At 46.5% G+C, this 70,385-nt stretch overlaps 3 protein-coding genes and 1 pseudogene across 5 annotated transcripts; 1 reads left to right on the forward strand and 3 right to left on the reverse strand.

The window, feature by feature from the left end:
- Positions 1-7,945: 7,945 nt before the first annotated feature.
- LOC105078087 (retinol dehydrogenase 12) lies at positions 7,946-14,707 on the reverse strand. The gene is given in 7 exon segments (XM_074341383.1): positions 7,946-10,519; positions 10,651-10,702; positions 10,704-10,755; positions 11,245-11,433; positions 13,645-13,734; positions 14,037-14,276; positions 14,449-14,707. Coding segments are annotated over 7 exon segments (990 nt in total). The 5' UTR covers positions 14,627-14,707; the 3' UTR covers positions 7,946-10,330.
- A 459-nt stretch (positions 14,708-15,166) lies between these two features.
- LOC141573378 (uncharacterized) lies at positions 15,167-19,287 on the reverse strand. The gene is made up of 4 exons (XM_074341492.1): positions 19,149-19,287; positions 16,416-16,669; positions 16,125-16,329; positions 15,167-15,698 (listed from the first exon to the last, which is right to left on the reverse strand). Exons 1-4 carry the CDS (start codon positions 19,285-19,287, stop codon positions 15,370-15,372), a joined length of 927 nt encoding a protein of 308 aa, XP_074197593.1. The 3' UTR covers positions 15,167-15,369.
- An 8,789-nt stretch (positions 19,288-28,076) lies between these two features.
- On the forward strand, positions 28,077-56,043 carry SEMA4F (ssemaphorin 4F). Of its 3 annotated transcripts, XM_074341391.1 has the most exons (15): positions 28,077-28,406; positions 30,795-30,946; positions 31,587-31,646; positions 31,854-31,952; positions 36,640-36,733; positions 45,694-45,813; positions 45,915-46,066; positions 46,666-46,844; positions 47,041-47,188; positions 47,321-47,543; positions 47,681-47,790; positions 47,905-48,065; positions 49,372-49,430; positions 49,684-49,826; positions 53,686-56,043. In XM_074341391.1, exons 1-15 carry the CDS (start codon positions 28,241-28,243, stop codon positions 53,884-53,886), a joined length of 2,067 nt encoding a protein of 688 aa, XP_074197492.1. In that variant the 5' UTR covers positions 28,077-28,240; the 3' UTR covers positions 53,887-56,043. The 3 variants fall into 3 exon arrangements, with proteins under 3 accessions (XP_074197492.1, XP_074197490.1, XP_074197491.1); XM_074341389.1 differs by lacking the exon at positions 53,686-56,043 and having other exon boundaries at positions 28,079-28,406; positions 49,684-52,021; XM_074341390.1 differs by lacking the exons at positions 31,854-31,952; positions 53,686-56,043 and having other exon boundaries at positions 28,079-28,406; positions 49,684-52,021.
- Positions 56,044-59,827: 3,784 nt separating this feature from the next.
- On the reverse strand, positions 59,828-68,059 carry LOC105067785 (PHD finger protein 12 pseudogene; annotated as a pseudogene).
- Between the last annotated feature and the right edge of the window lie 2,326 nt (positions 68,060-70,385).

Below are 70,385 nucleotides of genomic sequence, written 5' to 3' on the forward strand. Positions count from 1 at the left end.
GTTCTTTCAATGAGATAAGAAGCAACCCTCTTCCTTATCCCCTCAAACATGATCAGTTAATGCATCTGATGCATGGTACTAAGCAGCATCTGACTATTTCTGATCCTAGATTCTCCACTTATGCCAAGAATGCTCATTTATTGGTGTCCTCCTGTAAATTGGTTAAATCTGGGCCTTGAACCCCCAAAAGGTATAGTTACTCCCTTACCCAAAACCCTTCAATGGCTTCTAAATACACTTGGAACAAAACCTGAAGTCCTTACCTTGGCTCCAAAATTCTGCACGTGTCTCCTTCCCAAACGTCCAGCCTCATGCCATGCCCTACCTGGCCAATTCCCTTCCCTACACCACCTCATCTGCCCCTGGCTTGCCTTTCAGCTCAGCAAAGGCTGTCAGCCTTTTGCTGTGGATCCTGACCCCGGATAGTCTTTGCAGAGTATTCCCTCCCTTAACCTTACTCATGCTTTAAGTATCAGACTTTAGGTCTGAAGAGGGTAGGGTCCCTTTACATGCCCCTATAACAGAGCCTATACAATGCTTTTTATCGCCCTTAGGACATTTTGCATATGATAAATGATTCAATGGTTCGCCCTCTCACAGGGCCACGTTAAAAATTTCATGGATCCTAGGGGGGAGGGGACAGCTCAAGTGATAGAGCGCATGGTTAGCATGAAAGAAGGTCAGATTTCAATCCCCAGTACCTCCTATAAAAATAAAAGTAAACGAGTAAACCTGGGGTAGAGGTTATAGCTCAGTGGTAGAGCACATGCTTAGCATGGATGAGGTCTTGGGTTCAATCCCCAGTACCTCCATTAAAAAAATAAAATAAATAAGTAAATAAACCTAATTACCCCCTCAAACAACCTTAAAAAAATACTAAATGAATAAACCTAATTACCTCCCCCAATAAAAAAAAAATCATGGATCCTAAGCACTTTTGCTTTCATGGGCCCCTTCCTCACTTAAAAGAAAAACAATTAAAAGATCTTCTTGGAGGGTGGGGCATAGCTCAGTGGTAGAGACCGTGCTTAGCTAGCATGCGCCAGGTCCTGGGTTCAATCCCCAGTTCCTCCATCAAAATAAATAAATAAATAAAATAAAATAACACCCCTCTTCCAAACACCTAAACCTTTTCTTCGACCCTAAGGATTCACTGGTTTCTTCTGACTTCACAGAAAGTTAATACATTCTCATGGGTCCCTCCTCCTCAAGTGTCCTGGCCCTCGGCAGGGCGCCCGCCCGCAGGCCCACGAGAGGCGGCGGAGGAGACACGCCTGCCCGCCCTGCCCTCAGAGACCTGGCGCAGGGCGGACCGGACCGCGCTGGACTCGGGCCTCTGGGCGTCAGTCCCGCCCCGGCAGCTGCCCCCGGGCCGCCCACACCTGCCTGAAGGCAGGCCCGACCTCCGCCCCAGCCCATCCCGCCAGGCGCTGCCCACAGCCGCCCGCCGCCCTCAGCCATTCCCCTACCTCGAGGCGTGAGAAGCGCACAGATCCCCTTTCTTCTCACAGTCAAGAGACCGGCCCCCCAGAGTGTCCAATTCTTGGCCAGCGCCTGCGCCTGCGCCAACGAAGGCGCCCCCCTCAGGCCGGGCGGCTCACTGCAGGCGCCACCTCAGGTGGCGGCTTCAAGCCAGGGGCGCCAGGGGCGCCAGGGAAGCAGCCCTTCTTTGGATATTATATTAAAAATTTTTTTTTTCAGAGGGGTAAAGAGGTAATTAGGTTTGTTTGTTTGTTTACTTAATGGAGGTTCTGGGGATTGAACCTAGGACCTCGTGCATGCAAGCGCTCTATCACTGAACTATACCCTCCTCCTTCTTAGGTAGAGGGTTTTTAAAAAAAAGTATATATTTTATAATGTCATGTTTTTAAAATTGAAGTATAGTTGATGTATGATATGTTATAGGGATATAATATAGTGATTCACGATTTTTAAAAATTATACATCATTTATAGTGATTATAAAATATGGGCTCTATTCCCCATGTTGTACAACAAATCCTTGTAGCTTATTTTATACCTGATAGTTTGTACCTCTTAATCCTCCACCTCCATCCTGCCCCTCCCCCGCCCCTCTCCCCACTGGTAACCACTAACTAGTTCCTTCTCTACATCTGTGAGTGTTTCTTTTCTGTTATAGTCACTAGTTGTATTTTTTCAGATTCCACATGTAAGTGAAGTAGTATTTATCTTTGACTTATTTCACTAAGCATAATGCCCTCCAAGTCCATCCGTGCTGCACACCGGAAGCTAATACAATACTTTGAATCAACTGTACTTCAATTAAAAAACAAACAAACAAAAACCAACCCATTTAAAATATGGGCAGAAGAACTGAATAGACATTTTTCCAAAAGCGGAAATGCAGGCGGCCCATAGGAACATGTAAAGTTGCTCAACATCACTAATGTCAGGGAAATGCAAATTGAAATCACAATGCGGTATCATCTCACCCTGTCAGAATGGCTATTATCAAAAAGATCACAAATAACAAATGTTGGCAAGGATGTGGAGAAAAGGGAACCCTTGTACACTGTTGGTGGGAATGTAAATTGGTGCAGCCACTATGGAGAACAATATGGAAGTTTCTCAAAAATCTAAAAATAAAACCACCATATGGCTCATATATCCACTCCTGGGTATATATGTGAGAAAAACAAAAACATTACTTCAAAAAGATACATACACTCTGCTATTAATGGCAGCATTATTTATAATTGCCAAGATGTGGAAGCAACCTAAGTGCCCATCAATAGATGAATGGATAAAGAAGATGCAGTATATATATATGCAATGGAACACAACTCACACAAAAAAGGATATTTTGCCATTTGTGGCTCTTCGTTCATTTTTTTCCTCACTTCAAAAATCAGAATTTTGTAATTGGCATAAACATTTCCATTGCATCAAAAACAACAAAATACTTAAAAATAAACTCAACCACGAAGGTTACCTATACTCTGATAATTATAAAACATTGACGAAGGAAACAGAAGATGATACAAAGAAATGGAAAGAGATCTTGTGCTCGTGGATTGGAAGAACCAACACTATTAAAATGACCATATCACCAAAGCAATCTACATAGTCCATGCAACCCCTGTCAAAATATGACATTTTCCATAGAACTAGAACAAATAATTCTAAAATTTATATGGGACCATGAAAGACCCCAAATTGCTAAAGCAATCTGTTGTAGTTCTTTTTTCTCTCTTTCTTCTTTTTGTTCTTTTTTCTTATGGTTTGATGACCAGAGAAGTTCTTTAAAAGCTTTAACATATGTAAAACTGGTTTGGTGGTGCTGAATTCTTTTTGCTTTTGTTTATCTATGAGGCTTTTGATTTCTCCATCAAATCTGAACGAGAGCCTTGCTGGATAGAATATTCTCAGTTGTAAATTTCCCCTTTCATCACTTTATATCATGCCACTCCCTTATGGCCTGTAGAGTTTCTGCTGAAAAATCAGCTGGTAACTTTCTAGGAGTTCCCTTGGATATTATTTGCTGCTTTTCTTTTGATAATTTTAGTATTTTCTCTTTATCTTTAATTTTTGTCAATTTGATTACTATGTGCCTTGGTGTGTTCCTCTTTGGGTTGATCCTGTGTGGAATTCTCTGAGCTTCCTTGATTTGAGTGACTGTTTCCTTTCTGAAGTTAGGGAAGTTTTCGGTTATTATCTCTTCAAAAATTTTCTCCAGTCATTTCTCTCTCTCTTCTCTTTCTGGGACCCCTATAATGCAAATATTAGGGTGCTTCATGCTGTCCCAGAGTTCTCTTAAACTATTCTCATTTCTTTTCATTCTTTTTTCTTTTTTCTATTCTGCAGTAGTGATTTCCACTAATCTGTCTTCTAGCCCACTGATCCATTCTTTTGCCTCATTTAGTCTATTCTTGGTTCCTTCTAGAGTGTTATTCATTTCAGTGATTTTATTCTTCAACTCTGTTTGGGTGTTCTTTATATTTTCCAACTCTGCTAAGAACTTCCCTCTGTGCATCTGTACTCTTGAGTTCTCTGAGCATCTTGGCCATCATTACTTTAAACTCTTTCTCGCATAAATTGCTTGTCTCCTCATCAGTTACTTCTTCTGGGATTTTATCTTGTGCCTTTGCCTGGGAGATATTCCTCTGCCACCTCATATTGTCTGTCTTTCTATTTGTATTTTTAGGTAGGTTAGTTACATTTCTTGACCTTGGAGAACTGGCCCTCTGGGAGAGGTCCTATGTGTCCCAGCAGCACACTCCTCTCTTGTCACCCAAGGGCCAGGGTCCAGCCCGTCCCAGTGTAGAGTCTGGCCTGTGTTTGTGCATTCCTTCCACAGGCTTTGGGGTTGTTATTTTCTTACTTTTGATATTTGCCCTCTGGTGGATGAGGCTGGACTAGAGGCTTATGCAGGGTTCCTGGCGGGAGGAGCTGGGGCCTGCCCACTGCTGGATGAAGCTTGGTCCTGGACCTCTGGTGGGTAGGGCGCTGTCTAGAGGTGTTTGTGGAACAGGAGGTCTGCTGATGGGTGGGGCTGTGTTCCCACCCAGTAAGTTGTTTGGCCTGAGGCCTCCCAGCCCTTAAGCCTACAGGCTGTTGGGTGGGGGTAGGTCTTGGTGCCAATGACGCAATCAAAATGTCAGCCTCCAGGAGAGCTCATGTGGATGAACACTCCGGGAATGTCCATCACCAGCTTTTATGTCCTCAGCATAAGCCACAGCCACCCACTACCTCCTCAGCAGAACTTCTAAAACAAGCAAACAGTTCTGACCCAGGTTCCTATGAAATTGTTGGGCGAGAATAGGTTCTTGCCTCGTGCAGGACAGAATTCAAGAGCAAAGCATGGCAAAGTGAAGGCAGGTTTATTTAGAGACACACACACTCCATAGGCAGGGTGTGGACACTCTGACTCAGAAGGGAAAACAGCTTAGGAGATACACACTCCATAGGCAGAATGTGGGCCACATCAGAAGGCAAGAGAGAAAGAGAGAGAGAGAGAGTGAGCATCCACAAGGTGCGGAGTTGTTAGGTTTTGTGGGCTTGGTTATTTCGTATACTAATGAGCAGGACGATTATTCCAACTACTCTGGGGGACGGTCGAGGTTTTCCAGGAAATGCCCCCCCCCCCCCCAATTTTTGACCTTACATGGTCAGCCTGGGAACTGTCACAGCATGTGTGGGTGCACCATGAGGCTCAAGGTCAACTGGAAGTCAAATCTACTGCCATCTTGTCCTGTCCTCAATTGCTTTGTAATTCCTCCAATGGCTGTGCCTTGTCCCCTTTCCTCCCACTTCAAAATCACTGACTCTGCCCTTGGACCTAGTAGATGCAAGATTCTGTGTATGCTTCCCAAGAGAACGAAATGTTTCCCCCAGTTCCATGGGCTCCTGGGGTTAAGCCCCACTGGCCTTCAAAGCCAGATATCCCGGGGTCTCCTACTCCTCCCAATGCCAGAACTCCAGGCTGGGGAGCCTGACGTGGGGCTTAGAGCTCTCACGCCTGTGGGAGGGTCTCTGCGACTCAACAAATCTTCAGCTTGTGGGTCGCCCACCCAGGGGTATGGGGCCCAATTATACCACGAGCACGCCCCTCCTGCCGTCCTGCTGTGGTTCCCTCTTTATGTTTCAAGTTGAATACACGTGAAATTCTGATGTGACAAAATTTACATTATTAATCAGTGTGGAAAGGACACACTATTCAACAAATAGTGCCGGGACAATTGATTATCCAAATGCAAAAGAAAGAAAGAGAGAAGGAAGGAGAAAGGAAGACAAACATTGGACGCTCCCATTCCTGGCACCGCAGAGGACTAAGTATCACAGAGACCGCCCCTGATGCAGCGCAACCATAAACGCTGGATGCAACGTTTCTCACACACACACACACACACACACACCTGTTTATTTGTGTTGTCTGAATGAACTGGTGGGAAAGGAAGGGAAAGCCTCAGAAGGGAGAGAAGGTATGAAATAATGATTCCCAAGGCACAGGTGACAGCTAGAGCCAGCATTTGTGAAGCCAGCCTCTGGTGGCCTGAAACCAGGGTTTACAAGGCCATAAACAGGGGCAGGAGACAAAATCTGGGGTTGAGTAGAGAAGGTTGGCATGAAAAACTATTCCCCATACACGTAAAGCCTGGCTTCTCAAAGAGTAACTCCCCCCACAGAGTGAACTTCACACAGAAAAAGGGCCCTGCAGAGGGAAACGGTGAGGGTAGAAGCCCACCTCATCCTTAGTTCTGGCTGTAGCGGGGTGGGGGTGGGGGAATCCTCACTTATAATTCTAAATAATAAATTTGTATTCACACAGATTTGGGGGCAGAATGTATACCATGTGAGTGGCCCAAAAATTCCAAGACAAAAATGTAAGTTAAGGTGATCCAAGTCAGTACAGCACTCCTGGAAACCTGGCCAAACTAAACATAAACTCCTCTGGGGAAAGTAGCTTAATCCTAGGAATCTAATCATTTCTAGAGCTACACCTCCAAGCACCATGAGGGCACAAAGTCACTAAACACACAAAGAAAGAAGCTGCCATAAACTATTCAAACCTGCAAAGATTACTGATGTTGGAATGTTACAGTATATAAAATGAATATGTTTCATTTATTTTTAACAACAGAAAAGGGGGTTTAAAGTATAGAGAAGGAACAAGAGAGCAGATTCCCCACAAAGTAACTGTTAGATTAGTATCCGATTTCTCAACAGCAATGATGAAAGCCAGAGGTGAAAAATACTATCTTCAACAGAATAAGAGACAATAACTGTCAACCTTTTCCAGCAAAATGATTCTTAAAAAATGAGGGTGAAATAAAGACATTTTCACACAAATAAAACTGAAGGAGTTTGCTGTTACTAGATGCTGTATTTGTGACCTGTTTCTGGATAAGAAATGATTACAACCTCAGTGGCTTAAAAGAAAACATGCACTGTCTCACGGTTTCTATGGGTTGGCAGTCTGGGTAGGTTAGCTGGGTCCTCTGCTCAGGATCTCACCAGGCTGAAATCCAGGCGTCATTCAGGGCTGCAGTCTCACCTGGGCTCCTAGTCCTCTTCCAAGCTCACCGGTTATTGACAAAATTCTGCTCCTTGCAACCGCAGAACTGAAGCCTCGACTACCAGAGGCCCCGTGGCTGCTCCACAACGGGGCAGTGTGCTTCTTCAAGGTGAACAGGAGACTCTCCGACTTCTGAGGAAGCCTGAACCCTTTTAAAGGGCTCACCTGATTAGGTCTGGTCCACCCAAAATCGCCTTCCCTTTCATTAACTCAAAGTCAATTGATTTCTTGAGTCTTTACCTGGCCAACCTATTTAAAATTTCAACCCCAGCCCCTCATCACGGCACTCCCTCTTTCCTTTCTTGCTTCTTTTGTGTCCACAGCACTCACGCCTATGGAATCTTACAACATATTTGTGTTTATTATGCCTCTCACTCCGCTAGAATACAGACCACTTGACTTCGTGGATGCTTGTCTATTTTATTCATCACTGTAGGACACTAACATATAGAACGATGTCTTGATCAGCTGACACGCCACAAACACATACATTAATTAATTAATTAATTAATTAATTAATTAATTAATTAAAAGAATTGATGGGCATTTTATTGTGGGTCAAGAGCACAGATTCATCTTCATTTTGTTACAACTGATACTTTTTTTAAATTATTGAAGTATAGTCAATTATACTGTATCAATTTCTGGCGTACAGCATAATGTCCCAGTCATGCATATATATACATATATTTGTTTTCATATTCTTTTTCACTAAAGGTTATTACAAGATATTGAATATAGTTCCCTGTGCTATATAGAAGAAATCTGTTTCTTACCCATTTTTATATATAGTGGCTATCATTTGCAAATCTCAGACTCCCAAATTTATCGCTTCTAACCCCCTTCCATCCACTTCAGTAACCCTAAGATTGTTTACTATCTCTTAGAGTCTGTTTCTGTTATGTAGATGAGTTCATTAGTGTACCCTTTTTTCTTTTTTTTAGATTCCACATACGAGTGATATCATATAGTATTTTTCTTTCTCTTTCTAGTTTACTTCACTTAGAATGATGATCTCCAGGTCCATCCATGTTGCTGCAAATGGCTTATTTATTTAATGAATAAATTAATGAATGACACAAACCTTGGAAAGCTTTGAGGAACTCAAACACAGAAACATGTAACAGAAAGAGTTGAAGATAACTATGGTAGACATGAAAAAATATTGTTCATTCACACACACACACACACACACACACACACACACACACACACACAGCCAAATGGTTCTGGCTCTCACTACATCAGCAAACCCCTTTACCAGATACATAACATAATCGCAGGAGTGCACTGCCATCGTTTTCAGGAGTCTCCGCACACTCAGGAGGAGGAGACTGTGGAGAATGTGCACACAAGGGGGCGGGGACCTTGGGAGCCACCTAGAAGTCTGTCTACCACGAATCCCCATCAAAGGAACCTCTAAAGCATATACTTCAAGATGGAAGGAAAATAATCCCAGACAGAAGATCTGAGACATAAAAAAGAAGAGCGAGCAGAGGAAATATGAAACACATGGGTAAGTCGACGCAAATATCAGCTATTGAGAATAACAAAATACCTGATTTGTGAAATTAATGAAATAATATAATTAAATTATCGGGTTACAAAAGTATACAGCTTCAAAGGGAATGATTAATGTTGAAGAATTCTAAGATCTATGTATTGTTTAAAAGAAAAATAAAGATATTGATTAAAGACACTGTTAAACTAAACATGCAGGTTAAAATTTTTAGACTAACCAATAAAGAGCAGAAATAGATGGTATACTTTCAAAACAAGAGAGGGAGGTTTAAAATGGAAAAATTACCACACCACACCCTAAGAAGCTCCTTCCCAGCCTCCTCTCCTTCACTCAGGGTCAGACTTGTCTCACAGTCTGGTGGGTCTCCCAGCTTCTCCCAGCTTTTCCCAGCTTCTCCCAGCTTCTTCCCCATTTTCCCTCATAGCTATGTCCCCTATCAATTTATTGACATTTGCTTCTCATATGATGTCCCTGGATGAACACAAATCCCAAATTCATTTTATAAAATGAACATATCCATGACAGCAAAACCAGACAATGGCAATACAAGTAAGGGAAAGGGCAGTATAGGCCGGTCTCATTTACGAACACAGTAAAAAGTTCCAAACCAAAACACGAGCATACTAAATTTAGCAATGTATATGAAAGTAATACTCTGACCAAGTTGGTTTAAAAGCAAGTTTGGTTTAATACTAGAAAATCAATTAAGGTCTGGGAAAAGAAACAAGATTTATAATAGTTGAAAGGGAAGAAAGAAATCTGTTATTATCCCTAGATGGTGTGATGTTCTATGTGGAAAAACCAAAAGAATCTACAGATAACTTATTAGAATTAGAAACCTTAATAAAGTTGTTTGATATATGATTAATATATGAATTTTAAAATACCATGTGCAGTAGCATACAAAGCAAGGAATTATAGTAAGACGTATGCACGATCTTTATGGATAAAATTATTTGAAATTTTATGAAGGTATTAATAAGATTTCAATAGATATAAGTACACCTTGTTCATTTTTAGGACAACACATTATCATAAAAATATCAATCCTGCCAAGTAGATGTAGCAAAATCCCTAAAGGATTTGTTTCTGTGAAATTTGAAAAACTGATTCCAAAATTTATGTTGATGAGGGGGAGGGTACAGCTCAGTGGCAGAGAGCATGCTTAGCATGCACGAGGTCCTAGGTTCAATCCCCAGCACCACCATAAAAAACAAAACAAAACAAAACGAAAACCTGTTGATGAACAAAGACCCCAGAAAAGAAGCAGTGGGCTCTCACTCTGAGAATTCACCTGCTTTATCACATGACTCAGCATCCAGGAGCAGCTGATCTGATACATTACCTGGGCAGTTACTGTACCAGCTGGGAGACAACACCCTGTGCAGCTGGGGTGCTGTCCTGCAGCCGTGTGGTATATGCCTTGGGCCAGAGGACACTATGTGGTGCTGCCTCCCCCAAAGCCAGGAACCCTAATAGACCACCGGAAAGACCTTTACTCCCCCGTCACCAGAACACGGGGCTCGGTAGGTTTGGAGATCCTAGTGCCCAAGAGATGAACACTTCCATCTGAGAAATGGCTATAAAGTAGAAGCTGGAGCTGTCCCCAGGCTAAGCTGAGCTCTCATGCATGGAGCCAACAGGAAGAGGAAGTGGTCATTACACCCAACAAGGTGACTGATTGTTCCTTGGAACTGACAAGCAGAACGCAAAATCCGAGTGAGGGCTGGGAGTCAGGGGGAAGGCGGCGAGTCAGGGCAGGGGTCACAGAGGTCAGTCCATCTTGTCTAGATTTGTTAGTCGGGCTGAAGTATCCCAGAGGCTTTGGGCCACGTGAGGATCTCGGGCAGCTTTAGGGGCAAGAGTTATCACACCGGAACTGCTAAAATGTTTTCCAGAAATGCCATCTAGCTCCTTTGCCAAGCTCAGGTAGAGCACTGGGACTGCACCCTGTTTGCTGTTCTGTGGAGACACGGGGGTGGGGGAGGAGGAGGAGGAATAAAAGCCAGGCAGGTTGTTGCCTGAAGGAACACACTGAGCAGCAGACCCCCTGCCCCAAACCCTTCAGGCAGAGCCAGCTCCTCCCCACCCACCTTAAAGAAGCAGCTGAGGAGCCAGAAGATGAAATGATATAACCAAGAGAATCTTCATGATCTCCGTGTACACAATGCCAGGGTCCCCAGAGTTCACAGTCACACCTGTGAGAGGGAGAGACAACCGTAGTGGAAAGCACAGTGAGAGGAGGAAAGGGTTAAACATGGCTCTAGGATGTGCAAAGAGGGGAGGGCCCTACCAGCCCTGCCCGGTGGAGGTGACCAGACACTCGAAGTGGTGCCGGAAGTCAGGGATCTGTAACTCACATGAATGGCGATATCCGAGCCAGGAAGCCGACTTAAGTATTTGAAAGTGCAGGGTGAACTTTAGGGGGAACATGATGGATGGTGTTGGTACTGGAAAATACTGGGAGGAGAGGGAGTTGTGGGTGATGAGAGTTGGAAAAAGGGTTGAAGGGGAGACGTGAAGATAGGGTTGAGAGAAATAGAGGGCGCACAGATGACAAAGGGTGGAGGTTAACAGCTAGCTCGGGGGACACTGGGAATATTTCATGGTCAGAACATGCGATGAGATGTGAAGGACTGGGAGGAAGCCCTGGGAGTGGAGGAGCAGGGGCTGCCAGAGGCAATTACCTGTCCCTTGAAGTCTCTGGGCAAGCTCCCCAGTGAATGAGGCCAAAAGCAGTTTGCTGCAGTCATAGTTCTGGTTGAAGGTCAAAGGTCTACCAGCCCCTGTCAGGTGCTCCTCGTCAATGTACCCTTTCTCTTGCCTGAAGGAAGACACGTTGACCACTCGGGCTGCCCCCGCCCGTTGTAGGGCCCCTGGGAGGAGAGAGGGCCACACACTCTCAGGGCAAGGCCGGGAGTTCGCGCCCACGCCCGCCCCCCGGCCTGCTTCTCCATTAACCCCCCGGGGGAGCGCGGCCCACCGCGCAGACGCCCAGGTGAGGCGCGGGGGAGCTGGGTGTGACCGAGGCTGCGTTTCCGTTCCAGCTGCTTTCCTCACGCTTTTCCTCTTGTTGTAGTTCAGTGTGTCTTTTGCTTTGTTTGGGGGTTTTGCTTTTTGTTTTTTGTGTTTTTTTGTTTGTTTTTGTTTTTTTGTTGTTTCTTTGCCTAAAATAAAAGTGGGGTTTTGCCTTGCTTTTCTTCCACTTGCCAGCTGGAGATAATGTAATTAACCCTGTTTCGTATTTTTATCTCACTGAGGGCTAAGAGGGGGAAGGAGAGACAGGAAACTCTGTGAAAGCTGTCTTTCACACATTGATACATTCAGTCACTTACTTACTCACCGCAGGACTATCCATTAGGCCCCTGAACTATGGCAGACACAAGCTACCTGCTAAGGACACATGGGTGCTAAGTTTAGGGGAAAAGAAATATATGCAGAGATACTTGGAAAAGTGGGGCTTTAAAATTTTTTTTTGAACTACCTTAAAAAAAAAGGAAAGTATAATTACTCTCAAGAGAACAAGTTAAATTTTAAAAAAAGGAAAAGAAAAAAAGAGTATCTAACTCTAATAAAAAAAAAAGAACTCTGGATTATATAAAGTATGAAAAATACTAGCTGTCACGTATGAGTTAACTTATTCTTTCAAAATGCTAAAACTGTCTTGAGCCTACATTTAAAGGAAGAATCACAAATGAAAAGTTGAGCAGGAGGTATCTAGCCAAAAGTTGTTGGAGAGAAAATTATTCTTAAAGAGGACAATGAACCCCAAACTTGCAGACACAGTGACAGGGGCTCACGGCCGAGTTGGAGGCTGATCTTCATGCAGCAGCGTCAGTGCAGGAACAGAGACGGGCACAGGGGCGAAGGGAGCCCTGGAAATGGGGGCAGCTGGGGAGGCACAGGGGTCAGGGCAGAGTCCACAGCACAAGCGGGATCTGTGCTGAGTGTTGGCAGCTGAGCTAAAGCTACTCTGCCTTAAAGGGATGGGAAGGGATATTCCAGATAAAGGGAAACAGATGTGCAAAAGCGCAGCCAGAATTTTAAAAAGAGTGTGGTCCAAGAGATACAGATTGGCTGGCTGGTGACAAGAGTGTAGGTCTGGGAAAGGCAACGGTGATGCTCTCAGTCTGCAGAGGGACTCGTAAGTGGAGAGAAGCAGCTTAGGTTTTATATCTATAAAGCATAGACTACCTTCAAAGGACCTGAAGCAAGACAGTGGTATGATGAATGGTGATTTAGTGGCAGGAGGGAAGACAGGAGAGAAGACAGTTTAAGGAACTATTATTAAGCAAAGTACACATAGGTTGTTGTAGCATATTACTCTTTTTGGAAAGGGGGAAAAAACTTTTATACTTGCAGATGCATTGAGTTTGACCTTTCTGCACTTTCCCGTTGGGGTTACTTTAATTGCCCGCTAAAGGGAACATGAGACCCTGGCAATGGCAGCTGCCCCCCAGGAGGGGGATGGGGAGCTGCTTTTCAAGGAGAGGAGACTTCCTTTTCTTCCTTTTTTTTCTTTTTTTTCTGTATATCCTTCTGTATACTTCAACACTTTCGATTTTGTACTTTGGAAGTGTATTACCTGGCCAAAAATTAATTTGCTTTTTAAGAGGTCATTAGACCATCTAGAAAACACTGTTAGGGAGGATATGCCTGCCACCCAGCCCCACCTCCCCAGGAAGAACGTCCTTAATCCTAGCAGCCTAGTGACTTCAGAAAGCTTTTGTTGAGATGAGTGACTCCTGGTCAGGCTAGTACTCAGACCTGGGGGACGGGGAGGTGGCCTGTATAGATCTTACACCTTCTTGCTGCTTGTATTTGGGGCTGACTGATTCCATTACCAGCCTCCTAATCCAGGCTTCTGCCACACCTTCTTGCTGCTTGTATTTGGGGCTGACTGATTCCATTACCAGCCTCCTAATCCAGGCTTCTGCCAAGTGGGTTCCCCTGCTGTGTCGAGCAAAAGTGTACTGGGGCATCGTTCAGCAAGCATCTGGGGACCATGGGAGGCAGTAAGACATGAAAATGCCAGAGGAATGAAGACACAGGGGCAGCACAGAAAATAAGCACCCATCCTTCCTTACCTTGGAGCAGATTTGTGAGCAGAAAGGGTCCAGTGTAGTTGGTGGCAAAGGTGACATCAAGGCCCTCTGGGGTACGTGTTGTGGGCAATCCTGGGAGGAGATGAAAACATAGGTGGTGGGTGATGAAATGATAGTCCTGAGGGAGATGATGTCTGGGGAGGATATATGAGGGTTCAGTAGAAAAGCCACAGGAGCATGTATGTGTCAACATCGGGGCAGTGAAGTGTGAAGCTACAACTTAAGGTAGCTTCAGTGTCCAATAGGACAGTGTCCGAATTAAGAGTGTTTCCACAGGATATACAGGTTAGGCTTGGGGCTGCCTGTTTTGGGGTCCCTGAGCCAGAAAGGAGGCTCCTGAAATGTGTTTAGGGGAAGTAAGTCAAGACACACACCGCAGACTGCAGCATTGTTAACCAGTAGGTGTATCTCTGGATGCTCGCGCAGAAGCCACTGAGCAAAGCTCTGGATGGAGGCCATCGAGCTAATGTCCACCTCACCAAGCAGGAGCTGGTTGCTCTTTGAGGCTGCTCGTATCTCGTCCAGGGCTTGCTGCCCACGCTCACGGCTGCGGCAGGCCAGGATCACACACGCCCCGTGGCGGGCCAGCTCCTGGGACACGCTCTTCCCAATGCCTGTGGGAGGGCAGCTTCAGAGAAGGCTGGTCTGGGGAGTGCAGAGAGGGCAAATGAGCAAGGGGAGAGACAAGGGTCTGAGAGTGGGTGCTCATCCTCCTCTCTGCCCTCCCTGTTGGGGCTGTTGGAGGCTGTGGCCCATGTGAGGTGATAGGGCAGGATGAGTACTCACCACTGTTGGCCCCAGTCACCACTGCCGTCTTCCCGGTCAGGTCTGTGGAGCAGTGCTGGAGGTCCCAGAGATAACACTTATGCCAGATACACACACTTAGTCTAAGCAGGAGGACCACCGTGAGGAGGACGGAGCCGGGACCCCAGACTGGGGTGCTGAGTAGAAACCACAGTGACATAGCAGAGAATGGTGGCCTGTCAGTGGAAGCTTTGCCCACAAAGAAGGTGGGGACGGACTAGCCAAAGCTAAATAGGGACTAACCAAGAGGTTGGTGTGGAGCAGACACGAAATTTAAGGAGGCATTCCCTCTTGGATGTGTTGGAACACCCCATTTGAACCTGAGAGTGAGTTCCTCCTTAAATTGTTTTTCCAAGTGACCTGGTTGCCTCACTCCAATGCTGGCCCATGTCAAAGATCAAGAGAGCTGGGACTGCCCTGAGCCCTGCATAGGCTCAGATTTGTCTCCACATAAAACTTGGATTCGCACTCTAAGGTGAACTGACAGAGACCCAGGGACTGGAAATCAAATTCCTCATGTCTTGAATCACTCTGTGCTTAAGCAGGGTCATCCCTTCCTCCCCTACTGGAATGAGACTCGATGAATTCTCCAAACTGAGACAGATCCCCACTCGCAACTCTTACATCTGCTCCTTTGTGGACAGACAGATGGCTCTCCAGACTGCCTCTGCTGGGGAGTCACCTTGGGCCTAAAGCGGGGTCTCCTAAGGGTGGTAATGCAATTATTCCCAGGAGTCAGTGTTCTGTCTTCTTCTAGGCCTGCAGGACAACTGCCCCTCTCCAGTTCCGTGAGAACACACACTTGGAAGAAACTGACAGACATGGGGCCAATTCTTAAAGCAACTCAGGTGTTTATTTCTGGCAGACAGACAGAAAGTAGGCGGGATTCCCACTGCCTGAGGTTCAGGGCCCAGGATGGGGCGGGTGCTTGGAGTAGAGTGATGATATTGAGGACCTGACTTTTGTTAGCTGTGCCACCATCACCTGGGGATCTGGGGCACCCGTGTGGATGGGACGAGAGGTGCTGCCCTCTTTGTCCTCCTGTTGAGCTTCAGCACAGCTAAGCAGCTCCTGGGTGGTGGGTTCCACGTGCGCACACCAGGAGCCATCTTCGGCGCTTTCGGCAGCAACGTGGGCTTCCTCACCACCTGGGACTTGGCCTTGAGGACTCCAGGCGCAGGGTGAGGCCCTTTCTGAAGATCCTGGCTCTCCTGATCCTTGGGGTCCAGGCCCTGCGGGAGTACGCGGGTGCGGCCCGCCCACAGCTCACCCAGCTCCTCGGCCTCCCCCTCCCAGCCGCTGGGCCACTTGGCACCTGGCCATAGTTTGGATCTGGGGCTGCGGGCCACGGGGGGATGGGGGGTGGGGTGGGGGTGGGGCACAGGTGCGTGGCGAGAAAGCAGAGGCCGGGACTGGGGAAGGGCGGCTTCGAACTGAAGCCTGGCGACGGTAGGCCTAGGTTTAAAGTAGGGAATTGGAGGCTGGAGCTGGGACCCAGCTCTCAGATGGGAACCCCAGGCGGGAGAGGGAAGAAAACTGACGGCCAGATGCAGACATAGGAGACAGAGGAACTAAGGTTGGAGCAGCCCATAGAGGCGCTGAAGAGAAAAGAACATGGTGGGGGCGGGAGGTGGGAAGGAGCTGGGGGCGGGGCTTACTTTGCCTTGGCTCTTCTTCAGTCCCACCGAGGAGGGCGCGCACCGCACGAGCCCAGGTGTCAGTCGGGCAAGGTGAGGGTTCCTCGTCCTCCGCCCACGTGGGGTCCTCTGCCAGGTGGGGTTCTCCCTCATCCCGTGGCACAAATCTCATCTGGACTACATGGAGTATGGTCTCCCGTGCCCCGTTCACTGCGTACGGAATGCACTGCGGAGGCGAGAGAGGGTCTCAGTCCAGCAGGCAGAGGTCAGGGAGAGAGGAGATGGGTCTGGAGGACGCGGATCCAGCCCCACCTGCCGTTCCAGGTAGGATTTGCAGGCGGCATCCATCACTGGGTCCACCAGCTCCTCCAGGATGTCGCCCACCACCTCCTCACCCTCCTCGCGAGCCCTCAGCTTTGCCCCCTCCGCCTCAGTGAGCCGTCCAGGCACGACGCCCCCCTGCGGCACCGTAAGTTTAGGCGATGTCGCCTTTTCTGCCTTGGGTCGGGTCACTTTGGAGTCTTGGGCCTGGTTCTCCTGCCTCTGTTGGAAAGAACAGGCAAATCAGGGCAAGAAACCCAGGAGTGGAGAAGGAGGAAGCTTCCTCAAGTTGTCTATTAGGAAGGAAAAACCTTCTGAAAGGGACAATTTACTACGAGCCTACTATGGGACAGACGTTTTTCGGGTGTGTGACCTAGCTAATTCAATTTTCCTAACAGCTCACTAAGCCCATTTTACAAAGAAACTGAAACTCGACAGAAGTTAACCTACATTTGCTTGAGATTACACCCTGAACCCAGGCTATGTATAGCTCTAACCGCAGAGTCCTTGCTATTTGCACTAGTTTATAGTGTTCAAAACTCTTGAGAGCTCAAAGAACTTGAGAAAGATGAGTCAACAAACAGTGTCGGAAGTATTGGTGTGTTTAGAGTCTCCTCCCCTCCCCCAAATCAACTTAGGTCCTCACTTCACAATATACATCTCAATAAATTCCAGCTGAATGAAAGGATAAACACACACAGAAATAAAACAAAATAAAAACAAAAAAAAAATGTAGGAAAAGTAGTTTAAATTGTCATAGAATCTCTGGGTAAGAGAGAACTACCTAAGCATAAACGTCATGTAAGAATAATAAACAAATGGGTAGAAAAGTGTATACATACAGGTCAAATTTTCCTTTCCTTACTTTTTAAAAAATTCCTATGTACAAGCTGGTAATAGTAATTACCATGTATTGCCACTTAAAGCCTATCAGTCACATACATGGATTCAGTTGCTATAGTTTTTAGAGTATGTACTAAAATAGTATTTTTATCCCCACTTTACAGAATTTGCCCAGGATCAGAGAGCAAGGAAGCAGTGCAGTTGTAATTCATATGCAGGCAGGTCTGCCTCCAGAACTTGACTTTATCCTGCTTCCTAAACAAACAAACAAAAATGTTTCCAACAAATATTAAAAAGAATAAATATCCCACAAATATAAAAATGCACATAAAATTTTTTAAAAATCATAAGACCCCCAAGAATAAGCAAAGGACATAGTTAATAAAAGTAGAACTGTTGATGACATTTGAAAAGATGTGCAATTTTCAAAAATATCAATTCCAGTTTTATAAATATACCAAAAAGCATATTCTGAAATGAAAATAAAACTATATTCTCTAAAATATTTTCTGTAATGTCATTTATAACAGCAGAATATTGAAAACATAGGTCTAACAAAAACAGAACAGATGGCTAGTTGTGTGCGAGCTATGTGATGGAACATTATCCCATGATTGGAGGCAATCTTCAGGAAGAATTTACAATACCATAGGAAAATTCTTATGATATGTTAAATGAAAAAACAGGACACAAAATTACGGTAGCTATGATCTCAGATATGTAAATCAACAGGTGTTGAAGAAAAGGAAAAGCCCAAAATTGTGGGAAAAAAATAACTGTAATGGTGGATATGTTTCTTTCCTACACTCTTCTCCATTTTATAAGGTTTCTACAATGATTTTGTATCCTTTTATAATCAAGAAAAATCCACTGAGAAGGAAAAAAAAAAATAGTCCCCCGAAATCCATTAATGACCCAGGAATTTAGTAGCAGATTCTTTTTTTTTATTTATTGATTTATAATCATTTTACAATGTTGTGTCAAATTCTAGTGTAGAGCACAATTTTTCAGTCATACATGAACATATATATATTTATTGTCACATTTTCCTGTGAGTTACCATAAGATCTTGTGTATATTTCCCTGTGCTCTACAGTGTAATTTTGTTTATTACTAGCAGATTTTTATGCGCCTCACTTCCCCACAAGTCTCCCTGAACCTGAGTCCTTCCAAAACTCACCTCCCAACAAAATCTTCCCAAACCTTTGCCTCCCCACCCCTAACCTTATTGCCTCATACATGGTGTTCCCCCAAATTCATTCTCCTTCAACTTGTGTTCCCTAAACCTCACACTGAACTTAAAACTCCTTAAGCCTCACTGCCCCTCTCTGCTAGTGAGAACAGCGCTGGTGGCAAGCCCAGGGAACGGCCCACAACTCAGTCCAGGCTTGGCCAGAGCAGGGCAGGTAGGTCTGGGAGAGGAGAGTTGGTTAGCCTTCCCCTCCCAGCCTCTCATGTGGCACCCATGATACGGACTGTGCCTAGAAGTGGCCTGACCACAGGGGCCAGAAACATTGTTGCACAAATGCTCTCCAAATCTGTTTCTTATTTTAAACTGTCTTGACTTAAACAATTTGACTTTCAAGCGTAGCCTCATTGTTATATAGTCCATTTCTTCCTCCTGAAATTCTCAAAATGGCTCATTCATCTAGCAACACCTCTCCCCAGGGCCTGACCAATCCTGGTTTTTCCATTTAAGTGGGTAACTCAATGTAAGAGACTTATTACACGCATTAGCAGTTCCCAAAGTCACTTCTTGTTCTTGGGCTCTGCACCATCCATTGAAACCCCTTCCCCCAGCTTCCCAGAGTGACCGTGCGTCTGTGTGGGCGCGGCGCAGGTGGAGTTTTCCGCCCAGCGCACCGACGCGGCTTCCCTGACCATCCTGAGCGCCCGCGTGGTGGGCGGGCGCCGGGTGGCTTCGAACTGGCCGACGGATCGGGACGCGGATCTGAACGGGCTGTCCCCGCTCTGGCGCACCCTCCGCTGAGCTTAGGCTCACCGAGCCTTTGTCCGCCATCGCCACAGCGGCAGCTCAGACCCCGCAGCACCACGGCTTCCTAGTCTCTCTGCGTCCGCCCCGGTCTAGGAGCCGCCCAGTTCTAAGGGCCGCCCTGGTCTATCGGCCGCCCCGGCAGCCGGGCCCCCGCGGCAGCCGGGCCCCCCTCATCGCACTTCCGGGTGGCTGGCCCCACCCAGCGGCCGTGCGTGCGTGCGTGCTCTCTAAGGTGGCGGTGGATTAGGAGAGACGACGCTTCTAGAGACAGGAAGCCGATTTAGGGGGGCTGTTGTGATCTCTTACCTGGCCCGGGTATTAGGGGAGCCAGGCGGAGGGAAATAGGGCCTGGGGGCTACCTTGCTTCATCCCACCTCGGCTTGGGCTCTTTGGGCCACTGGGGCCTGTGCCATCGCCGTTCCTCCTCCGGGATTCCCCGCATCGCCTCGTGACTCAGCCTTGGGGTTCCCCTTACCTGCTCCATGGTACCCTCCCCGCACCACGTGACCCCCCATCCCATCATGACCCAGACTCAGGGGTCTCTCCCAGTGCCGCATAACAGCGCCCCGAGTCCCCACAGGAATCTCCGCTGTCCTCTGTGGAACCTGGTGATTCGGGCGTCTCTCCCCTAGGATGTTCCGCCGGGAGTGCTCCATTCCCCTTCGAGGCTCGGCGGCCGCCCTGTGCAACAACCTCAGTGTGCTGCAGCAGCGCAACCTCACACATTTTGGCTTAGTCCATGGACCCGGCGCCCAGCTTCTCAGCGCTGCTCCTGAGGGGGTGCCCTTGGCCCAGCGCCAGCTCCACGCTAAGGAGGGCGCTGGCGTGAGCTCCCCACTTATCACCCAGGTGAGCCATGGAGTTGGGAGCGGTGCTGCTGAAACCAGCCCTCACCCAGCCTTTCCTCACCAAATCCCGGGAAAGAGGCCTTGTCTAGCCGTCTGAATTTCCATACTTCTGAGTCCTCGTGTCCCCTCATGTCTGACCACTTCTCCCTGCCCTGACTCAGCGAACTCCAGGTCCACTGGTGTGTCCTCCCTTACCAAGTATTGCTGGTACTCACTTCACATCCAGAAATACAGGTAAGAAGAGGACCTTCCTGCCCTCCCCAACTAGAGTCTTCTCACCTTCTCCCCAAGGCCCCTAGACCTTTCCCCCATTTGCCTCTAAACATTTCCAAACTTTAATTTGCTTAGCTCCTTCCTCCTTGTTTCTCATCTTCTCTCCTTCCTTGTTTTTCAGTTCTCAGGTGCCATCTCCAATATCTGCTTCTTTACTAGCTGCATGTCCTTGGGTAATTTAATTGACTTCTCAGAGCCTCAGTGTCCTCCTCTGTAAAATGGGGATGAAAGTAATGCCGACCTCCTAGGGTGGTTTTCAGGATTAATTGGGCTAAGGCTAACATAAGTATGTGGAGTAGTCAGCACAGAGCTCAGCAAAGGTCAGCTGAATTGTGACCCCATCCTCACCCCGTCTTCCAGATGTACGAGTCTGATGGCTCCGTCATGGTCTATTGGCACGCCCTGGACTCTGGAGATGCCTCTCTAGGTACCTGTGGGACTGCGTGGGGCAGGGGTAGGGAGTGTTTGTGGGGATGGGGAGATGCTGTTTCTAATAGTTTTCCCCTCTCATACTTAGTACAGGCTGTGTTTGCCCGAGGAATTGCTGCCAGTGGTCACTTCATCTGTGTGGGTGAGGGGGCTGAGGGCAGGGCATTGTGGGGTGCTGGGGCATAGGGGTGTGTGCTTTGGCCAGGAAGATGCTGATCTGAGGAAACTGGAGGGTTAGAGGGAAGGGTGGCAGTGAAGGGGGGTCTGAAGACTCCAAAAAGCCGTGGAGGGGTTTAGAGGGGCAGGGTGGGATAGGATAAGGGTGGTGAATATGGGGGCAAGGCTGGTTGGAGCAATGAGAGGTGGGTTTGTTACTAAGGTCTCTGGGATGGAGGAAGTGCTGAGTGTGGGGGCTGGGGACCTGGGAGGATCAGGAAGCCATCAGTGGAGCACTGCTTCTGCAGGAGCGTGGTCAGGCCGGGTACTGGTGTTTGACATCCCAGCCAAGGGGTCCCCACATCGTTCTGAGTGAAGAGCTGGCTGGACACCAGACACCAGTCACAGACATTGCCACCGAGCCCGCCCAGGGCCAGGTAAGTGGACTTCGCCTACCTGTTCCAGTGAGTCTGGGGGCCTTCCCCGCCTTGGGAGGCAGGAGAGCTGGGTTCAAGCAGCTGGATGACTTTAGGCAAATCGCTAGACTCTCCTAGGCTTCAGCAACCTTGGGTCCAGTGACGACGCCAGGGTTACTTTCCATTTACATGGCATTTAGTCGTTTTCCAACACTTTACAGTGCTGGTGTGAACTGAAGAGTTGGGGCAGATAGTTTCTGAGATGCTTTCCAGCTCTGACATGTGTAGCTTCCTTCTCTGAACTTGGGCAAGTCCTGCCTCTTCAGGCCACCCCCAGTGCCACCTCAGGAAGCCACCCCCCTATTCCAGCTCCCACTGGTCTCCCTCAGCTGAGCCTTGAATTGATACTGCCCTCAGAGACAAGTCCTGTCTCCCCAGCTGGGTCTTAAGCGTCTTGGGAACAGGGTATGTGTCTTCTAATTTGCATCCTGCACTGCACCTGCCACAGAGCTGGGCCCGTGGGCTGTGTCTGCTGCTTGGGGTTAGGGGCTCTCGGGACGCCCAGAGTCTAGTCGTGACTCTGAGTGTCTCACTGCAAGACCTCCAGAAGGTCATGACACTGTGGCCTGTTTCATCATCTATCCACTGAGTGCCCGAATTCAAATTACTGACCCAAATTCCAGTATTCGGGTAGGTGAGGCAGAATGGGGCTGAGGCCTTCCTGAGGTAGCTTCAGGGTGGTAGTGGGCCCGGGTCTGGGAAGTCAAAGTGGGGTATAACCCTTGCAGAGTCCCGTGCCCTTCCGTGCAGCTGTGGCAGGGGACCATAGCAGCAGGCTATGGGGACAGGCAGGTGCGTCTGTACGAAGCCAGTACAGGAACTCTGCACGTCCAGATCAACGCGCACGCCCGGGCCGTCTGTGTCCTGGACCCGGGTCCCGACGTGGGCACTGTTGACCTCTTCTTTATCTCTTTAACCTTTCTCTTCCACATCATTCACTCACTCATTCACTTTATTTTTTTTTTGCCATCTTGACCAGAAATGTAGGTGCATACATGTTAATGAATGTTATATCCTCTTCTTGTATTGATCCCTTTATCATTATATAATTCCCTTCTTTGTCTTGTTATAGACATTGTTAGAGTCTATTCTGTCTGATATGAGTATAGCTACCCCAGCTTTCTTATTGTTTCCATTTGTATGAAGTGTCTTTTTCCATTCTCTCACTTTCAGTCTGTGTGTGTCTATAGCACTGAGGTCAGTCACTTGTAGGCATCATATAGATAGGATTTTTTTAATCCAATCTGCTCCCTTATGTATTTTGATTCGAGCATTTAATCCATTGACATTTAAAGTGATTATTGATAGGTGAGTATCCATTGCCACTTTGTTACTTGTTTTCTGGCTTTGTATTTCTTCTCTGTTTGTCTTCTTTTAGTTTCTTCCCTTTGATGATTTTCTTTTGTGATATGCTTGTGATCCTTTCTCTCTAGTTTTTGTTTATCTATTATAGGTCAGAACCTATGGTAACCGATGGGTTCATATATATTGGCCTATATCTACTTGTTTTAAACTGGTAGTCACTTTAGTTCAAGCACATTCTATAACATCTACTTTTTTTTCACTCCCCTCAACGTTTTGTGTTTTTGATGTCATATTTTACATCTTTATGTTTATCTCTTAACTGTTTATTGTAGTTATACTTGATTTTACAATTTTTTGTCCTTTGTTCGTCATATTAGCTTATTTCTGTGGTTGATCCACAGCCTTTTCTGTATACTTGCCTTTACTAGTGGGTTTATTTTTCTTTTCCTATAGATTCTTAGTTCATGTTGTAGCCTTTTATTTTCCACTTAGAGAAGAGCCTTTAACATTTCTTTTAGGGCTGGTTTAGCATTGATGAACTCTTAGTTTTGCTGATCGGAGTTGTTCTTTATCTCCCCTTCAATTCTGAATGAGTATCTTGTTGGGCAGAGTATCCTAGGTTGTAGAATTTCCCCTTTCAGCCCTTCAGGTACGTCATGTCACTGCTTTCTGGCCTGCAACGTTTCTGCAGAAAAATCGGCTGATAGCTTCATGGTGGTTCCTTGGTATGTGACCCTTTGTTTTTCTCTTGCTGCCTTTAGAATTCTCTTTTTATCTTTAATTTTTCACATTTTCATTATGATATGTCTCAGTGTGTGTCTGTTTGAGTTCATGTTTTCGGGGGACTCTCTGTGCTTCCTATACATGGATATCTGTTTCCTTCTTCAGGTTTGGGAAATTTTTAGCCATAATTTCATCAAACACATTTTTGATCTCCTTCTCTTTTTCTTCTCCTTCTGAGACCCTTCTAATTTGAATGTTGGTATGCTTGGTGTTGTTCCAGAGGTTCCTTATACTGTTCTCATTGTTTAATCTGTTTTTCTTTTTGCTATTCCAATTGGGTGATTTCCATTATTCTATCTTCAGGTTACTTTTGCATTCTTCTGTATCACTTAGTCTGCTATTAATTCCTTCTAGTGTGTTTTTCATTTCAGTTTAGTGTGTTCTTCAGTTCTGACTGGTTCTTTCTTATATTTTCTAGTTCCTTGTTAAAATTCTGTGTTCATCAATTCTTTTCCCTAGTTCAGTTAGCGTTCTTATTAATAATGCTTTGAACTCTTTATTTTGTAAATTTTTTACCTCTATTTCATTAGTTGTTTTTAAAATTTTTTCTTGTTCTTTTGTTTGAAACAAATTACTCTGTCTTCTCATTTTGCTTAACTTTTTCTGTCTCTATAGATTTAGGCAAAACAGTAACCTATTCTGGTCTTTTTTTTCCCATTTTCAGTTTTATTAGGTACAATTGACACAATTTGACTGCACATATACAATATATTGCATGTGAATACATATATACAATATACTGAACATTAAAAAAATTTACATATATGTACTGTTCTTTCTTTCTAAGAACAGTTTAGAGCTTTAGCTCTTTAAACTTATATAGTTATCAAAGGAATAAAGCCAACCACAAAATAAGAATCAACAGAATACAGTTATCCAATTATGAAGAACAGTCAAATGTCCTTACACATATTCAAGAAGTCAATCATGAGTTATAAATAATAAGTAGTCCTTTTTTTTTTTTCAGATTCCACATATAAGCGATATTGTATGGCATTTTTCTTTCTCTTTCTGGTTTACTTCACTTAGAATGACAATCTCCAGGTCCATTCATGTTGCTGCAAATGGCATTATTGTGACCTTTTTGATGGCTGAGTAGAATTTCAGTGTGTGTGTGTGTGTGTGTGTGTGTGTGTGTGTGTGTGTGTGTGTGTATAAAACACATCTTCTTTATCCCGTCATATGTTGATGGACATTTGGGTTGTTTCTGTCTTGGCTATTGTAAATAGTGCTGCTATGAACATTGGGGTGCGTGTGTTTTTTTCCTATTCTGGTCTTGAAGGAGTGTCCTTGTGTGGGAGCATCCCCATACTGTCTGCATGTGTCCAGTAGCTCTTTTGGGAGAGCTGGATTTGAAGTGATTATGAGTCACATCTTCCCCAAGGGTGCGCTGGCAGGTATCATCTTGGTAGGAGATGGAGCTGGGATGGAGTTTCTAGAGCCAGAGCCAGGTATGAGCCAGGCCTTCTACTCTGCTCAGTGGCCAACACCATCCTACTGGGGGCAGTGTTGGGTCCCAGATTGCTGGAGCAGAAACCCCGAGGGTTGGGTCCGAGGTGGTTCTGTACCCTCTTCGTGTGTGTGCTTTCCCTCCTCCCAGCATTGGCACCCTTGCCCCAGGGTGGAGCAGTGCTGGAGCAAGAGGGGCTGGAGGGGGTGCTTGGTGTGGGCCTGGGTGCAGTCCTGGCACCAGTCAGAATTCTGGACTGCTCCCAATCTGCTACCATAATGAACACTAGTAATGGCTGCCCTTGTCTCATTTGGATGGTGTGCTGGATCAGAGCTGGCTCTGCCCCCTAAAACTGTGTGCTCTCCTCAGCCATGGCAGCCTTCTCCCTAGTGTGGAGCCCTGTGAAGGAGCAAAAGGGGCCAGTGAGGGCTTGGTTCAGGCTAGGGTGTGCGCTGTGCAGTCATGGGAAAACAGCCAGAGTCCCAGGCATTTTCTACCCTGCTTGCTCTGCCCCCTTTCAGGAGTAAGCAGGCATGTGGGTACTCTTCACAAGCAGAATCTAGGTTTCTTATAGCCCAGCTGTCTGTCCCACTGGTTTTCAAACCAGCTGAAGGGACTCATCTTCCTGGTGTTGGACCGCAGGGCTGGGGCACCCAGTATGTGATTCAAACCACTAACTTTCCAAGGAGGCTCTCTGAGCCTGTGTAACCCCCCTTCTATTCTGTGTCCCCTCCTAGGGTGCTGGTCCTGACCTGGTTGCTTCTCTTCCCTCCTTATCCAACTATCTATGCATCTTTCTTACAGCCTTGATTGATAAGAGTTTTTCTGCCAGTCTCCAGTTTGTTTTTAGGGAGAATTGCTCCACACGTAGATATATTATTTCATGTGTTTGTGGGGGGCAGGTGAACTCCATGTCCTCTTGGTATGCCATCTTGATCTCCTCCCTGAAAAAAATTTTTTAAGAAAAATCAAAAGACAAAAAATTCAATACCAAAACCATGCTGAGAGAAGCAAATAAAGCCTAGGCTGCATTGCTGAGGAGCAGCCAGGGAGAGGCATGTATCAGTGCCAGAAGAACTCTGTGTTGAGGCTACTGTGTTAGAAAGTTTCAGAGAGTAGATTTGATGTACCACTTTCAAATATACATTTCCCCTTCTAGACTAAGCAATCTGAATTCAGACACCACATTTTAATCATCTTCTTATCTCTGCTTCTTAGCAAAATGCCTAGCACATAGTATGCCTTCGGTAACTGTTGAATGAATAAACCAGAACTTGCACTTTAGAAAGATTACCCTACTGGAAATTTGGAATGGGACAGATTGGAGGCAAAGTTTTTTTTTTTTTTTTAATGAAACTATTGGGTAGTCTAGGTGAGTGATGATAAAGTCCTGCATTATAAGGATAATGGACAGAAAATGATGGATTTAAGTCATTTAGGAGGCAGATTACCAGGACATGGTGAATGCTTACAAGTGGATGTGGTAGGCAGCTTTCAAGATGCGCCCCCCAGATCGTTGTATTACACCCTTGTGTAGCCCCTTCCTACAGTGCATCAGGGTTGGCCTGTGTAACCAATAGAATAGGGCAGAAGTGATTGCATGTTATGTCTCAGACTAGATTATAAAAAACATTGTGACTTTCATTTTGCTCCTTTGAATCATTTGCTCTGAGGAAGCCACTGCATGATGCGAGGATATTCAGGCAGCCCCATGGAGAGGCCCAGGTAAAGAGGAACAGAAACTGACTGCCAACAGGCACCATCAATTTGCCAGTCATGGGAGTAAGGCATCCTTGAAGTGGATCCTCCAGCCCCAGTTTAGCTTTCAGATGGTTGTAGCCCCATCCAGTAACTTGACTGTAACCTCAAGAGAGATGGAGCCAGACTACCCAGTTAAGCTATTCCTGAATTGCTGACAAAGGGAAACCGTGAGGGTCAACATTATCAACATTCTGGTTCCAGCTCATGTGGGGTCTACAGCTAACTTCTCCCACCTGGGGGGAGTTTCAGTCTTTGCAAAAAATAGGTCAAAAGATGTGGCTCAGAATATTATCTATAGCCCTTGAGGAAGAACTAAAGGTCCTTCATTTAATGGCTAAACTGTTATTGTTTTGTCTTGCTTGACTATTCTCCTTTCTGCATTTTCTCACTTCTCTGATTAAATGTATTCTTTGGAACTCAGGGAAGGCCTAGGAGGCTAAAGTTTTTCTACAAACAAGAGGCTGGCAGAGGACGGGGGTGTGGGGTCTGTTCTGGGAAGGACCCATAGGGTCCTGCTCAGTTACAATAGTAAATGTTATTGGTGTTTTAAGCTACTATGTTATGCTGTAATAATTTGTTACTTGTTATGCAGCCTAGATAACTAATATAACAGGGGATGAAAGAGGGGAAAGCAAAGATTACCTCCAAGGCTTGAAGGAGGAGCAGAGGTTGGGAAGGGAGAAATAGCAAATTATGCTCAGGCCCTGTGTTTGTCTTGTCTGCAGAATATCCAAGTGGACATGTCCATTGGCGGTTTTTTATCTTTCATCCTCAAAGTCCTACTTATTCTTTAACACTTAGTTCAGATGTCACTTCTGTGAAACCTTGATTTTTCCAGGCAAAACCTATCCCTACTGAGCATTAATTGCACATTATTATAGTAAATATGAATCACTTTGTATTGCAATTATCTATTTGCAGTTATTTGTTTATGTATCTGTCGTATTTCACTATGAGCTCCCTAAAGCCAAGGACCATGATTTTTTTTTTTTGTATCACTGTATTGTGTTTTGTTCTTGTGTGTTTCGCTTTGTGATTGTCACACAGAAAGCCCTCATTAAATGCTTGCAAGAGTAATAATTTTGAGAAACTTGGTGCGTGTACCCATTTACTCACATATTTTCCCTATTAGAACAGATACGGAAATTGGAGTTTTGGAGCAGTCTTTGCAAACCCGCCACTCAGGGTCCTGGAGCGGCATGGCCAGCCCAGTTAACGAGCTAGAACCCCCACCTACACCTGGGTCTAGCTCCGCCTCTATCTGGGTTGGACTTCTCTCTTTAGTCCCGCCTCCACGCAACCCCTATTGGTTGGAGGAGAAAATCGTCCAGCTCATTGGTACTTTCTTGAAGGGGCGGTGACGGGTTGCGTTCGGTCCGGCAGCCGCAAGCCGAACCGCACCGAGGAGAGCCGAGTGGGGCCGAGGCTGGCGGCGCCGCGGCTCTGAGCGGAGTCTACCGGGCTCGCCACACCCCGGCGGCCAGGCGGTGGCAAAGATGACAGTCTCTGCCGCGCGGCCACGCCCGGACCCTGGGCCGGCCCCGGTGCCGCCCTTCCCGCTCCTGCTGCTGCTGCTGCTGCTGCTGCTGCTGGCGGTGCTGAGCGGCCCGGTGTCTGGCCGCGTGCCCCGCTCTGTGCCCAGGACCTCGCTTCCTATCTCTGGTAAGGCGCGGGCGCCCTCGCCCTTAGCCCTGCGCCCCGCGCCCAGACCCTGCTTGCAGGTACCCAGACCTGCCTGCGCTCCCCGTCTGGGCAGTCGCATCCTCACAGGTCGGCTCACGGCGTCCCGCGCCGCCCACGCCGGCCACGCCCGGCCCGGATGCGGGCGGGACCCCCACGTGGTGCTGCTCCACCCGGCCCAGGCCTCGCGACTCGGTTCCCGCGACACGCCCAGGCGGCTCCCGCGGCCCCGTATTCACGGAACCGCAGCAGAGTTAAGCCCCTCCCCGTGCACACGCGGACACTGAGGCCCAGGGAGAGGACGGGGGTTGCTGGAAGTCGTCCATTTCGAAGTTCCCTCTCCCTTATTCCCCTCATCCCTCACATGCACCTGTGTCCATCAAGCCAGACTGACATCCACTCTGCTGTCAAACCTATAGGTCTTTCATACAGCTGCAAACACCCATCCTTACTATTACCAGCCTAGAATTTCCATCTGCCCACTTCTCAAATTCATTAGTTCTAATCTCCTCCAAGCCTTCTGCCTTGCTCACAGCCCTAATGTCCTTAGCCCACTCCCCAGTCTTCTCATCTCTGACACCAACTCCGGTTCTCCCGTGATTGGATGTACCATAACCCTCCTAATTTCCTCAGTTCCCTGCTCCCTCTGTCCATTTCCAAACTGAGTGTTGGAAAACCATTCAGTGAGTTGACTTAAAATTATGTTTAAACAATTTTTTAAGTCCTCAGAAGGGAAAAAAGGAAGAGGGAGATGTCCCTTCAAAATATGTGAAAAAAGCTGGGGGATGCCACAATGTCAAAAGTGGTTATTGGAGTGATTTGCACTTAAAAGGCTCTTTGCCGAGGTGGGCACAAGTGGTGTTTTTCTCAGTGGGCATTAAGTGTTAGCACTGTGGGCAGGTGGAACCAGTGAAGCCAAGGGTACGACCTGTTGGCAAAAACTCACAACTGGGTAACTTAGAGCCTTCTAAACTACTTCTGTCCCTTTTGGCCAGTGACATATAGGGGTGCTATGAATCCAGAAGATACAGTTGTGGTCAGAGCCTGGGTTTCCGTTTGTGCTGGAACAGTAGCCGCAACATGGAGCTGAGGTTGCCAGGCTGGGTTGATACCCAGGAATCCGGAGAGGTCTATAGGACAAGGTGGGGCAGTTGGGTGGGTAAGTATGGGACAGAGTACAGATCCATACAGTATGGATCTGGGAGGATGGGGTGAGTGGGGCTCCATACATCACCACATCTAGGAAGTGCACGGCTGCTGGCCATGCTACCAGTCTTGAGGGCAGCTGAGCAGGTGAAGCAGGTAGAGCAGAGCTGTATTAATTCAGGTCTCCAGAGCCAGAGATTGAGCTAAGAAGTTAAATTCATGCTAGCTTGCTTGCTTACTTATTTATTTATTTACAGGGAGGGAAAGTAATTAGGTTTATTTATTTATTTACTTTTTCAATGGAGGTACTGGGGACCTCATGCATGCTAAGCATGCGCTCTACCACTTGAGCGATACTCTCCCCCCATGCTAGCTTGTTTCTTTTTGTATAATACTTAAATAGATAAGAGTTTTGAATGCTGAGATGGGTTTAGATTTGGCCCAAACAGAGCACATGCTTAAAGAAGGAAGAAAGGAACCGTTTGTGAAATATGTCGTATGTGTCAGATGCTTCTACATATGCTATCTCATTTAATTCTCAACAACGCTGGATGGTGGTGTTTACTGATGAGGAAAGTGATGCTCAGAAAGGGCAGGTTAACTTACTCAAGATCATACGTCTGGTAAGTGGAAGAGCCACAGGTGAACTTGGGCTGACCCAACTCCAAAGCACGGAACTCATGCCCACTCCGCCTCTCCACCTCTTCGGGTGGAACTGGGGTGAGATCAAGGGTGGGAGTGAGACAAAGGGTGGTGGCAGAGAGAGGAGATAGCCTCCTAATGTGTTGGTGAAGAGAGTGAAACATTTCCCCTCTAAGTAAAAAGAAGTTACTACTAAGTAGTGGTTTTTTTTTGAAAAAAAGGAAATTTAGAAAGTATTTGGACCTTCTATAGGTATTTTCAAATTATGTATCATGTTGTTATGAATAGAAATTACAGACTTACTATTTATGCCGCTATTTTAATAAAGTGCTCTATTTTTATAGAGAAAGCATACTTAACTGTATTGTGTGTGCTAAGTCCTCTGATGTCATCAGTTATGTATCTCTGGGGAAGTTAAATGGCTGGCCTGTCAAGGCTCTGTTTTTGCCCTTAAGGTTGCTAAATAAATATAGTACTTGGAAGAAAACAAAAACGGACCGCTTTGGCTTTACCCTTGCAGACTCCACCCTTATGAAGTGACGGCTGATATCACTCCTCACTTTGACTCTCTCTTCCTGCCAGAGGCTGACTCCTATCTCACCCGGTTCACCATCCCCCAGACATACAATTACTCTGTTCTCCTCGTGGATCCTGCTTCCCACACCCTTTACGTCGGCGCCCGGGACACCATCTTCGCTTTATCTCTGCCCTTTTCAGGGGAGAGACCCCGCAGGGTGAGAGATGAGAGAGGGGAGGACCTCAGATCACAGAGCATGTGATTAGATCCATGGTTTTATGGGATGTGTTGGGCGGGGGTGGGGGTTGTGACAGGAGGCAGAGTGTTGGTGAAAATAAGGGTAGGTCCTCAACCTCATCATCTTAGCCGAGGGTGATGGAGGGGGGCATGGTGATCAGGGAGGCTATGAGGGAGGGTCATGATAATGGGGAGGAGGCCACAGTGACCAGGTTTCAGGTGGATGTGGGCAGAGGATGAACTAGAATCATTTTACTCTAGGGCAATAGTTTTCAAGTTTTTCTGACCCTCCGTTAGTAAGAAATATATGGTACATTTTGATCCAGTACACAAAGTGTGTACTGAAAGAGAAGTTTCTCAAAACAATATTTACTCTCCTGTATGTGATACACTCTGATGTATTCTGTTTCATCAAAAGTAATGTTAGTTGACATTTCACAATTGATTTTATGACTCAGTGGGTAGAGACCTCCAGTTTGAAAAACAAAGCTCTGGGGTCAAGGGTTGGATGTATCTCTGAAGTTCCCAAATTGATGGAGGTTGTAGAGCTGTGTCACTGACCCTGACTTGGGAGGAACTGGGGGAGATCCTGGGGGAAATGGTCACTCCTTCTTCCTTAGATTGACTGGATCGTGCCTGAGGCCCACCGACAGAACTGTAGCAAGAAAGGCAAGAAGGAGGTAGGTATAAACCCCAGCCCTGTCCTGAGTGTCAGCTGAGGCCTTGGCCCAGCCCTGGCTCTGCGTCAGTCCCCCTGCCGTGCTCCCACCCAGTGGGCCCAGGCAGGGACTCTAACACCATGCCCCGAGCTGCATATCAACTGTCCTAACATTACCTCTCCTTGTACCTGCTGCTTCTGATTCTCTCTAACCATCTCTGACCCTCAGGACGAATGTCACAATTTTGTCCAGATTCTCGCCATTGCCAATGCTTCTCACCTCCTCACTTGTGGCACCTTCGCTTTTGATCCGAAGTGCGGGGTTATTGTGAGTGACGGGGGTGGGAGGCTGGGAGGGGTCTCCTGTGAGTGACTGTGACGGGGATCGTGCTTAAGACAGCCCTTGTGCGTGATAAGCACTGGGGGTGAGGGATGTCCTCACAGGGTAGAGCCTTTGTCTGCCACTGAGGGGGGTGCGAAAAGGGCGGGGAGGGAGGCTGTCCTTAGAAGGTGAGGTATACAAAGTGTAAGGGGTCATAGTGGGACACTAGCTGGGCTGTGGAGAGGGTAAATCTGGGAGAAACTTCAGGGGCGGGTAACTCAGGTTTTCCATGCTTTGTCCAGGCAGCCTGCATCCATTTCTTAATCAGCACAGTCCGTACCTGTTTCTTCCTCCCATGTCGTGTAACTATCTTTCACCACCTCCTCTCACCCCTACTGTCAGCCCCATCCTGTGTGGGCTGTGACCCTTTGCTCTCATGGCTTTTGAGGTCACTGCTCTCTAATATAGCACCTGCTGGCCCCATACTCTGGATCTTGCCTTCACGGTGGGCACTCTGTTAACCATGTTTTCTCCTTGATCCTGTTCATTGCTGCTAAGGCCCTGGGCGTCTCCAGCCCCCCACCCAGGCAAGCTTGGGACATGGATACCCCTAATCACATCTAGGTTAGTCATGGCCTCAAAAGTCCCTGGGATTGGTGACATCTAAGGAATTGGTGACCCCTCAGCTTTCCCCAGCAGTTATCCAGCAGTCAGTCACTGTTCCTACAGCAGCGTGTATTTGTGACCAGGCCCTAGGATGAGTCACAAGCCTCACATGTCTTTCGTATCACCAGACACCTTTTTCTCCTTTGTGCTAGGAATAGGAGGGGCTCCAGCAACTCCCTTTCCTGGCCCTGAGCCTCAGTGGTGGGTCTTGACTTGACCTACAGTCTGCAGTAATTCTTGCCACATGGATCTAGTCAGTGTGTACCTCCAGATTCCTCTTTGTGAAACAGCACCCTCATAGCTTTGTCTTAGAATGCTATAATTGTACAGGCTTGATCGCCTCAGTCAGTCCCTCTGGGCTGTCCTTGGAGTTAGCTGGGCTCATATTGAGTTATTTTCATAATGCCGTTCATAGACTCCTGACTGGGGTATGGGTAGCTCCCTCATCCTGGAAAGCTTTCCTAGTTCAGGGTGGTGGTGAAAATCTCAATGTCCATTCAGGTAATGTTGAGGGTCTGGTTTTCCCATAGTCTCACGAAGCTCACAAAGTAGCTGTGGGACCGCCATTGCCACATTTGTCCTTTTCCCAGTGTGCACGGAATCAGGGAGCCCATGGGTACGAATAATGGAGCCATGGTTCACAGCCAATGCGATTACTCCAAGTTAGTTCCCGAGGGCCTTCTGTTTCTTCTTTGGCTCTCTGAGGTGGGGCCCTAACGATTGTTAGATAAGTGTCTAGACAGACAGTGTCCTAGACATACCTGTCAGGATTGATGTGACTTGGACCCCTCTCCATTCTTGAGAACTATCAGCAACCGAGAGTGAAGCCAGGGGCCTATGTCTCGCACTCGTGTGACTTTTAATTCTTTCTCTGAACCCTCCTAGCTAGCAGGCTCATGAAATGAAGGAGCAACCTTTGGTCAAGGCTTGTTTGTAGGAGAATATAGGACACAGCTAACTACTGTGTTAGCCCTTCAAAATCCCAAGACTGCTCTCTGGACTTCTTGAAAGTTCTCTTCTGTTTTTATCTGTCTCATCCTGCCTCCTGGCAATCCCCATCTGCTTGAGCAAGTCCTTACCTCATCCTTAGAGCTGAACCTCTCATGTCCCAGACGAATGACTCTGAGACCATCTATAACTATTTTTTTTTTTGAGACGATGTGTAACTATTATCTGAGAACTTTGACTAGCTGATCCAAACACAACAACTTGCTCAGAGTTGATGGCTCAGAGAACTAACGGTGCTTCCAAAAGGAAGTTCAAGCATATAGGACCTACCAACTCCAGCAACATGGAGAACTGCCCTTCAGTGACAGCGCATCAGACCCTGGAGGGAAATTTTTTAATTCATTTTGTAGAGGGAGCTCCAGCAGTTAACAGAAAAATGTTAGACTTACAACCACAGCACCAACAACAATAAGACTTGCCATTCAATTGAGTGTCCACTCTGTCACAGGCTTGGTGGTAAATACTCTACATTCACAGTTGAGTTTAATTCTTACCAATCACATCATGATACTTATTTATTATGATAGTGATGATACACCATGATAGTATTTATTTCCATTTTGCAGGCCATGAAACAGAAGTTCTGAAAAGTTAGGTAAAAGTCTGAGATGTACAGCTGGCAGAGGCAGAGCCAAGATTCAAACCCAGGTGTGTCTGGCTCTGCTCCACTACCCTGGAATCTAGAAGACCTTTGCTGGCTTCAATTTCTTGTGACATTTGATCTGTTTCATGTAACAGGGACAATCTTTTTTTTTTTTTTTTAACCCCCTAACCACTTGGGAACGGTCCTTCATGTGCCTTGCACCCTTCTTGGCCAAGTTCAAAGGATGGGTTCCAACCCTGCCTTCCTACATAGCTCTGGCTTTCAACTTGAGGGACTTGCCTTCACCACAACTGGTGTTGATAGGACTGTGCTGACTGATGCAATGGTTGTATAATGAAGAATCTTAACATTGAGATAGAGAATGTGATAGAGGGGTCTTACCCCTTTAAGACCCTAATTAAATATCGCTTTGACCGTACAGTAGTGATAGCCTATGTAGTTAATAGGCTCACTTGCTCCAAGGCTATGAACCTGAATAACACGATGATGCCATTTGGGGAAACTGGAAGAGGACGAGCTTTGACATGTTGAGTTTCAAGGGGCTGGTAGGTCATCTCTGTGAGGAAGTCCAGCAATCAAGTTTGGAAGACATCAGACTAGGAGAGTTTGGGGAATGATCTGCATAGAAAGTCTGGCTGGAAATGTAAAAATGAACGAGATCTTTAAAGTGTATGTGAAAAGGAGTAAGGACGCACCGTGAGAGGCTAGAAAGGAAAAGAGAAACAACCAAAGGAGATAAAGAGACAACAGCCAGGAGGAGGGACTCCAGGAGGGGAGAATTTCAAGAGAGTTAAGAAATAGAATATTGCAAGGAGGGAAGTGAATCAAAAGTACCCAATGGCGCATGAAGATGGAAGAGAATGAGAACTGAGAAAAAGCTCGTTCTTTTTAAGTCCTTAGTGAAACATGAGGGAGTCGTTTCAGGCATAGAGATGGGAAAAATGTACTTGGTTTTCTAGGAATAATAGGATTCCAGGTTTGGTTAGAAGAAAGAGTTCATTTTTTGAGGTATTGGAAAATAAGCAGTTTGCACTAAAGAGGCAATAGTGAGCCATTTTCGTCTTTCTCTGGCTTGAGCACTTATCAAGGCAGTGACCGATAGTGTAGGAATGTTAACCTTGGGTGGGAGTCTTGTAGTTTAGGTGAGAGATAAGACAGGCTTCAGCAGTGGGACATACGCCATGCCCAGAGTGCCCAAACATCTTGGTCATCTCTCACTGAACTGCCATCTGTCTCCTTAGGCTGGAGTGATCCCACTGCCACACTGGGGAGGAGATTGTGCTTCTGTGGGGTCCTCCATTCCAGAAGATTCTTGACGTAGTATTCTTTTGGAGGGGGACTCAGATAACATCCAATTCTAACAGGCCTTCTTCCAGGCTCTTTTAGTAACACAAAACCATGTTTGCCAAGTACAGCAGGTAGAGAGCAGTCAGAGCGGGCCAGGGTGCCGAGGGGGCGGAGAGCTCCGCTGCTCGTCTCCAGCTGCCGTCACAGTGGTTAGGCCTCAGCAGCACCATGCCCCACCCTAGTTTGTGAACTGGAAATATCACGCCTGGCACTTCCATGCCGTAACTCTGACCCCTAACTGGCCACAATTAACTTCCCTGTCAGTCCAGGTTAAAATCTGGATTTTCATTTTTTCATGCTATCTTGAAGCCTCTTTTAGTGCTGGATGCTCAGTTAAGAAAGGTAACATCTGGCTGGCTCTGGTGGAACTCTCACACCACCCCCTGCCTCAGTACCTCTGGAGTCCCTGACTGAGGAAGACACTTCCTTGCCAAAGCCTCAAATTCTGACCTGACCTTCAGGTCTTCACGGACTTTACAGATGCTTTTCCTTGCTTCTGTGTATCCTTGATTCTGGTTCAGTCTTTTATTCATGGGGTGGGAGCAGGGGAAGGGTGGCCCTTCTCTCTAGACCCATGGGCTTCAGATAGTCCTCCCCATCTGAAGTGCTTTATATAGAAATGCCTATGATATAAAGCACTTTCTTTACCCTTCCCAAGTGCTCTGGCCCTTGGGAGGCCTGCTGTCTCCCCTGGTCCTCCTTGTCCTGCAGCACATCCTCAGGCAATCTGCAGACCATACAGTTCGACATTTCAGAGGAAAGATCTGCCTTTCAGCCTCTCAGTGTCTTCTAGGGTAATCGTAGGTATAGCCTTCATCAGAGCACATGGGGGTTGGGTGCCACGGGAGTTGAGGGAAGAGAAATAAACTGAAAAGAGGGATGGCAGAGATGGGAAATGAAGTTGTGGGTGGGGGAGCCCGGATCAGCAGACTGGGAATATGGGAATGGTAGTGGGGGAGCGGGGGGAGGGGAATGGAATTGGGTTTGTTCTTCATCTGACCATCTTTGTAATTCTCACCATGAACCTCCCCATGACCTCTAAACCAATTGCCCCCTTCTGGTCTGTAGGATGTGTCCAGTTTCCAGGAGGTGGAAAGACTTGAGAGTGGCCGGGGGAAATGCCCTTTTGAGCCAGCTCAGCGGTCAGCAGCTGTAATGGCTGGTGAGTGGGGAGAGACAAGAGCCTTGCTGTAATTGCCTCCTTCCCACCCCTCCTATTGGAATTTCTGTGTCCTTTCTTCCCTTTCCTCGGAATGTCTATTATTCCCACATCTCTTTCTAGCCTTCCCTGTTCTTCCCAGAGCGCTTGTGACCGCCTGCTTCCCCCTCCCCAGAGTATCATTTCCCTTGCATCTCTAGAGTGAACGCTTCCTCTGTTAACCTCATTTCTTTTAGTCATTTTTTTCCTGTTTATAAGAGGAATCTACTACTATGCATATTGTAATAAATTTGCAAAAAGTGTAAAGAAGGACATAAGAAGTCTTTTAGAACAGTAGGGTCCAAAAGAACTTTATATGACCATGGAATTGTTCTGTATCTTTGCTGTCTAATACGGTAGCCACTAGTAACGTGTAGTTGGTTACTGAGCCCTTGAGATATGACTAGTGCCACTGAAGGAAAAATATTAAATTTTACGTATAATTTTAATTTGAACGTAAACAGCCATTTGCGTCTAGTAGCTACCATATCAGCATGGTTCTAGAGGATCCCTACTCTGAAAACCACTGCTAATATTTTAGGTATTTCCTTCTAGCTTTTTTAACGTGTGTGTGCATGTGGATATGTACTCATGCATGTGTGTTTGGCTGACCAGTCCTTTGTTGCTCAGAGGAATCAGTAATGACTATTAAATAAATTGCTACTATTATTTCCTTTGAACAAGCTATACCTACACAGTTGCTCAGGTGCTGAATGGTTCTGTCACAGGTTGTGCCTAAACTTTTCCTGAAGAATGACTGCCTAATTCCTTGGTAGCAGGAGCTGTTTTGTGTGCCACATAGTCTGTATTTTTGTTTAGACCACTCCACACACTCTCCAGATTCAGGGAGAATCCAGCCGTTCTTCCCATGATAGTGCAAAAAAAGCAGGTTAATAGAATGAGTGTGTGTTTTATGAACTTGTAAATGTCATGCAACATGGATACAGTTTTGAGTACTGTCATGTAACTTTATATCATAGGCATTTCTATATAATTAAAAAATTCTTTAGTGGGGAGGGTGTAGTTCAAATGGTAGAGCGCATGCTTAGCATGCACAAGGTCCTGGGTTCAATCCCCAGTACTTCCTCCAAAGATAAATAAACCTAATTACCTACCCCCACATCAAAAAAAGAAAAAAATACAATTTACAAAAGTATCCCTCAGAAGGATAAAAAAAAAATAAAAATTCTTTGTAGATGAAAATTTTACTGACACCATACTACTCATCCTCTGCGCATACCATAATTTAATTAAGGAATTCTAAATCATGTACATTTATTTTCAAGTTTATTTAGTTTACTTCAAAGTTTTTGCTATTGTCTGCAACACTGTAATGCACATTTTTGTCCATAAATTTTTATCCTCACTTTAGACTGTGTCCTTAAGGCTCCTGGATCACTCTACTAAAGGGTGTGAGTATTTTATGGCTCATTATCTGTTGCTAATTGAGTTTTTAGAAAGGGTATACAAATTTATACCCTAAATCAGCAGTGAATGCGAGTTTTTTTCTCACATAAAGTTCACCACACTGTAGTATTCTCATTAAATTTATTTTGTGCTAATTTGAAGCTAAAAATGGCACCTTGTTTAGATTTACATGTCTTTGAATATTAGCAAAGTTGAGCTTTTTTTGTGTTTTAGCATCTATTTTTATTTCTTCTTTGGTCAGTCCTCTGCTCATGTTCTTGGGCCGATCCTCAGGTAAGATATTCGTGTTCCAATCTACATTTTTTTCTTTGTGATTATATTTTTTAAGCTAAATCCTTCTTCAGTTAGAGAGCAGATAAGATTTTTCTTCTTAAAAAATTTTCCCCTAAAAGAATTTCTATATGTGCAATTGAATCATTATGCTGTGCACCAGAAACTAACACAACGTTGTAAATCAACTATATTTCAACAACAACAACAGAATTTTCCCCCTAACATTTAACTCTTTGATCTATTTGGAACTTGTTTTGATAAATGGCATGAGAAGGGAATCCAAATTGATTTTCTCCAGCTAGCTAATCAGTTGACTTAGCATCATTCATCATACTGTTTCTCCTTTCATCACTAAAGTTCCTGCGAACTTTATCATAAAGTTAATTTTTACCAATACTTTTGGACAATATTTGATGGGAAACAGAACTCGGGCTAGAAGATCTAACAATGAAACTGTTTTCTTATGCATGACTTCATTTGTAGGAAAAGTCTTAAAAGCTATACGAATTAAATCACTCATTGAGTCAGTGATTTACCTTTTCTAAAATGCAATGAAATAACAACTTTGGAAAATGAACATAGAGTATATAGCTAGTAGATACAATATTTGGGTTGTCATTTTTATTATTCATCTGCAGTTGAAATCAATGAGAACTTGTTTATACTCATACATATCTGAATAAGAGTTTAGTTAATAGTTTATCTTTCTTGGCTTTTTATCAAGCATTTTGGGCAAAACTCTGAGCCAGTCATTAGGCTCATTAAGAAAGATTTCTCAGTTTTAGCAACTGTGAATGTCTCTTGATACTCTATAATTGTTAATCAACAAAATGACTTCTCAATGGCAACAATCTAAAATAATTAACTTTTTTTTTGTTTCAAGCAGTAATCTTGAAGTATATTTAACCCTCTGTGTGTATTTTGTCTGCGTTGCACTCAGCAGTTGGATTCACGTTAGCTTGTAGTCTATGGATATAAATTTCATAAATAAGATCATATTTAACAAAGAACATTTTCAAAGAGATTTCAAGTCTTTTTTTTTCTTTCCCCAAGATAATGAAATTCAGTGTTGCCTTTCAGCTGATGATTGATGGAGGTGATAAGAAATCACTTTCTAATAGTTTAGAATGACTAGCTCAAGACAGTTAACATAGAACCTCCATGGCTTTTTCTGTCTCAGATCCAAATAATAGCCTATATCAATATTACAAGTTTTCCTCTGCAGTTCTTGAGAGGGCTATGATTTATATTTTTTCTTGGTGAGACATAAGTGCCAGTGTTTAGTTGGAGCTTCCAGTGTTGATCCATTATCCCTCTGTTTTGAAAATAGCAGTATAGGAAATCCTGGCGACATTATTTAAGAATTAGAATCAAAATTCCCAGTTCAGATCTATACAGCTGTCCTTAAGGATAATGGAGGTATTTTGAGATAAAAAGAGCTTTTAGTAATGAAAATATTAGAATATAATATTAGAATATAAAAGCAGGAACATTTTTTACTTTAAATTATGAAAATTGCAATGTGCATTATAGAAAATTGAGAAAATATAGAAATATATAAAGAAGAAAGTGAAAAGTTGACTGTAATTCAGTCATCACCAGGTAGCCACTGTTATTATTTTGGAGTGTTTTCTTACACTCTTGTGTGTATTTGTAATAAGCTGGAATTATCACATGTACTTCACTTACTATTGTATGCTGAACATTTTCTCATCATAGAATTTAATTATTCAAACATGATTTTTAGTGATGACTTTCTCTTTCATCATATGGATGGAGCACAATTATTTAATTACTCCCATATAATTATACATTCAGATTTTAAAATAATTTCTTTTATAAATAATGTTGCAGAAGGAATCCTTTAACATAAGTGTTTATGTAAATCCTTTACATGAATGTAATCACCTGCATGAATTAATCCAAAAAGCAGGAGTGCTGGGCCAAAGGATGTAAAAGATTTTTATCATGCTTGATGGTCTTGGCCAAACTGCTCTCCAGTTAGTCCTGCCAGCAGTGGTGAGAGGGCCTGTTTCATTATACCCTGTCAGTCCCTAAAAATATAGTTAATAAACATACAACAGTGCCTTCCTCCAAAGTCCAATCTGATGCTTTTGATTTGCATTTCAATTAGTGAGAGTGAACAGCTTTTCACGTGTTTATTGGTCTTGGATTTCTTTAGGAAAAAGCCCCAGAAATCTTGTCTTCAAATATAACATTAATCTTAGAGAAGATTAACAAAATGATCTCAAGGTCTCTATTTGAAGTATTCCAGTTTGGAAAAATTCAGATGTTTTGACAGTAACATTCACAGGAGCCCAAGGACGTTTGCAGTTCCTTCTCAGTCTTCCTTGTAGGATTTTTGTCTTCTGCTCATCCTTTCAGTTTTGGGGCTCCACCCAAGATCCTCTTCTCTCGCATTCTGTGTAATTGGGACGTCAGCCAGCCCCAGGGGTTCTGTGTCCACTGTATTTTGATACTTCTCATCCATTATCTGGAGCTACAGACCTCACATTCAGCTGCTTTCCAGACATCTCCACTTCATTGTACCACAGGAATCTCAAAATCAGCATATCTCAAACTGAGCTCCCCTAGACCTTCTCCTCCACCAGTGTACCCTCCTGTGAGTGCACAGTGCCAGGACCCAAGGTCCCAAGCTGGAGACAGTGATCAGTTATCTTTGGTCCTCCCTATCACACCCAGTAATAAATTGGGCTTTTATCAAGAACAGAAGAAGGGGGCTTTTGCTCTTTCTCTTTGACAGCCCATCTTGTGTTTTCATTGTCTCCTTTTGGACTGATTGCGTCTTGTGATTATTGCATCCGTCCTGGAGTATTGCATGTGTTCCCAGTGCACTAGGGTGTTGCCAGCATTTTAGGGTCAAGCTTTTCCCTTAAATCCATGTGTGTGTGCCCCAATACTAGCATTCACACACCCAAACAAGATAGTTATAGGAATCCTATATGGCCAGCAGTGGAAAAGGCAGAGTAAACCCTGCGTCTCCAATGATCTATAATTATGTCCTGGTAATAGGCTGTTTAAAAAGAAAAAGGATATATACAGCTGGCATAATCCTTAGACAAGGAAATGGAGACTATTAGGGCAGGAGCTGTCTTTCCTGTGAAGCTCTGACTGTGAGAAGAAAAAGGAGTAGAGGAAGGAAGGCAAGGTCATGTTTAAAACCCTCTTTTTAAAGCAAGTAAATGGCACTTGCTATTGTAAACCTTGTGTGAAAGTGAGCCTTTTGTTATCAGAGTGAAAATTTGAACCCCCCAGCGTTTATTGAAATAGTCACCATCATGGCTCATATCCAAGCCTGTCTGTGTTGGGTTGTTAACATATGTGGGAGGCCTTCATTCACAGGCTCTACCTCTGAGCAGGTAGAGGTCTGTTTCCACACATAATTGTGATTTTTCTTTGGCTGTGATTCTTCATCTTGGTGGCTTTCAATCTTTTTATTTTTCCTCTTTTATTTCCAAAATGCAAGTGTCTTAATTTGGAAGGTTCTAAAAAGGAAAGATGCTAACTACAAAAAAAAAAAAAATCAGTGCATATAAAAAAGTACAAAGAACATGAAAATCACTTGTAATTTCATTAGTCAGAAACAAACATCAGTAGCACTGTAGAGCTGTAGCTCCTTCAGTCTTCCCTGTGCCTGCAGACATACATACATATTTTTAAAAATTGGGTTGAATTATGCCTGGTGTTTTTTTCTAACCAGCTTGTTCGCTGAGCTCGACACCGTGGGCGTCGCTCTCTTTTACACATCCGCTTTTGCCAACAGCAGGTGTGTGTTTCATGTTTTCTGGCTTGATCTATTCAGTAATAATTTGCCAAACAGTTGCACATACAGGGATATTTTATTATATGAACAGTGCAACAGAATATGTGAAATTGACTGTCATTGATCCCTGAGAACGTTTTGGGACTTTACCTCCGTCCACCACTAGGTCCTTGCATGGTTATCTGTGGTCCTTTCCATGTTTCTAGAATATTTATGACTCCCCCCACCCCCCACCCCCTGCCTAAACACACCAAGTAATGCTTCCAAAATATACATAACTGTCTCCTCCACCACATTTCCCCCATTTTCAGGGTATCCATGGCACAGCTTCTGTCAGAGTTTTGCTTTTAGAGTGTTTTGTGTATGACACCTTTTTAGGGAAAGTTTTCATTACAGTTCTGGCTTCTATATCAACTTTTCCCCCCTGGAGCTAAGGGTTGCCTCATTTGTTGCTCTGTTTGCTGCCAGAACCTTTGCCCCAAACCTGATTTTTTTCCCCCCTCATGAAATACCTGGAAGGGAATGGGATGTCATTTTATGGTTGTCCCCTGTTGCAGAAAAGTGTGTCATAGCTCAGTGTTACAGCTTAGTGTTACAACTCAGTTGTGACAGCAACCTGGATCCGTCGAGAGACCAAGCAGCACTCGGAGAGTTGGAGAATTCAGGTTTATTATGCCAGTGGACCCAAGGGAGTTAACACTCCAAGCTCTGGACCCCATTTGTAGGCTTACAGAGGCCTTTATAGGCTGCCAGTTTTACACTTTGCAACACCATATGCAAATAAGGTATAACAAGTTAACTAATTAGGAACAAGCTTTGTAGAAATGGACCAATCAGGAGGGAGAGAAATAACCAATCAGGAGTGAGCTCCATGCAAATGAAGTACTTCAAATGGACCAATCAGGAGTGAGCTCAGGAAACCAGTAGAATTCTAGGGGTAAGTTCCAGTTTCCTAGAAGTAAGCTGCCTCAGAGGCAAAAAGTGAGAGAGCCTCTGGGCCAGGGAATCGGATGGTCCTGGCAGGAGGTAGTGGCCCTGCCTGGGGGTCCTGCCAGTCTTTTCCATGGGGCTTCCCGCCTTACCCCCTCCCCACCTATGGCAGCAGATCAAGCCTATGGCCCCGTATGGTTCATAAGGAGCTGCAACTAACACGTATTGAATGGCAGCCATGTGCCAGGCCCTGCCTGGGGTGGCCTCCTTAGCTCCCCTCTGAGTGGAAGGTGGTGGGCTCCTCAGTCTGCATTTGAGGAACTCAGGGCTTAGGAAAGTTAACTTGCCTAAGATCTTACTAGTAGTAAGTGTGCAGACCCAAGCCTTCCTGGCCCCAAAGTGCTTGGATTCTTTTCACAAACCCAAGTCTCTCCTCCCTACCCTGTAAGGAAGGGTTCTAATCTTTCCCTGTTGCCCTCAGAGGTCTCCTGGCCCTTTTTGCTCTGCATTAAAGTGTTTTCAAAGTATCAGTGGTTATCTTTTCAATGCCTGAGACATGCAGCGCCACTCAAGCTTCTGTGACCCCGGGGCCCCCCACAAAGGCCCTGCTCGCTGCTGCTTCAGCGCACGTGCCCTCAGGGTCCTGCTGGGGTTCCCAAGCAAGGAAAGGTTCCTCCAGCCTCTCTGGCTCGATCTTCTCTGAGTTGCCTTCAAATGGTGGTGCCTCAGGGCTCTCTTCTCGATTTCCTTTCTCCCTGGTCGTCAGGACTACCAAGCTGCCTGACTCTGGCCCTGCTGCCTGTGTTGCCCACACCTTTCTGTTTGATTGCCTTCCAGTATCTCCAACCAGGTGTCCTGAAGGTGCTTCACCCTTAGTGTGTCCAACAACTGAACTCACCTCTCTGCAGCCACCTCCTTTCTGAGCCTTTTACCATTTCTTCACGTGGTTCATAGCATCACCATCTACTGTCATCCATCTTCTAAATGGAAACCTTATAGGCGTTATTTTACTCCATTCTTTCACATCTCATACTCAGTCGATTTTCAAATCTTGTTAATGGGCTCTGCCTCTGAAATAGCCCCCCAATCCATCCCCCTTTCTCTCTCTGCCAGTGCCTTAGTTCAGGCCCTCCGTTCTTGCCTGGACTGTGTGAAGGGCCTTGTAACTAGCACTGTCTTCTTAAAAACCAAAACTATTAGCGTCACTCCTCCTCAAGAAAAATCTCCATTTGATTCTCACCTTTAGGCTACAGTGCACATTTCCCTGGCAGAGCAGGCTTATCACTGTGGGGTGCCTGTCTCTGCCCCTCCGGCTCATCTCTGCTCGCTTGCCCCGCAGCCCCTGAGCCCTGCCAGAGCTTCAGCCATGGGGGGTCCCCACATCCCTGAACACGGCTCCCCTCTTCTGAAGTCCTGCCCGGCATATCGCTCATTCTTCAGACCCAGCTCAGACGTTATCTCTGAGATGCTGCTCCCCCAGTGAGACGTGCCTGGGTGCTCTGTGCTCCTGCACACATCTGAGTCCATGCCACCTGGTGTCTGATTCCAGTTTGTCTTCCAGACTCCAGTGGGAATTCTTGGGGGGGGCAGTGACATGCTTAGCACCCAGCAAGTGCCTTTTATGTAACGGGTGATGAAGGAATGCTTCTCTGTTCTCTCCAGAGTCCCTGTGATACCCAGAACTCCACCAGGGGATCTGTGACCTTTTATTGCCCCTGCGTGACTTTCTCCACTCACATCCGAGCCCTTGGCCTTGTTACTCAGAGTGGCTCTGGTCCTCTGGCATTCAGCCCACAGAGCTGCAGCTGCCCTTCCTTCCCAGAGTGCCTGTGATCCCCTATCTTCTCCAATCCCTGCCTTCCCTAGAGCACTTCTGTCCCCCAGCTGAACCAGGAGAGGATCTGATCCTCGTTGCTTCCCGCGGCTGGCAGCAGGACATGCAGTGATCCTTTAGGTTGGTATTTCTCAAAGTGAGCTCTTGAACCACCCATGTCAGGGTAATTCCAACTGCTTGTTTGAAATGTAGCTCTTGGGCCACACCCCCAACCCTACTGAGTGAGCATTGCTGGGCCCAGGGCCCAGGAATCTGCATTTGGATCAGTTCCTGAAGTGATGCTAACATACCCTAAAGCTGTGACTTGTTCCACGGCCGCACACACCCACTGACCCTCAGAAGTTTACACAGCGGGAGAACTCCAGTGAGATGGGAACGTGCCGCAGAGCAAACCCTTCCTGAAAAATTACCGTGTAATTAGCATATTACAGGATAGAGAAGGCCTTAAAAATAACAAGAAACAGACCAACAACAAAAAATCTCTCAGTTTCCACAGGGACTGGTTCCTGGTTCCCTTTACTGCCCTGTAGCCCTTTGTTTAAGGGAGGGAGTGGCCGTCATGCTTAGCATTGCCTGCGATTTCTTACCCCCGCTGTGCTCCCTGCTCGGCCTGCGACCCCTTATGCTTCCTCAGTGAGTCTCTGACAGTCCCTCTCCATCCTGTCGCCCTTGCAGGGGGCGTCCTCTACACGGCCACTGTGAAAAACTACTTGGGGACCCAGTCGATCATCTCCCGGGCTGTGGGTCGTGCTGAGGACTGGATTCGCACAGAGACCTTGCCATCCTGGCTTAACGGTGGGGAGAGGAGGGAGTGCTGGCTATCTGGGGACACAGTGGGTGGCGGCTGGGTGGCCCCAGGCTGTGTCTGTGGAATCTGAGGCCACTGGTCTCCCCAGCCCCAGCCTTTGCTGCAGCCGTGGCCTTGAGCCCAGCCGAGTGGGGGGATGAAGACGGAGACGATGAAATCTACTTCTTCTTTACGGAGATTTCCCGAGCGTTTGACTCATACGAGCACTTTAAGGTCCCGAGGGTGGCCCGTGTGTGCGCGGTGAGGCTCTGACCCCAGCTGTCTGTCCTGTTTGCTCTGCTGCCTGTTGTCCTGTCTTTCCCTCTCTGGGTCTCTGTCTTTGCATCTGTCCCCTGTCTCCCTTTTTGCTGGGCCTTGGCTACTTTTCTGGGAGCCTGAGGAATGTGGGGAAGGACTCTGGCCTCTTTTACCCCCGTAATTACCCTTGTGACACTGTCCCCAGGAGGTAGTGCAGAGGTTAAAGGCAGGAACTGTAGACAGACAGATGTGGGTTCAGGTCCGTGCCGCACTGCTGACTGCCTCTGTGACTGGGCAGCATCCTTACAGACGAGGGTGTTAATGACGCCTAGCTTTGAGGGCTGTTTTGAGGACTAAATGAGGTAAATTATGTAAAGCACGAGGTACAGTAATTCATAAGTGCACAGTGAACTTAGTCACCATCATTGTTGTCGCCCTGTCCTCCTCAGTTACTCTGTCTGTGTCTCTGCCCTGCATGCATAGACAGATGTCCTGTGTGTCTGTCTCCCTCTTTGTCTGTCTGGGGGAACGTGTGTTGGTCTCCGCAGTCCTCCTCCAGTGTTGGTCTTCTAAAGAGAACTCCCATGTGCTTGTTACTCCAGGGGGATCTTGGGGGCCGGAAGACTCTCCAGCAGAAGTGGACGACTTTTCTGAAGGCCGACCTGCTGTGTCCAGGGCCTGAGCATGGCCAGGCCGCCAGCGTCCTGCAGGACATGGCCATTCTTCGACCTGTGCACGGAGGAGGGACCCCCATCTTTTATGGCATCTTTTCCTCCCAGTGGTGAGGGGTCCTGCTGTGGAGAGTTACAGGGTGGGCGACACCTGGGCTCGGTGGGGGCAAAGCTCTGTCCTCCGGAGTGGGGGGTGCTTCCCCGTGCCCTGGAGCATCTCTCGTGGGGCATCGCATTTGTCGGGGTGAGTTGCCTCCCCTAATTTCCTCCAAATATCTGGCTCGAACATGTGGCTGCCTCTTCTAGGGAAGGGGCTGCCATGTCTGCTGTGTGTGCCTTCCGCCCACAAGACATTCGGACGGTGCTGAATGGTTCCTTCAGAGAGCTGAGACATGACTGCAACAGGGGACTGCCCGTCATGGACAATGACGTGCCCCAGCCCAGACCCGGGGAGGTGAGGGGGCAGGGGACAGTTCCTTATCCCACGCGGTGCCTGAATTGCCCCTTTAGGACCAGGCCCATCTAAGCATCACAGACACTTCCCGGCCCCTGGGAAGCCTGGCTGTGCACCCTGTTTTCCCCCTAGTGCATCACCAACAACATGAAGCTCCAGCAGTTCAGCTCCTCGCTCTTCCTGCCTGACCGCGTGCTCACCTTCATCCGGGACCACCCACTCATGGACAAGCCAGTGTTTCCAGCGGATGGCCGCTCCCTTCTAGTCACTACAGATACGGCCTATCTCAGGCTCGTGGCCCACAGGGTGCCCAGCCTCTCAGGGAAAGAGTACGATGTGCTCTACCTGGGGACAGGTATGTGTCATGGCCAAGCAAGCTGCCCATCCAGTGCACACAGGCTCTTGTCACGGGGGCCCCATACGTACAGGTGTCAGAGTCACAGGCACAGGGATGCTTGCGTTACCACGTCTTGCCCCTTGCCTGCTTCCTAGGGGATGGACACCTCCACCGAGCAGTGCAGATCGGGGCCCAGCTCAGCGTCCTCGAGGATCTGGCCCTATTCCCAGAGCCGCAGCCAGTTGACAGTATGAAATTGTATCAAGTGAGTTGTAGCTTTCAGCAAATCTGCTGGGGAGACGGCCGAGTCCAGGGCCAGTCTGTGACCCTGAGGTCTGGGAGACCCAGTGCGTCCTTCTTCCCCACTCCCTTTCCATAGAACTGGCTCCTGATTGGCTCCCGAACTGAGGTGACGCAAGTGAACACAACCGACTGCGGCCGTCTCCAGAGCTGCTCGGAGTGCATCCTGGCCCAGGACCCTGTCTGCGCCTGGAGCTTCCGGCTGGATGCGTGTGTGGCCCATGCCGGGGAGCGTGGAGGGTGAGTGGCTGCACTGCTCACTCGCCTGATGTCCCGGGGCTCCGGCCCACCCACGTCTGTCTGTGTTTCTCATCTGTTAATGCTGCCCTGTCTCTGTTTGTGTGTTTCTTAGGGTCTCTTGTGTATCCATCTGTCAGTCTGTGCTAACTTATCTGTCTGTCCATCTGGTGCTGTCTCATGAGTGTCCCCACCTCTCTGCTGGACCTGCCCTGACTGTGTGATTGATTTCCACATGGTCATTCACTTCGTTTTCATTTTACAAGAGCTCTTAGAGGCATTTTCACAGCTGACAAATCCCTCCTTCCCTCCTTGAAATACGTGATCCTCTTGCCTCCGAGGACTCTGCGTTCTCCTGATTTTCCTCCCTACCTCACCAGTCTGTCTCCCTTACTGGTTCCTTTTCCATCCAGCTTTTTTTTTAACTTTTAATTTTTTATTGAAGTATAGTCAGTTTACAATGTTGTGTCAATTTCTGGTGTACAGCCCAATTCTTCAGTTGTACATGAATATACATATATTCGTTTCCATATTCTTTTTCACTGTAAGCTACTGCAAGATATTGAATATATTTCCCTGTGCTATACAGTATGCACTTGTTTATCTATTTTATATATACCTGTCAGTATCTGCAAATCTCGAACTCCCAGTTCATCCCTTCCCACCTCCTTCCCCCCTGGTAACCATAAGTGTGTTTTCTATGTCTGTGAGTCTGTTTCTGTTTTATATATGAATCCAGCTCCTTCCTCAGGGTCCAGTCTTTATATTTTCACACATTCTGTGGATGATTCATTCCCCCTGTGTTCAGTACCAGCTGAGAGCTAGTGACAACCACGGATGCGTCCTGAGCTGAACTATTTTTCTGAAACAAAAAGTCATCTTACTGACCCTCTCAGAATTTTGATTAGCTTTTATAGAAAAGAAATTTTCTCTTTCTCTTAATAGAGAAATCTTTTAACAGAGAAGATTTCCAGAGAGATCTTGTGGTTGTGGACAGCCAGTTAACATTTCTTGGAAAGTCCCTGTGTTTCTTTTAAATCACCCCCACCAGACCTCTTCCTGATAGGCCTCAAGCAAATTTAATTCTCTGTAGTCTCCTAGAAGTATCTGTAGAATTTGACGTGGCAAGTGTCATGAGTGTAAGAGGTACTGGGGAAAAATTTAGTGATGAAGAGAATGTCGACAGATAATTCTTAAAGTGATTTATGAGATGATGGGGACTGTACCGGATGAGTGAACGTTCACTGGTGCTGAGGAGGGTGGAAGGGGATGCCGACACTGGATTGATCAAGCATTCTCTTCTTTATAGGCTGGTCCAAGACATAGAGTCAGCGGATGTCTCTTCTTTGTGTCCTAAAGAGCCCGGAGGTGCGTATGGTTTAGGGAAACGTGGGTGGAGTGGATGGAAAGGGCATAGAGTTGCCCTCTTTGGACCTACGTTAAAACCTGGATCCTGGAAGATATGGCAGCCAGTGACCCAGAGCCTTGCCCTCTTGAGGAATCCCCCTTTTACCTTTGTCCACCACGGCCCCTTCTCGTATCCGATATCGCCCCACATTTCTCTCCATCACACCCCCAGCCTGTATCCCCACCACCTTTTGTGCCTTTGCCGTCTCTGCAGAGCACCCAGTGGTGTTTGAAGTTCCTGTGGCTACCGCTGCTCATGTCGTCCTGCCATGTTCCCCAGGCTCAGCCTGGGCATCCTGCGTGTGGCACCAGCCCAGCGGAGTGACTGCGCTCACCCCCCGGCGGGATGGGCTAGAGGTGGTGATATCCCCAGGGGCCATGGGCGCTTATGCCTGTGAATGTCAGGAGGGGGGGGCAGCCCGGGTGGTAGCCGCCTACAGCTTGGTGTGGGACAGCCGGCAGGGCCCCCCGAGCCAGGCTCACACAGTGGGGGCGGGACTGGCCGGCTTCTTCCTGGGGGCTCTCGTAGCATCGCTGACCCTCCTCCTGATCGGTCGGCGTCAGCAGCGCCAGAGACAGAGGGAGCTTCTGGCTAGAGACAAGGTGGGCTTGGACCTGGGGGCCCCGCCCTCTGGGACCACCAGCTACAGCCAGGACCCTCCCTCCCCCTCTCCTGAAGATGAGCGTCTGCCCCTGGCCCTGGCCAAGAGGGGCAGTGGCTTTGGTGGCTTCCCTCCACCCTTCCTGCTTGATCCTTGCCCAAGCCCAGCCCACATTCGGCTCACTGGGGCTCCTCTAGCCGCATGTGATGAAACGTCCATCTAGGGCCGGGCAGGTGACCACTAGTGCATGAGTGACCACTAGAATGGAGTGACTGCTGGGACTCTGGGGGTCACTGGGCATGGACAACATGGTGTCTGAGTTCGCCTTGGCCCTTGAGTGGTCACGTGAACTTCACTGAGGTCTGCCCTCTCTGGGCCTGGACGGGCTCAGGGCCAGGCCTTTGGCTGACTCCCATGGGAGATCAGAACTGCTCTTACAGTAATCGGGACCTTTCCCACCCTTGTCCTCTAATCCCCCATGACCCCTTCAGCCCACTCTCTTGGGCCCACTAGTTTGGGGCTGGGGCCCAGGACATCGCTATGACTTTGCCTTCTGGTTGGGCCCTGGCCAGAAGGAGGAGCTGTGGAAGGGGCTGAGGGCTAATGTGTGCTGAGTCCTTTGCTGTTTCTCCCAGTTTATCTGATTCTTTGTGGGGAGCGCATGATCCCCAAACTGCAACATGGAATCTCTCTGATCTACTCCCCTGAGCTCTCCTCCCAAACCAGTCCCCCTTCTTCTGTGAAAAAGCATGTGTAAATACATGGGTGTTCATAGGAGACCTGGCCACAAGTGCACGGGTGACCGGGCCCCTGCTCAGGCGTGTTCCCGGGGGGCTGACAGGGGCAGGTGGGAATGCGGGCACCACCTGCAGAACTCGATACCCTGTAGCCAGTGAAGGAACGGCTCTCCTTTCTAAAAGGAAACAAACCACTGCCCTGTCTCCATCACCTCCCACAACCCTTCTGTTGAGTAGAGAAAAACTCCTGAAGTGACCTTCTGGGAAGGTGGGAAAGGACGTGATACGTGTGGCCCCATCCTTCTCTTTGTTTTTGCCTCCTGGCTGCCACCACTGCCATGCACAGCTCTCTTCCTCTGGCTGGACCCCTTCCCTTGGCTCCTATTTAGAATGTCGTGAAATTTATTGTCACTATCAGGGGATGACAGAAGGGGAACAGTCATAGGGAATACAAGCTACACAAAGACAGGTTTGTGTCAGTGACTTTACTCAGGTTGACACCCTTGCTCTAAAGCCGGAGTTCACCTGGGGTCCACGGACTCCTTGAAACCATATGCAAAATGCCTTCTGTACATGTGTGTCTGTATTTTTCTGGGGGTGGGGGGAGGGTTTGTGGCTCTCATCAGATTCTCAAGCCTTAATGGAGTTAAAGGACCACTGCTCCAAGGTCACCAGGTGTTGGCCAGGCTGAGGTGGTGCCACTGAGTGGCAGTTCTTCCTGCCCCACCACACCTGCCCTGTGGCCAGCCCCTGGACAGGCAGCAGCAGGACACCCTCTTGTGTCTCCACTCCCTGGAAGGTGGGCTCTGCACATATTTGAAGGCACTGTCAATTTGCACCAAACTTAAAGACGCCTTCCTGCTTCACGACTCCCAGATGTTCTGGGCTTCTGCTCAGTTCCAGTCTTGGCCCGTGTATGTGCCTCATTCATCCCTGGTCAGGGACCCCCTTGAGCTCCGTGAGTGGTCCAGCCTTTCCCAGTTGACCTTTTCAGCTCCACTTTCCTTGGCAGCAGCCTGTGAATTACTCGAGAGTCCCCTTGGTTCTGGATGATCAGTGGTTTTACCACTAATAAGTGTATGATCTTCGGCAAGTCATCTAACCTAGGACAACGGTTCACTCCTTTGTAAAGCGGGGATGATAACACCTACCTCAGGGTTGCTGCAAGGGTTAAATGAGAGAACGTGTAAACAATAAAGCACTGTCTATTTCAGCAGAGGCTGTTATTGTAAAAATTGGCCGGAATCATATAGCTTACCCCGTCTGATAGCCATGACACATGCAGTCACTTTAAGCCCCATTTGATGGGAGGGGGGGTCGTTGCCTCACACAGACGTCACGTCCTGGGTCATCTCTGGTCAGACCTTAGCTGCCAGTGTCTAGGTTTTGGGAGGCAGGGCCTGTGGGTTTTAGAACCCTCAGATGTGTCTGTTCTTAGTGACCTGGTTCGTCTTTCTACGCAGGCACGGAGGAAGGCTCCGTGTTCTTTGGTTTATCCTCACATCCCTCCACTCTCTTGAGGGGATGAGTCAGTTTCATTTTGGGAGAGGAAGGGGAAATGGGAGACTTTGGAGGGGCCCGGGGGCTCTGGGGAAGGAGTTTTCTAAGGAAAGGAGTGGGGAGACCAGATTACCGTGGATGTGGGGCATTTGGTCCCTGGACAGTGGCTCTGGTTGGAAGAAAATGGGATGAGGAAGGTAGGAAGACTGAGGAAGGATGGAAACAGGCTTGAAGGGAGGAGAGCCACATCTTAGGCTGCGGGAAGTTCGAGCCCTAAGAGAAGTGATAGCATGGAAGTGTGGAACCAAGGACAAAGGGTGAATAACCGACTGCATTATCTCTGGGCTGTGGCGGGTGGGGAGGTGGGTGGGATGGGGGAGGATCCATGGATAAGGGAGCTGAGGAAGGTGCAGGGTTTTTGCAGGTAGAGTTGTAAGGATTCTGGCAACCAGAGACCCGACTGGCTCTCATACCTCAAAGCAGCCAGCGGGAAGGTGGGGGATGGGGCTCTTGTTTGTGTTTAACTGCAGACGCTAAAGATTGCTCACTTACTGGTCCTCACTCTTAAATTCTCTGTTTTTTGGCTCTGGTCCCTGGGCCATAAATTGTGACTCTTAGCTTGTCACGCCTAAGAAGTGGTCTGCTGCCACCCACATGACCTTACTGAAAATAGAGCCAGACAGAGATGCTCACTGTTGGCTCTTAGGAACCAAGCAGATTCCACCACATCACTGGCCCTAACCCAACAGGAGGAAGACTCACATCCATTCCCAGGAGTCTCCTGGCTTCCCTCCCTTTCACCAGCAACCCCGCAAGGTGGCCCCAGTGATGGCAGGAAAACCTCCTTTTGCTATCTGCTGGGCCCTGTCCCTCCTGGCTACTCTGCTCCAGTCAGAGGGGGGCATTCATGGTTACAACAGACCATTCTTGGTCAACTACGCAGAGATCATGTCTCAAGGGTGTGGGGATGGGGCTTGCCTTTTTGGCTGTAGCAGAGCCAAAGCTGGAATTTTTAAAGATCCCTTTCACCAACTGGAGGAAAAACTAGCAATAAAATCAGTACGACATTTTTCTGCAGTTTTTAAATTCTCCCTTATGGGGCCCAGGGACAGACCTCTCTGTAACATGGCAATTTGTGTGGCCAGGAGACAGCAGCTGTGGTCCCAGAGCAGGCCATCTGGCTGGATGTAAAGCACCAGGTCCTGGCTGAGGGAGGGAAGGACAAGCACCTGAGAGAACGATCTAGCTCCCTGAGCATGTTAGGTGGAGCCAGGGGTGCTTGGTAGGGCCAAGATGAAAGGTCTTTCAGAGGGCTGCCACAGGTCCTGGGGACAAAAAAGTACAAAACAGGAACTCTCTCCCTTTCTTTTTCCCAAGGGTTCCCAGCCCACGGGACTGGTGTTTTTCCTAGACGCACCGGGCCTGGGGTTTAGGGCTGCAGATGAATCCAGATCTGCCCGCTGGTGGGCATGGTGCCCCTCACTTGTGTCAGAGTTGGCACCCCTCTCGTGGTCTCCAAGGCTTGGCAGCGCTGAGCCACAAGCTAGAGTCTCTCACCACCTGCACTTGGAACTATGACTGGGGCAGGAGGAGTCAGCAACTGATGCCGGATCCAAAGACCAGCCTGCCACCCGCCGCCAGCTTCAGGCAAGGCCCTCGGGTTGAGGAGGCTGCGAATAAAATCCTCCTGGGGCTGAGGTCCACTCCAAGGACTCTCTGAAGGTTACTGGTTGAGACTGATTAGACCTCCCTGATCAGAGGTGGAGGAAGAGAACTCATGGGAAAAGCCCAGCTTCAGGCCTTTGTAGGCTTGCTTCATATCTGTCAGGTGACGGGTTCTAACCTCCTTAGATGGACTCGCTGGAATTCTCCCCTCCAAGCCCCAAAATGCAAAGACTTGGCATGCATTCTCAGCACTCTCCTTTTAAGACACGCTTAGTCATGGGTGTTAAGTAAGCTTCTATTCCTTCCTTTATAAGAAGTGAGGAGGCAGAGGTGGCCTTTCCCTGAGGAGAAGGTAGAGATGGCAGTTTTGTTCTTTAAGTGATAGAGAACTGTGCCCTGCCTCCATGCAGCTCCTCCAGAAGTGACCCAAACTCTGGTGGGATAGGGGGTATGGATGCTGGAGACAGTCATGGCCATGAAGACGTGGGGAGGTGTCCCCATGCTTTGGTGTGGAAGGATGGAGCTGCCTATCTTTTGTGTGGACTGGGATGGTCAGCTTCTCATCCACAGTTATAGGAACCAGAGTTTCTTCCCTTTGCTGGGAGCTGCACGAGTGCCCTGAATTCATACTCGGTTCTAGGGTCAAGGATGGCCATCCCCAAGATGGCTGAGATGAAGGATGGCCATCCCCAAGATGGCTGAGATAGAATATTTTCCCGCTGAAGTAACTGGGAACTCAGAACCAGGTTAACTTGATTTATAGAAATACAATAATATTTCGAACCTATGAGTTTGTGGAGAAAAATTCCTGTGTACTATAATACCAGCATTTCTAAAAATTAGCTGAGTCCAGAGCACCTGCATTATGAACTGGCCCAAAGGTTGAGAGAGCAGAACTGACTGTAGACAGTAGGATTGAGTGACCACTAGTCTGAAATGAAGAAAGAGGGCCTTCTTCCAGCCCTTTGCAGGAGCCATTCCCCCTAATGTAGCATGTCCCCAAACATGTCCACCAAATTCATCTTTTATCAGATTCAAAACCCATCACCTCTCTGATTTACTGCATTGAGGCAATTTGTCCAGTTTCATTACAAAACGTAGCTTACCAAAAATTGTGATCACCCTGTAATTCCCAAGTAACTGTCCTTAGAAAGAAGGACACGTGAACCTGCGGGGTCCTAGTTGACAAACCAAGGGGTCCACGTGCTACTTCTACAAAGGTTTAGGACGAAGCTACCCTTAGGAGCTTTGCTAGATAAGTTCTTATTCTTTTGGATATTTTTTGCTGTACTAGTCAGGACAGGCTTTGTCATGATGCAGTAACATACAACCCCATATTCTTAGTGGTATAAAACAACTTATTTCTTACACTACTTAGAAAAGAAGGTTCTGACGTGCTACAACATGGATGAGCCTTGGGGACATTCTGATAAGTAAAATAAGCCAGTCACAGAAATACTGTCTGATTCCAAGAACAGGAGGTACTAAGAGTGGTCAGATTCACAGAGACAGCAAGTAGAACGGTGGTGGGCTGGGGGGTGAGAGGAATGGGGGGTTCACTGTTCAATTAGATATATGGTTTCAGTTTTACAAGGTGGAAAGAGGTCTAGAGATGGATGGTGGTGATGGTTGCACAGTCTTATGAATGTATTTAACACGACTGAACTCTACACTTAAAAATGGTTAAGATGGTAAGTTTCATGTTATGTGTATTTTACCACAGGTTAGAAAATTGGAGGGAAAAAAAAAAGCAAGACATAGTCCCTGCCCCCTTGAAGCTCTTAATTCAGTGGGGAGGCTGATGAGCGAGCAGATAACCAGACACTTTGAAAAGCACTATTGTGAAGGTGTGTCCCAAATCGCAAGCAAGCTGTAGACACCTCGTTCTGCTTAACTGGCAGCTTGAGAGACAGACTTGAGACACCAACGAAGAGGCTTTGTACTGCTAATTGGAATCCCCTGAAGCTGCTGAGATGGTCTAGTTTAGTGTAGTCTAGTGGGACCTATATATGCCTTACAAGGTCTTTTTTGTGTATCCAAGTTTATATAATAAAGCTTTAAAAAAAACAAGATGTATTTCTATCTCTGAAACTGGCAAAGGTTAAAAAAATGATGGATGATACTTCGTGCTGACAAGGGTTTGAGGGGAATTGAGTATTCTGTCCTAGAGTTGGAAGTGAAATTAGCACAAACTACAGAAGGCGTCTGGTGACATCTATCACAAACTTTAAAATGTACATATCATTTGACTCAATAATTACACTTCTGAAAATTTATTTTAAAGAAATGAGTGTGTGCAAAGATGTTATTTTTAAAGTTTTTGTTTTAGTATTAAATTATAAGCCAAAAATATTAGAAAAAATACAATTATTCAACAAGAGAAATTTGGTTAAATTAGACCCAATATTGACTTGAAAAAATGTCCACAACATTGTTAAGTCTTAAGAAAGGGAAAAAAAATCTTAAAGAAAAGAGCAGCACCTGAGAGCTAGGAGCTGGCCTGGCATCACACTAGTTCTCCTGTTTCACAGCACCGACATCCGGTAAGGGCGCTTGGCGATGAATGGAGTGAGACAAAAACAAGACCACTCCATCATGATGTCTGCACACAGACGAAACTAGAACATTGTCCAAACCACAGAAAAGACCAAGCATCTCCCTGTCCCTGCTAAGAGAAGTGACTGCTACTTCTTTACCCATTCCTCACCAGCTTTAGTCAGCTCTCCTTCCAGGTGAGATTCATTAGGGTACCCAAGCATAGAATTACGCTGCTTCCTGGCAACATCCGATCTCGAGCAAAGCCCTGCTTCCTTAAACCCCGCTGCAAACCACCTAGCACGAGAGCGTGAGTGCTGTAGGTTCTTCCTAACAGCGTCCTACTGAAACAGCCCGCACTTCCATGCCGTGTGCCTTCTCCCTCACTGCAGAGTGCCAAGCGCAACCACAGCTGTGTTGCTGGTGATCTTTGGCTGGAGAGCAGTGACAATCAGTACAGCATTATTGTTTGTAATAGGCGTATATTTCCACTGCCACAAAAATATGGAATGACACACACCAAGCTGTTAGCAATGATTATCCCTGATGAGAAATTTTATTTTTGATTTACTGTTTTTTTGGAGGTGGGGAGGAGAAGAAGGAGAAGAATGAAGAATGATGGTGAAGATGGTGGTGCCAGTGGATCCAAACAAAGTGTTAAATGTTGTTACTGGATTATATTTTCTTTTTTCTTTCTTTTTTATTGCGTTATAATCAATTTACAATGTTGTGTCAATTTCCAGTGTAACGCACAATTTTTCAGTCATACATGAACATACATATATTCATTTTCATATTCTTTTTCACCATGAGCTACAAGATATTGAATATATTTCCCTGTGCTATACAGTATAAACTTGTTTATATATTTTATATATTTTGTTTTAAAAATTTTCTACAATTAATATGCATAAAATTTGAATGAAAAATAATAGAAGTTACTTTTTAAAAATTAGGTTTTTTTGTTTGTTTGTTTACTTATTTTTTTTTCCATGGAGGTACTGGGGATTGAACCCAGGACTTTCTGCGTGCTAAGCATGCATTCTACCACTGAGCTATACCCTCCCCCAAGCAGTTACTTTTAAATGGAATAAAATTGTGACTTTTTTCCAAGGAAAATACTACATGGCTGTTTTTTAATTTTAATTTTTTTGTAATAGTATCTTGTGCCTGACTAAAATCATACACCAGTCATGACAGGTTTGAAGGCTTCCGGCTTTCCAGGTCAGTTGCAGTATCAGGCGGGCTACAGTAGGTGTCGCTATTTCCCAGAGACCCACGTATTCCTAATGAAGTCCGCGCCAAGCAGTGCCCAATTCTAAATCAATTATCTGTCTGCCAGATACACTTTAACTTCTAACCTTGAGTATTATGTACTTGTAATTTTCCTCCTTCTTGTTATTTGAATCCATGACTCAATCTTGATAAGAGAAATTACTGCGGTAAAACACACTCCTTATTCCTTTCTGTAGATGGAACTTTCACACAGCCGTCCTATCTTCACAGTGACCTTTTGACGTGCTTCAGGCAGGTGTTATATACTCCACTGTACAGATAAGGAAAGCCAAGTTAGCCGGAAAACCCAAGTCATTAACAGTTAATCGGTCCGGCTTTCTTTCCCCTCCATTGTCTAGTTCTAGACACTAGCAGCACATATACAGCAAAATAACATTATTTGTGCTTTAAATGTATCCGTATGGGGGGAGAGTATATCTCAAGTGACAGAGCGCATGCCCAGCAAGCACGTGGTCCTGCGTTCAACCCCCAGTACCTCCTCAAAAACAAAGAAACCTAATTACCTCCGCCTACACCAAAATAAATTAATTAAATAATACAATAAGAAATAAACTTTTAAAAAAGTATCAGTATATAACTATCAACGATAAAAATACATTTGGATTCGTTTCTGAGAATAGTCATCCAGATGATGAGAACTGACCCATGCTGCTTCAGTGTGGTTGTGCAAAAGCTGCTGATGGATACGCCACAAAGAGGAGCCCTCTCAAATTTGGGCAAGGTGGGCAGCCCTCAGAAGTCTGGGAGTTCTTTGCAAACACCTAGGCGGCCTTGGGGAGCATGCTGAATGTGACCCATGTTTGGGGAAGACTCGGGGCTTTGTTATAAGCATCCATTATTGTGCTCTATGGTAATATCAGATACACAGGGCTGTTGGCTTCCTCCTGCTGAGGGCTCACATTTTTCCAACCCTTACATGTGATCATTCTTGGGCTGTAACTCCCTGATGCCTGCCTTATAGCACTGCTTTCCCCTTTCCTAGTTTGCTTTTCTCAAATGATATGGAGTCAGAAATCAAATAACCAAGCTAGGCAGAAATGAGTATAGAGTTAACTAAGTTCAAAGCAAATCTATTTGAAGGCATTTGTATTTGTATGTTACTTCCTGGTTCAGACTGATAGGGAGCTGATTCTGGGGAGATGAGGATTGATTATGGCAATCTTTTAAAAAGAATTCCCAAGATACTCAGCACCAGTGTGATGTTAGTCTATTGAGTTACCCTGGGTCTTGATCACTCACTACTCCATTGATATAGCAGTTTGAAGGGATTGCTTCTGGCTTGAGGATGGTCAGCTTTATAGAGCTGACCTGAAAACCCTCGGATGGTGTGATGGGTTCTGGACCAGGAGGGAAGCTGGTGGGGTGCAGGGTGAGTATGAGGCAGAAGAGGCTCCAGGGGAGCGGCTTCTAGGTTATGACTCAACTGAAATAGGAAGATAGCAAATCACGTCCTCTTGCTTGCAGGCATTGAGACCAAGCAGAGGCCTTCTTATAATGTTCAGTGTGCAGAGTGAAAAGTCGGAAACTGGACCAGATGCCCCACATAGCCGGGCAATGGCAGCAAGTACAGGGCTTGAGGCTATTGGACTTGGCATGCTCTCTGACCATGACCTTCAGCCCAGAAGTAGGGCAAAGAAGCTTGGCATATGGAGGCCTGACATTGCCAGAGTGATTTCCAAAGCCACCTACTGAGGAAGCAAGACTTCTGCTGATGCCTGCAAGGAAGAGCCTTCTCAGCTTCAGCCAAGGTGGGCAGCCTTAGAGGCTTGGGAATCCTTTGCAAACAGCTAGGATGGGCCTAGGACTATGCACAGGTGATGACGCCGTGGAATCTGGCCCAGATCAGGCCTTTCTGGAACCCATGGACCTGGGGCTCTCCTTCAGAGCAGAAGGGACCAGGCAGAGCAGACCAATCTAGCTTTTCAGGGAGGTGAGGGTGAGCTGGGAAGCGGCCTTGAATCACAAACTTAAACCACTTTAGACGAAAAGCCACTCACCCTAATAATCCAGGAATGAATTTGCATGCACACCCAATGTGCGTGTGCTTGGGGGTAAAAAAGGTTTATTGGTTTTTTTAATTATATAAATATGCTTATTATAAAGCATTCACTAAGTAAAGTATTTTATAAAAAAAATTTTTTTGGAAGTCTTTGTTTTTTCATATGCAGAATACAGGAAAGTTTCCGTAAAGTCTAAAACATTACAATTACTATGGACATTGGTACTAGTTCCAGGGGTGGGAGAGCAGGAGGGGAATCAGGGGTGAGAGGAAGAGGAGAGGAGTGGCAGGAGAACAAAAAAACGAGACAAAACAGGTTTACAACAAAAACATTTTTGCTACAATAGACAATTTGAAGAACATGTAGTACATGTAGTACAGTTTTTAAAAACATTGAAAAAAACGTCATCACTAGATGTATTTACACAAAATCCAAATACATTTTCCTTATTTGAAATAAAATAGATGCACAGCCAAAAAAAAATTCAGTTCTCATTTGTCCATAATACACAGTAGCTCCCTGTACTGCAACCGCAGCAGAAAGGGAGAATCACCTGGAGGGGGGGAGCCATGGGCAGCGACCTTCATATTAAATAAAACAATGGTACTGTATAGATTTTGCTGTATGAAAACTGTAGCTTTTTCTTTTAATATAAAACTATTGTTACTGCACAAACTAGAACAAGTTACTGATTCTTTTACAACGGCGGGCAAAGGGGAGGGAGCAGGAGGTGGGTGGGGAACGGTTTTGTGTCCAAGAAGTGTCCAGACCATTGGCCTTCCCCTCCCTGCCCACGCTGTTCCTCAGCTCGATCTGCTGCTTTCCCATAAGATGTTGGGTACAAATATATGTGCAAATGCCCCCTAGAACCTGAGGAAAGAAAAAGGATTTTTAAAAAACAGTCAAAAGGTTTTACTTCATGCAATGATTGTAGCTGAAGGGTTTCTGGTGGAGTATAGAGAAACCCAGGCTTGGTTTGTGTACATTTTTGCATTGCAGGAGTCTTGGGTTGGGTGGACAGGTGTGTGATGGGGTAGCCGCCAGTCCGAGGGAACGGAGTTGGAGCGCAGCACAGGGCCCTGGTGGGGCTTGACAGAGCGCTTCTCAGCCAAGACCCCAACCTGCAGCAGGCCAGCCTCCCTTTTGGGCTGTGTGGTTGCAAACTCAGTGATGCTGAAAACAAAAGTGCAGGCACCCCAGCTTGATGTAGCTGCCGTGGTGCAGCAAAGCCCTGCCTTCCCAGCCAGCCCCACTGCCCCCAGTCAAGCTCGGGCTGCTGGCTTTGCAGTTGCAGGGGCCCAGCTGCAGCCCCGGGCCTGAGAGCTCATCATGGCTGCCTCCTCACTTGGCTCTTCATCCTGTTTCTGGTGCTGGCAGCGCCTGATGACACTCTGCACTTTGGCAACAATACTGCTTGGGGGGGGTTGGTGGGGTCTTCTCAGAGAAGTCACATGAATACAGCACACTGTCCACCATCGTCCCGCGCTCACTGTAGTTTAACAGCTCATAATGTTTGGCACTCTCATCGTAGAGTATGCAGGTGCGTTTCCCGGACACGTAGTTTGTAAGGCACACGTCCACGTCAGCTCCTGTAACGACGTAGAGGGTTTGATACCACACGTTCACAGCTCCTCCCAACCCTAAGAGGATAGAACACAGCTCGGGCCTGGACCTCCTTCCTCTGCGCTTCTGTGTGGTGCCCTCCAGAAACAGTGGATATGCCACGACACTGCCTGGTGAAGCTTGGACCCGGGAGAGAAAAAGCTGATGTATTCTCTGCAAGGCCATAAACTTGATCAGCTTCTAGTCCAGCATATTTATCTCGATTTCTCCACTGACATCCATAAATAGTCCAAGTGAGTTGGTGAAGTCCACCATGGCAGTAGAGTCGGCTGCGAAAAAGGGCACGCAGTTTAAGCGCTTCCTATGGATAACGTGCCGCGCTGACCTTGCCAGCTGATGGCGCTGGTGAGCAGAATCACTGGTTGGCTCCTGTAGCCAAGTTACCATCTCCCGCAGCTTGGTGGGGAGTGAGCACCCGGGTGGCATTTGGGGGTGAGCCTAGTGGCCTTGAATCTGTCAACAGAGGTCCTATCTGTGATTGGACAGTCTTTCTTTGCAAAGTGCTGGTGTTCTCAATGCTGGCACAAGAGTTGGGAACGAAAGGGGGCAGGCTTGGGACAGGAACCAAACTCCTCTGGGGACGAGACCTGGGGCAATGATGTCGACCGTGTGGTTCTGAAGCCCTCCAGCCGCTGGTGGCATGAGGGGCCGAGGCCAGCCTTGCCAGTGGGAAAAACCTGGAAGGGGGGGGTGTTGGCGCCTGAAAGTCGCCGGGTGTCCGTGGAATCAGTGGGGCTGCTAGCTGCTATAGAGGTGTGGGGCCGTTGGCTTTCCCCTATGTTCACTGGCCCGTTGGCAGTCCCACAGGGGGCTTTCTTGAATTTTTCTGCACAAGAACAGCAGCTGATGTCCTCTAGGGTTGGGCGTGGAGAGCAGCTCAGGGAGTTCCCGCTGCCAACCCGAGGGGTAGGGCCCGCGGTAGAGAAAAGGTGTAGGTGCCTTGTCAGCGGTTTGCAGGGAGTTGGTGACTGACTTGTCAGTAACAATATTAGTTCTCTGCCTGTCCAGAGTCCCAATGCGAAGGCATCTGCTTAGCAGATAAATGTTTCAACGTGCTGCACTGGAGCGGAACACCACCACAGAGCCAGTCTTGCTGCTCTGCCTGGTGGCTAAGTGATTAGAATTCAAAAGGTGCGTCTGTGATTCCTCAGGCATCCCACTGTGGATCAGCTCCCCATCCCGAATGGCGGCGGGTGCAATGAGGGGTGGAAACTGGTACTGAGATTTTATAGCATCAGGAACCTTCAAGCTTCTTTTGACCGACTGGAGCACGCGGCGGTTAGCAGAGTGCCTGTGGATTCGGCTCAGGAAGTCCACTTTTACAACGTGCTGCGAAATGGTGTCCTTGGAACAGTCAAACACCTGGCACTGATTGCTCTGCGTCAGTTCTTCCAGTTGAGCACATGTTCGATGTCATTTGGACACATCCACCTGCCCAGGGGCATGGCAGCGAGCGGCGGCTCGAGGCAGTTCATGTGGAACAGGAGGAAACAGTCACTGGATGAGAGAGGCCATGCGGCAACTTCTGTTACAGGTGAAGCGGACTTTGGTAGGGGGAGTGAGCCCATTATGATCTAACTCACGCTGTGTCTTAGTATTTTCCCCTGTGGATTCCTCCTTTCTTCTTGTCTTGCTAGAACCTGGTAGTGCAGTGGTGCAAATCAGTTCACGGGGCAACTGAAACTGAGTGGGATTCTGCCCCATGGCAGCAGCAGTCAGCAGCTCAAAGGACCGCCTTAGCTGGGGCTGCACATAGTCCGGCTCTGCTGCCGCTGGTTCCTCATCCACGTCATTCTGCTCAGAGGTGGGGGTCTCTGTACTGGCGTTGGATATGGGCATGCCAGGCCGGCTGGCTCTCCTCTCCAAGATCCGGGCATGGGCAATGGCCTTGAATTCAGTTTTGTTAGCTGATGTGTCTAACGAGTCAGTGTTACTGCAGGAACATGTAGTCCAGTTTTCCAGATTTGTCCATCAGTCCATTCACATGGCCGAGCTCCTTTTTCTGCTCTCGTTTCTTTCTGCAAACAGTGCATCGGTAACACACATCCACTCCCAAGGAGGCAACATCTCTTCAACCAGTGGAGAATCACAGCTCTGAAGGTGGAAGGTGGTAGGGCAGTGGTCACAGCACAGGAAATCCCCACCTTCTCTGCAGCCGTCCAGCTGTTGTGGTTGGCAGCCCCGCTGCTTCCCCAGAGCTCCTTCTCAAGCTTCTGACTTAACTTTCCTCCCGCGGGAGAGAAGCCACCAGAGCTTAACTTTGTCCCATCAGCCCCCGCAACGTGTCCAAGTCATACACGATCGTCAAGGTCTCCGTTTTCTCCCACCTTCACTCACCTCCCGGATGGGCGCTCTCTGCTTCTGTTGCAAAAAAGTGTGTTACAACTCAGTTGTCACAGCAATCTGGATCTGGGTAAAAAACCAAGCAGCACTCTAAAACTTAAAAAACTCAGGCTTATTACACCAGCGGACTCACAGCAGCTAACACTCCGAACTCTGGACTCTGCAGGTTTACACAGGCCTTTATAGGCTCCCAGTTTTACACTTTGCAACATCATATGCAAATAAAGTATAACAGAAGTTGACCAACCAGAAACAAGCTTTGTAGGAATAGACCAATCAGGAGTGAGAGAAATAACCAATCAGGAGTGAGGGGAATGGACCAATCAGGAGTGAGAGAAATAACCAATCAGGAGAGAGCTCCATGCAAATGAAGTACTACAAATGTACCAATCAGAAGTTAGGGATGTGGACCAATCAGAAGTGAGAGTAATAACCAATCAGGAGTGAAGGAAATAACCAATCAGGAGTGGAGGAAATAACCAATCAGAAGTTAGCTCAGGGAACCAATAGTATTTTTGGGGTAAGTAAGCCGTTTCAGAGACAAAAAGTGAGATAGAGGCTCTGGGCCAGGGAACTGGTTGGTGCTGGCAGGAGAGTAGAGGCCCTGCTTAGGGGTCCTGCCCGTCTTTTTATGGGGCTTCCCACCTCACTCCGACCCCCTAAAACCCTGGGAGGAGAGGGGAAACGGAGGGAGGGGGCGCTCATGACCCCAGTCCCTTTTCTTTTTTCCCAACACTGGTCCCAACTTCCTCGCCCTGGCTCCCGCCCACCCCTCCAGCCCCCAGTCCCAGGGACAGCAGCGTCCTCCCCACGGGCGTGAGCAGGGAGCGGCACCTCAGCCTAGGCAGGCGGCTGGCTGCACGGTGGGTCCCGGCTCCGGGGGTCAGGCCTCGGCGGGCCTAGTACCACAGGCTAACGGCGGGGCTGGTGACCTGTGGTCCTGCCGGCAAGGCTGGCGGGCGCTGCCATCCCGGGGTTGGGGGGATCGGAGCCGGGTGAGAGGTTAGGTGAGGTTGTGGTACGTGAGGTGACTGCCTAAATGTTCTTCTCTAAATAAATAGAAAGTAAGAATCACCTGGAACCCCACAGACCAGAGATGCAATCTCTAAATATATTTTGGTGAATTTCCTTTCAGCATTTTCTTTACATAATATATATTCAATATGTATATTCAGCATAAGTATATAAATATATATTTAAATAGATTCATATTATTTTGAAGCCTATTTCTTCCACTTAATACTCTTATCTTGGACCCTTACCCACAATAATCCATGTAGTTCTATACTATTATCTTTGTTAGCTGCTTAAAATTCTGTTGCCTGATATTTCTTATTTTAATAAGTCCTCTGTATGATATTCACATCATATCATCCGAGGATAATGATTTATTTGTTTCTTTCTTCTTTTTCTTATTTCAACACACTGGCTAGAACTTCTGGAACAAGCCCAGAAACAGCTCATTCTTGACCTGAACTTGATTTTAATAGCAGTGCCTTTAAGATTTCACCATTGTTTTTCATGCTTCTTGTTGGTTTCTAATACATTTATAGCAGGAAAGGAGTCTTATATATCTCAAACGATTATAACAGGGTTTTATATTTTTCTCTAAGAGAATCAGGATGGATGCTGAATCGGGTCAAACACCTTTCTAGCATCCATTCAGATGACGGGACAGGTTTTCCCCGTTAGCCCGCTGACGTCCTGTTGCTGAGCTGGACTCGGTTTCTTGGGGTGAATCTCGTGTTGGTGATTTTGCGACCTGGGAAGGGGAAGTTGCTGATCTTGGAAACGTCACAGAAAAGGCAGCATGCTTCAAGCCCTATGCAAAACCTGCTCTTTTCATGGACCACTTGTGTGTTAGAATGAATTGGGAAGCATCCAGCCTTTTAGTGATGGATAACCAGACGGAAAAACTCTGACTCCGATAAACAGAATTTAAGTAACTTCGTAATGATCTATTCTTATGTTAAAATATCCTCCGCAAGGACAGTTGGGGTTGGAACTCTGCGTGTTTGTGTGTGTGTGTGTGGGGGGGGGGAGTGGTTGTTGCATACATTTTTGTTGTGCACATTTTTTTTTTTTTAATTTTGGCAGGGTGGGGAGGTAATTAGGTTTGTCTATTTTTAGAGGAGATGCTGGGGATTGACCCCAGGACCTCATGCATGCTTGCGTTCTACCACTTGAGCTACACCCTCCTTGATACAGTTCCTTCTTGCTACTCAGGCTTTCCCATAGCTGTGCACATCCCTCAGCACTTAGATTTTCTAGGACACAACGGAGGCAAGGAAGATGATGATCATTACACATTCAGCACATCCTAGAGCCAAGCACTGTGCTAGGTGCTCTGAGTGTATTATTTCTAACCCTTCTTTCAACCACACCAGGAGCTCTTTTGTGCCTTTTTCATTGACAAGGAACCCAGAGCTCAGTTTGCTCAAGGCCCCTAGCTGGGGAGAGGTAGAGGCAGGATTTGAAGCCAAATGTGTCTGCTACACAGCCATGCCCTGTTAACCTCGCCTGCGCCCAGCTTTGACAGCATCTCGTTCTACCCCCAGCAATGAACTGGGAAAGGCTGACCGGTGGGGAATATGTCATGATGGTTAAAAACAGTACCCTCCAGCTTCTGGATTATTCTTTTAAATAACAGCTCTGTGCTGTTAGCTCTATTTTTATGTTGAATCAGGTCAAATGAACAAATGCTTATGCACCGTCTACCATGTGGAAGGCAAGAAGCTAACTGCTGTAGGAAATAACGAAGTATAAAGCAAGACTCACACCTGGACAAATTGAAGTCCTTTCTTGCAAAACAATGTGAAGGTGACTGGTTAACCTTAAAAATAACTGCTCTACCAGATAATGTTGCCAAACTGACTTCCCAGGGGTGGGACTGTGTATGTTACAAAATATATACAATCAGACTGCTTTCTGCTCATTTTGTGGGCCCTCATACCACACACCGATGTAAATTCCAGACCTGTAAGCTTATTAAAAATCTAAATCAAGTCATGGAAAAACCAGCAAGATTAGAGTGTTTGTTTCTATTGTGAAGGAATAACTTCATAAGAATTGAAGCTACAGAAAGAAATGAGAAAGACGGAGAGATAACTGTGGATAATTTCAAAAGGAATTTAAGTAAATTAGAATACAATGAAATGATATGGGTCAATATGATGGATTATATAAAAATGTATAAAAGACAATTCAAAGTTTTACAATGAACAAGCATTACTTTTAAAATAAAAATAATGGTTACAGTAACTTAAACCCTGGTTTAATATTCAAGGGCGGAGGGTGTAGCTCAGTGGTAGAGTGCATGCCTAGCATGCAGAGTCCTGGCTTCAATCCCCAGTACCTCCATTAAATAAATAAATCTAATTGCCTCCCCAACAAAAAAGAAAAAAAAAAAAAAAAACTCAGCAACAACAAAAAATAAATAAAAGCTTATTCAAATGTATAGGAAACAATACCTCAACTTTAAATATTGGCAACAAACATAAACAGATCATCTGCCTGATTATTCAGTCAGCTCCATGGCTGGAGATAGGTAAAAATCAAGAAAGAAAGAAAAAAAATTAGTGAAAAACTGTCAAACATAATCATGTCCTTTAACCTAGTTTCCCCCTCCTGTGAATTTATCCTGAGGAAAAATTTCTAAGGATGGGGAATCCCAAAGTACAAGGAGCTCCCCCATAATAGGGAAGTGCTTAACTAAATCATAGTGTATCTATGCAATGGGGCGTAATTTAGTCATTAAAATGATCATTCTGAAGACACTGAGGCCACAGGCTTACAGAGTAATGTTCAACGAAAACAGCAGAAATTTACATACACAGCTATCCTCTTCTGGAAAAAGTAAGTTCTTATGATCAGGGCCTGGAAGTCAACATGGAGAGATGAAAAGAGCTGTGTTTGGACGAAGGATAAAATTAGTATTTTAAAAAATTTAAACATTTAAAGTTTCCAGGCAAAAATGATTTTTAACAAACACACAAACAAACAAACCCCAAGAAAATTGTGGGGCTGGGCTCTCTGAGCATCTCGGTGGGTTATACCAACACTGTCTACACCAGCATTGGGCCCTTAGCCAGATGGGACAGTGGAGCCACCTCCTCCGTAGCTGGGCCCAGACCCATCCCTGGAGCTGGTGCCTTGTGTTCTTAGAGCCCCACCCCACCGCACGCTGCACCCTGCTCCGTCAGCCTGCAGCCTGGCCACTCTCCCCACCTCTCGTGTAGGCCCCCAGACACAGCACACTCCCTGTCCAGCTTCTGCTCCCTCATTACCATAACCCCTTTTAAAAAAGCAGATTAAAAATAAAATTGAAGTCTAGTCAGTTTACAGTGGTGTGTCAATTTCTGGTGTACAGCATAATAGTTCAGTCATATATATACATACATGTATTTGTTTTCATATTCTTTTTTATTATAGGTTACTAGAAGATATTGAATATAGTTCCCTGTGCTGTACAGTAGAAACTTGTGGTTTTTCTATTTTATATATAGTAGTTAGTATCTGGAAATCTGGAACTCCCAATTTATCCCTTCCCACCCTCTTCCCCACTGGTAACTGTAAGTTTGTTTTCTATGTCCATTAAGTCTGTTTCTGTTTTGTAAATAAGTTCATTTGTCTTTTTTTTTTTTTTTTAAGATTTCACATATAAGTTATATAACATGGTATTTTTCTTTCTCCTTCTAGCTTACTTCACTTACAGTGGTGATCTCCAGGTCCATCCATATTGCTGCAAATTGCATTGTTTTATTCTTTTTTTTTAAATCACTGAATAGTATTCCATTGTATAAATATACCACAACTTCTTTATCCAGTCATCTGTTGATTAAAATGTCCCTACTGTTATTTCCGTTTCAGGTGATTAGAGAATCCAGCCAAGCAAGTCAATGCCCATTGGCACCAGCACCAGTATTACTAGGTTTTACTGCATTTGGTCAAATCTTCATAAGCTCAGTTTTGTTTTCTTCCAGAATTATGGACTCCTGGAGTTGGAAGGAATTTAAAGCCTGGAGCTTGAATGTGCTCAGTACCCAAGATCTCACACTCTTCTAAGGTAGCCAAGTGTACCTTTGAGTCACTCTGACTTCCAAAGGGTCTTCTGTAGATTTAGCTGAAATCTGTCTTCTCCAGTTTTCCCAGTCATTGGTCTGAACCTGACCCCTTGGGGTCTATGTGGATTATCTCCAGTTCTTTTCCCGGTTGACCACTATGGCTCAGTTTACCACTATAATCCATCTGAGTCACCTCTGTGACTCAGGCACCTCTAGTGTCTTCAACTATTTTCCATATAATGTAGTTTCAGGAACTATTCCCCTAAACCCACATGCTGAGTTTGCAATGTTTCAGGGGACCTCCAAGTGAAGGTGTTGCAGTGGCTGCTGGATGGACAATCTGACATTCTGGAGAAAGGATTAAGCTAATGGAGATATATTTGGCAATCATTAGCTTGTGTAGGAGCTGACTGAAGCTTTGAGAGTAGATAAGGTCACCAGGGAGGCTGCGAGGGGAGGAGAGAATGGATTATTTGAGGAGGTGTTAGAGCAGGCAGATAGCTAGATATGAACAGAGAAAGTGGGGCACAGGCCCAGTGCAGGAAACCATGCATCATGTAAGCGCTAGGGGTCCTTGGGTGGAGAAAGGGAAGCAGGAACCTCTGGGCTGATAAGTGATCACACCTTCGGAGGCCAACAAAGAAAGGTGGGAAAAGGTGGGAATCGCCAGTGTCCAAATGTAACCTTTTGTTCATTATGCCCTCATTTCAATCAAATTAGCCTTGCAGATCAGAAGTACCCATCATGCACCAACGCCATGACACTTCCGATCCAGACTAAGTAAGGACAAAAATCCCTCCCCCCTTAGGGAAGGTGGAGTTAGAATGAAAATCAGGGACTATGACCCCAGACCCTTCCCTCCCCAGTGAATATTCTGCCCATTAATTTTTACACACTATGTAACCAACTTGCCAAAGAAACTCAGGGCAGCTGCTCACCTGAGTCTGCCCACCCTCCCCTTGAGAGTGTACTATCCATCCCTTAATAAGTCCTCACTTTACTTTCTTAACCCCCGTGTCTTGTCTCTGAATTCTTTCTGGGATGGGACAAGAACCTGGAACACCGGTTACATTGACTGGCAACAAATGGATAGACCAAGAGGGAAGAACACATGAAGGACATGGAGAAGGACTGGTTGGAGAGACAGGGGAATGAGCAGGGAGAGTGTTACTATAGAAATCAGGGAGGAGAAAGTTTAAAGGAAGGGTAGTAGTGATGTCCAGTGTAGCAGAAGCCCAGGCTTTTGGTAGTTAGTGGAAACATCAGCTTCTTAGGAGAACTAAGAGTGGGAGCTGGAGAAAAGAAAGTTGAGGATGGGAAGGGAGAAAGTAGAGTCAGTGAGTGGAGACGACTTTTTGAGATGCTATCCTGGGAGGGGAAGTGGAGACTTAAGGAAGGAGGAGTCTAGAGAGATCTATTTGTCTTTAGAGTAGGAGAGACCTGAGCTTGTTTCAGTGCTATGGGAAGGGGCCAGGAGAAAGACAGAGGCGAAAGATGCATGGGGAGTATGGAGAGAGAGGATGGCTGACGGAGGAGCGGTCCTGAGGAAGAG

Source organism: Camelus bactrianus, chromosome 15 (assembly GCF_048773025.1).
Source record: "Camelus bactrianus isolate YW-2024 breed Bactrian camel chromosome 15, ASM4877302v1, whole genome shotgun sequence".
Lineage (NCBI taxonomy): Eukaryota > Metazoa > Chordata > Mammalia > Artiodactyla > Camelidae > Camelus > Camelus bactrianus.

Bases quoted from the DNA above. Each gene is read 5' to 3' on its own strand.
- SEMA4F (XM_074341389.1), top strand. From the start codon at position 28,241: ATGACAGTCTCTGCCGCGCGGCCACGCCCGGACCCTGGGCCGGCCCCG. The intron at 30,947-31,586 runs GTGAGAGATGAG...CTTCTTCCTTAG, and splicing joins CAGGGGAGAGACCCCGCAGG to ATTGACTGGATCGTGCCTGA. The intron at 47,544-47,680 runs GTATGTGTCATG...CCTGCTTCCTAG, and splicing joins TGTGCTCTACCTGGGGACAG to GGGATGGACACCTCCACCGA.
- LOC141573378 (XM_074341492.1), bottom strand. From the start codon at position 19,287: ATGGCGGACAAAGGCTCGGTGAGCCTAAGCTCAGCGGAGGGTGCGCCA. The intron at 16,670-19,148 runs GTCAGGGAAGCC...GTTTCTTGCCCT, and splicing joins CCACGCGGGCGCTCAGGATG to GATTTGCCTGTTCTTTCCAA. The intron at 15,699-16,124 runs GTAAGCCCCGCC...GTACTCCCGCAG, and splicing joins TGAAGAAGAGCCAAGGCAAA to GGCCTGGACCCCAAGGATCA.